The sequence below is a fragment of the Schistocerca nitens genome, chromosome 5 (assembly GCF_023898315.1).
Source record: "Schistocerca nitens isolate TAMUIC-IGC-003100 chromosome 5, iqSchNite1.1, whole genome shotgun sequence".
In the NCBI taxonomy this organism is placed as follows: Eukaryota; Metazoa; Arthropoda; class Insecta; order Orthoptera; family Acrididae; genus Schistocerca; species Schistocerca nitens.
In genome coordinates this window covers 32,425,499-32,497,587 of record NC_064618.1, presented here as the reverse complement: position 1 = coordinate 32,497,587, position 72,089 = coordinate 32,425,499, and the positions used below count along the sequence as shown (strand labels likewise).

Sequence of the window (72,089 nt, the reverse complement as noted above, 5' to 3'; positions counted from 1 at the left end):
CGAGTGATTTGTAAGCAGTATGTTTTGTAGAGTGATTGCACGTCTCCAGTATTCTACCAATAAACTGAAGCCTACCACCTATTTCACCCTCTGATCATTCCATTTCATACCCCAACAAAGTGTTACATGCAGGTATTTGTATAAGTTGGCTGATTCTAGTTGTGAATCATTGATATTGTCATCCAAGAATACCATGTTTTCTCGTTTTGTAAAGTGCAAAATTGTACATTTGTGAACATTTAGAGCAAGTTGTCAATCTCTGCACCATGTTGAAAACTTGTCAGGATCTGACTGAATATTTCTGCAGCTTCTCTCAGATAGTGCTTCATTATAGATAACTGCATCTTATGGAAAAAGCCGGGTTTTACTATTACTGTTGCCTGTGAGGTCATTAATATACAGCAAGAACAGCCAGGGTCCCAACACACTACCCTGGGGCACATCCCAAGTTACTTCTACATCTGATGATGAGTCTCCACCCAAGGTAACATGCTGTGCCATTCCTACCAAAAAGTCCTCGATACAGTCACAAATTTCACTTTGTACCCCATATGATCATACTTTTGACAATAAGCATAGGTGAATCAAATGCTTCTTGAAAATCAAGAAACATGGCATCTAAATGATTGACTTGATCCAAAGCTTTCAGTACGGCATGTGAGCAAAGTGTGAGTTGGTTTACACATGATCAGTGTTTTCGAAAACCGAGCTGGTTGGCATCGAGGAGGTCTTTCTGTTCAAGGTACATTATCATGTTTGAGGTCAGAGTATGTTCTAAGAGTCTACATCAAATTAACATCAAGGATGTTGGATGGTAGTTCTGTGGGTCACGTCTACTACCCTTCTCATAGACAGGTGTGACCTGTGCCATTCTCCAATTAGTGGGCATGGTTTTTTGCTCGGGGCAGATATGGTAGTGTAGTGAGAATAGGGGCTAACTCAGCTGCAAATTCAGTATAGAATATGATGGGGATTCTGTGGTGTCACCACCAGACACCACACTTGCTAGGTGGTAGCCTTTAAATCGGCCGCGGTCCGTTAGTATACGTCGGACCCGTCTGTCGCCACTGTCAGTGATTGCAGACCAAGCGCCGCCACACGGCAGGTCTAGATACTTCTGAGCACTCGACCCAGCTGTACAGATGACTTTGCTAGCGATGCTATACTGACAAACTAGGCTCTCATTTGCCGAGACGATAGTTAGCGTAGCCTTCAGCTACGTCATTTGCTACGACCTAGCAAGGCGCCTTTACCAGTTTATATTGAGATTGTAATTAATGTATCAACAAGAGCGATTTTTCCAATTATGGATTGAAGTTAAGTATTCCCGCAACTACATTCTTTTCTTACTAGACTCAACTACTTTACCTTGTTCCAGACCTCACGCCAGTCTGCGTGAGCTTAAACGCGTGCATTTCGGCCTCCTCTAGCAACACGGTGTTGGCTCTTCTGCCAACACATCAGATTCCATCAGGCTTGAAGTACTGTTCATTTAATTCATCTTTTCAATGGTACAAGGACTAAATTGGGGCAATTCTCCTGGGTTTTGAAAATGGAGTTAAGCATTTCAGCTTTTGCTTTGCTACCATGAGTTTCAGATCCCGTCTCATTCTCTAGGGAATGGACCTGAACTTCAGTGCCACTTACAGCCTTTACATATGAGCAGAATTACTTTGGATTTTTTAAATGTCATTTGACAATATTATGCTATGGTGGTCATTGAAGGTAGTATGCATTGCTCTCTTGACAGCCAAACATGTTCATTCAGCATATCTCTGTCTATACTCCAGTGTTTTGTTTTACACCTATTCTGCAGCAGTCTGAAAGGAGGCAAAAAATCAAAACGAGAATTGGTACCTGGAATGTCAGAACTCTGCTACAAGCAGGAAAACTAGAAAACCTTAAGAGAGATGGAAAAGAATCATATGGACCTCGTAGGAGTTGCTGAGGTAAGATGGAATGGACATGGAGTGTTGCAGTCAGATGAATATGTATTCTACTACTCAGGAGGAGAAGTAAAAGGAATTAATGGAGTAGGAATGATTATGACAAAGGAATTGGCTAAATGTGTGGAATATGTAGACTATGCAAATGACTGTGTTATTGGTGTAAGGCTGAAAGGAGCACAAAAAGATTTACTGATTGTCCAGGTGAATATGCCAACTTGAGAACATGATGACCAAATTGTAGAGGAAACATACAATGTAATAGAGAGAATAATGGACGAAAATAAAAAAGGCTGCAAAATAGTATTGGGAGACTGTAACGCCATTGTGGGAGAAGGGAAAGAGGGAAACATAGTAGGCAGTCATGGTCTTGGAAAGAGAGATGACAGAGGTGAATGGTTAATTGACTTCTGCAGGGAAAGGCAGCTGATAGCGACAAACACATGGTTCAAGAACCATAAGAGGAGGCTCTACACTTGGAAATCACCAGGGGATAAATATAGAAACCAAATCAATTTTATACTGGTAGAAGAAAGATACAGGAATGGAATCAACAAGGTGCACACATTACCAGGTGCAGATATTAATAGTGACCACAACTTACTTATGGCAGAAATAGAAATAAGAATGAAAAAACTGAAAAAGGTGACAATGGTGAAGAAGTGGGATTTAGAGAAGATAAGGTCCAACAAAGAACAAATTACAGAAATGCTGTCTCGGGACTTTCTAAACACATTACGAGACAAAGAAGCACCTGATAATGCCAACGAGTACTGGAATATGCTGATAGACAGAATCATTAAAGCAGGGCAGCAAAATATAGGATATGTAAAAGGGAAAAGGTAAAAAAAACCATGGGTCACACAAGAAATGATTTCCAAGATGGAGGAGAGAAGAAAATTGAAAAACAAGAACACTGAAGATGCAAGAAAGATATACCGGAGGTTAAATAACAAACTGCGAAGAGAAACAGAGCAGGTTAGGAAAAAATGGCTAAAAGAGGAATGTGATGAAATTGAAGAACTGGACAGGAAGGGAAGATACGACTTACTATACAACAGAGTAAAGACTATGACATGGGAAAAAAACAGAGCAGGAAGTGCTACTATGGAAATTTTGAGTAAAGACGAAGAGGTAGTGTACAAAGATCGTGACGATGTCCTCCAGAGATGGGAAGAATATATAAAAGAGCTATATGACACAAATAGCAAACCAGAAACTCTGGAACTTGAATCACAAAACATTGTAAGTGATGAAGAGAAAGGACCGACCATCATAATGGAAGAAGTAAAGTCTGCCATTGCTGCAATGAAAAATGGCAGAGCAGTAGGTACAGATACAATACCAGGAGAAATACTAAAATGTTTGAACCACAATGGAATAAGAGAAATATTGAGGTTATGTAATAAAATATGACAGTGGTGAATGGCCTGAGGACTTTTTGACAACAGTAATGATTCCATTACTGAAAAAACAAGGAACCAAGAAATGCAGTGAGCACAGGACAATCAGCCTCATTTCACATGCAGTCAAAGTGATGTTAAGAATAATTAATAAAAGACTTGAAAAAGTAATAGAGGAGAATCTCGGCGAGGAGCAGTTTGGCTTTAGATGGAATACGGGCACCAGAGATGCAATAGGGCTCCTACAGAATTTGGGAGAAAGGTTTATTGAAAAAGGAAGAGACCTATATATGTGCTTCATCGATTTAGAAAAGGCATTTGACAATGTGGTTTGGGACAAGCTGGCGACTATTATGAGGGGAAAAGAGAGTGGACTGGAAAACCAGAAGACTTATAAACTCATTGTACCTTAATCAAAAAGTTTCAGTTAAAGTGAGAGGAGAAAGTACAAACTGGATCAGACTAGGGAAAGGAGTAAGACAAGGATGCTGTTTATCATCTATTCTTTTCAACCTGTACTTGGAAAATATGATTGACCAATGCTCATTAGATGACAAAGGAGTAGAAATTGGAGGAGGAAGAAGAGTAGGGTGCTTGAGATTTGCTGATGACATGGTCCTTCTAGACACAGGGGAAAAAGAATTACAGGATTTGGTGGACACCATTGCAACTAATGGAAAAAAATATGGAATGAAAATTAATACAAATAAAACAAAAGTATTGGCAATAGGAGGAAATAAGGAAATAAAAATTGTGCTGAATGGAGAAACACTAGAACAGGTACAAAATTTTAAGTATCTTGGAAGCAGGATAGACACTGACTGGAAGTGCACCACAGAAATTAAAACAAGGATAGCAATGGCAAAACAGGCGTTTTATAAGAAAAGGAGAATCTTCTGCAGCAGTCTGGACAGAGAACTCAGAAAGAGACTCATAAAATGTCTCATGTGGAGTGTTCTATATGGCGCTGAAACATGGACTATGAGGAAAAAAGACAGAGAGAGGCTGGAGGCTTTTGAGATCTGGACATGGCAGAAGATGGAAAGAATAAGTTGGATGGACAGAGTAAAAAATGAAGAGGTACTGAGAAGAGTGGGAGAGAAAAGACAGTTACTAGATGTAATAAAGAGAAGAAAAAGAAATTGGATTGGGCATATATTAAGAAAGAATGACGGACTGATAAAATCAGTTTTAGAAGGTTATGTAGAAGGGAAAAGGAAGCGAGGAAGGAAGAGATTCCAGATACTGGATGACATGATGGACGGTACAACATACAGCAGCCTTAAGAAGGAAGCGTTGGATCGCAGAAAATGGAGAGGCAAAGGACCTGCCAATATAGCAGATAACTGATGATGATGATGATGATGATGATGATGATGATGATGAACACTTTCATTGTAATCAGGAGAACAGGAGGAACCTTTGAGAAGGCCTTCCCTTTCTATATTCTCAAGGCATGGAAAGGTATTGCTTGGTCCCAAAAAGAGTCAAATAACTATGTAATGGAACACTTTTAGTTGAAACTGCTAATTCAATCCAGGTATCTAAGCTTCCGGGATCTAAGGCCTTAGATGAATACCCACTAGAGGCCTTAACTTTAGTGAGGGTGTTGTTACTAGCTCCAATATGCTATATCTGTCTCGAGGTTTGTCCATTTGTTCCTAACCCAGAGCGATGGTAAAAATTGGAAGAATTTGGCTGTACCTCTATGGGATGTAATGGGAGTGCTACATGTGGCCATTGCTGAGGCTCAGCTCACAAAACAGGCAATTATTGTATACTTCTTGCAAAATATGTGAACTGCTCCAAGGATCACCCAGTGTGGAGCAAGAAGTGTGAGGTTTTACAACAAGGAATGGAAAATTCAGGGGTTGAAAGTCAAGCTATGGTGAAGCTATAAAAGCTTTCGAAGCTACACAATCTCATGTTCTTGCTACTTCTTTCACATGAGCCCTTAAGACGCCAATTGCTGAGCGTGATGCCTCTGCACAATCTCAGACCACAGATTAAAGTATGAGCTCATGCACTTGTTGGAGAACCTGTGGGGGAAATGCTCCAGTTGAAACTGAAGTCTTCGAAAGCCATCAGCAGTGGGCGTCACCACCTAAGGCACATACCACTACCCACCATCAGAAACAAACTAAGCCATACCTCTAACCCATCTGTAAAGAAAAATGTCATTCAAAAAGTAATTCAAAGTCCAAGAAAGTGGTAGCTAAACCTTCAGATTGGTGAGCTTTCTCCCTCTCTGGTGGGAACTAAGCTTTGGAAGATACGGCCTTCCAGTCACAGGATCTGGAGAGCTGAGAACTGGCTAACATTCCACCTGATCTCACTGGCAAATCACCTCTGAAGGAGAAAGAAAAGACCAACCATCACTAAACAATGGTTGCCACATGGACTTCTGCATTGCAGTTGTATTTAGATTGATACCGCTCACATTTAGAAGAATGACAGCTCCTGGTCCAGGAGAAACACTTCTGCATCTGCTGACAAGATACTCATTTTGAAGTCGCAGACACATCAGCATTATGAGGTTACCACCCCTACAGGAAAGATGATGATACTGGAGGCAGGACTAAAGGTGGAGTGACTGTTTTCATTGATGACAGTTACCCCTCCTCACCTATCCCTCTTACCACGACCATGGCAGTAATTGCTGAGAAAGTTCTCACACCCTTTAATATCACAGCATGTTCTTTGTGCCTTCCACCTAATGATTATTTGGTTGTAAACATACTGACAGAACTCTTCAGGCACTCCCACACCCATTCCTCATGGGGGACTTAAGTGCACACATTGTGTTGTAGGGCTCACCTACCACTTGCTGCAGGGGTCAGATGCTCTAGCGATTCATCCGTTCTGAGAATATCTGCTTTCTGAACTTGGGTCAGATGACGCACTTTTCCACAGCTCCAATGTCTTTTTTCAGCCACTGACCGTTGTTATTGTTCCCCAGCTGTTGCAGACTGAGTTCAGTGGGAAGTGGCTACAGATTCACATTCCAGTGACCTCTTCCCAGTGTGGATCATTCTGCCGACAGGGGCTGACAGGAGACCATGCAGATGGATGATAGAAAGGGCAAATGGGTTGCAGTATAGTTGATAGGCTATTTTTGAACAAAAGGATTGTGCACAGGACACAGTGGCCCATATCAGTTGTGAGATCCATTCAGCTGCTGCAGAGTCCATCCCCCAGTCTAGTAGCCACCTCAGATGATGGCCTGAGCCTTGGTGGAATTAAGACTAGATTGGCAATAAGGGCCAAATGAACAGTTCTGCAGAACTTCAAACACCATCCAAGTACAGGAAACCTTCATGCCTACAGATCTGTGAGAGCACATGCGAGGTGAGTGATAAAAGAACAGGTCTTCCTGGAAGGAATTCTCGACTTATATTAATTGGTCCACTTCTGCTGCGCAAGTTTGGTACTCAGTAAAGTGGATTTCAGGCAAGTGCAGTACACTTCCTCTTACAGGCTTGTCAAGGAATTTGGTGTTGATAGACATGACAATCCATGGCTCAGGTTTTAGCTGAAAACATTTTTACTGTCACCAAGTCATCCAGACAAGCTCCTGCTTTTCAGGTGTTCCATAGGATTGCAGAGATGAGGAAATTCAATTTCTTGTCACGTAATGAGGAAGTCCACAACCTTCTGTTCTCCATTTGGCAACTGGAATTAGCTTTGTCTGTAGCCAGAGACACAGCTCCAGGACGTGATAAGATCCACTATGTCAGGCTTTGTCATCTGTGCTCTGAACTGAAAGGACGGCTCCTTTGTTGTTTTAGTCAGATCTGGTTTTGTGGACACTACCCCACGAATTTGAAGGAGGCAATATTAATTCCATTCTGGAAACCAGGCAAAGACCTTAGTGCCCCTAACAGTTACTGGGGTGTAGCCCTTACAAGTGGTACGGGTAAGACTCGTCAACGCACGATCGACTGCCACCTCCTCCGGTTGCTCGTGTCGTGAGGTCACGTGATCCCCTAGCGGTGTGATTTCAGCCCCTACACTACAATTCCACTCTTGACAATCAAAATTTACTGGAGACAGCGATACAGGAATCCTTCTTATGCTGAAACCATTTGGTTTGGGACTTTTTAGACATCCAGAAAGTATGAAACGTTTTGCAGGTACAACATCCTTTGCCAACTTCACGAATGGGGACTACATAGACATCTGCCACTTCTTATCCAGTTCTTTCTTGTGGGCCGGCATTTTTGATACCACATGGGCAATGCCTCGGGTGACTGATATGTTAAAGAGAATTGTCATGCTAGGCAGTGTACTCAGTGAAATTTCCTGGCAGATTAAAACTGTGTGCCGGTCCGAGACTCGAACTCGAGACCTTCGCCATTCGCGTGCAAGCGGTCTACCGTCTGAGGTACCCGAGCGTGACTTGAGCACACTCTGCTGCAGAGTGAAAGTCTCATTCAGTGTACTCAGTGTCACACTGTTCGCCATCCCTGTCAGTGGCATTTCCTCCACAGTCAGGAGAACTGTCAAATACTCTTTGTTTGTGGATGACTTTGCAATCTTCTACTCTTCCTCTGATCTTACAACAGTGACAATGTAGCTGAAAACCTGGACCAGGACTACTGCTTTTTTGTTATCACCAGAGAAGGCTACACATGCCAATTTTAACTGTCCTTGTCAAAGTTTTAACCAACCAGTATTCACAATGAGGGACAATATTTTACGTTTTCGAGAAACTGAGCGCTTTTTGGGTTTATTATTCGACTCAAAATTAACTTGAAAGACATACGAACAAAGGGCTTCCAGTCATTGATTATATTGAAATGCCTTCGCGTACAAATAAGGGACGCTTGACAGGTCCTCCCTCTTGCAGTTTTATACGGCATTTGTTCAATCACTTTTAGTTTATGGCAGTGTGGTCTATAGATCAGTCCTTATTTCCTATCTCGAGGTGTTAGGTGCTGTCCACCGTGAGGACATTCTGATATTCACTGGAGCCTTTTGGACCAGTCCATTTCAGTCTGTCTCTGGATTTGGCTGGACAGGTTGTCACGAAACCGGCTCTACTTTGCAGGAAATGTTAACTCCGTAAGGACACCGTTACGGTGTGGCTAATGGCTGTATAGTACTTTAGTAGAGCTGGCCGTGATGTCTCCTTTGTTGTTGTTGCTGCTGTGTCTGCGTTGTCCATGTGGCTTCTTGTTGTCTAGGCGATGATTCCTTTGCTGCTTTGGGTCCAAGAAAAGGTGCGGGTTTTTTAATCATTACTGGACTATCGAAAAATGACGCAGTATTCCACGGTTCCTTTGTATCGAAACACATTTATTGCAAAAACTATATGCACAACTACACTCGACCGTGGCCAACACACAAGTGGCCATAAACCCGTTGTAGACCAAAGATCACGGTCATAAGCTACAAAGAACATACAATTCCAATATCGATTATTGATCGCAACACCTAACTTAGTATTATCTTAAGCAAAAGCTTTTATAACACGACTTTAGTGTATAATAAAATAAAATGATGTCTATTTGTCAGTTCCATTACAATAGCCCCCCCAAGTATTTTGTAAGTATGAAAATGCGAACAAAATTCTGACAACAGAATAATGGAACTGCCAAGAATATGTTTTTAAATAAATTAAAATTTTTAATAGGATTGTTTCCTTTGAGTTATGCTAACACTGAAATTGTTATACTCAGTAAAGGAAAACATACAATTTTTTAACCGTAGAGTAAATGAAATACGAAAGAAGATTCACAATTTTCACTTACAAGAGTCCATAATGTTTTAGCACTTCACATGAAACCATTGAAAGACTGTAACTTTTAACTGCAGGCTTGTTTTATTTTCTTTAGTTGCCCACTTTTCACACTACTCACAGTCTGTCCCACATTGACCATCTGCACATAGGTGACGTCCGTTAAAAAGGTCTGATTCCTGCTTGTCCTGCAGTGCGTCTGTTTCCAAAGCTTAGCTGTTTCTATTGCTTTGTTGACTATAATCCCATGTTATCTAAAAATCACATACAGAGATCACCTTTTGGTTGCATAATGTTTATATGTAAGTACATGGTTAGGATACATAGTTAACCTTCTGGTAATGTTTATCTAGTGGGAGAAGTTTACAGTATCTGTCTGAGTAATACTACACAGATATGAACTGGTCAAAAAAGATTCTTTAAATACTAATAAATTCTATAAACATGTAATACAAATGCATTAACATATTGGGTGTAAAATATCTTATCACAGAGACATTACTCCAAGGATAAAAATTCAATTGTTTGTTACGAGGGTTCATATTCACAGTAAAAGTGCAAAGGTAGAATCATGGATGAAAGTTTTGGAATGGTATGTATTTATCAAAATTAAAAAATATTACTGCCTTTGCATTTGCAGTGGTTGAGAGAGAAATATACAGTAATTCATGTGGTTTACTGAAAACGATTGTCTCCTTGTAGAGTTGGACATTTCAAGCACTTAAGTGTGTAGTAATTAGGACTCTGCCTTTAAGAGTAAAAAATTTAAAAAACTTAATTGTTGCAAGACAGATTTAGTGCTGATTAGTGGCTTGCATTTTAAATGACATCTCAACAAGTGTGGTGTGAGAGTTACACAAACTAAAAGTACACAAATTATTAAACATCAATCAAATTGCATAAACATACAGAACTATCAAAAACTAACATGGCTAGTATATTACACAGAAAATTCATTGCAAACACTTCATACAGTGAATATATATTAAACAAATAATAAACATTTTCAAGGGCACAAAACTGTATCAAAATCAATTTTTTATATACAAAATTTCTAGTGAAAAACTTTTGTTTGAGTCACCTTTTAACTTTCTCAGACTAGTCTTATCCCTTTTGTTTATACAATTTCAACGAAACAATATTCCTCAGCCCGAGAACTTTCCTGGATTTAGGATACACAAACCGGTATGCATTTGGGTGTGGATGCTCTACAATCTCAAATGGACCCATGTATATATCAAAGAATTTCTTTATTTCAGAAGATAGAATTTTTGATTTCTCATGTGATTTTACTAAAACATAATCTCCTACTTTAAACTTGGATGCTTTGATCTTACCATCATGTCGTCTTTTTCTAATTTCCCCCTGTTTTATCATTGTTTCTTTGACTATGGCTTCACGTTCTTGCATAGTCATCGTTGTGCATGCTGGAAATTCTAAGAGTTCAGCGATAATGTTGTCTGGTTTTAGATGGAACATAATTTCATAAGGTGAAAATCCTGTGGAAGTGTGCTGCAAGCTGTTCATAACATCTTCAAAGTCTCTTACATGGTCGTACCATGTAGGATGTTTATGACTGCAATATGTACAACATAAACGACCAATCTCGCGCATATACCTCTCAGCTGGGTTTGACGATGGATTATATACAGATATTTGAACATGTTTGATTCCCGATTTATCAACAAAGGCTTTCCAAACTTTTGACAAAAACTGAGAACCGTTATCCGACAAGATTGCTTTTGGTTTCCCCACGTATAAGAAGTAGTCTTTTTCAACTTTTGTAACTATCTGTGTGAGCTTATCAAAGGGTTTAATCAAATGTACAAGTTTCTTCAGTTGATTCTTACAAAACTGTTTCATAGTCCCCTGTGTTTCTCTATAATTTGGTCCATTCAGGAACTCGCTCTTTATCCTGGCTTGTTCAGTTTCAGACCAGAACCGTTTTAAGAACTCAATTTCAAATTCTGCACAAGACATGTCCATAGAAAAATTTTGATTGGCCCTTGACAAAGATTCCCCCTCCAAAAATTTTTTAACAAACTTAATTTTGAAACTTTCACTCATATTGGGCAAAAAGTGGTCTCTACAGCTCTGCAGAAAGTAAACAGGGTGCAAACTACACTCATTAGAAAAGTTTTTAACTGGAATATAGGATACTAAGGTACATGTGTTCATAGAAAAACTTTTGTTAGCTACATCATTGTTAAATATTTCAAACTTTTGGTTTAACTCTGATACTGTACTTTTTAATTCACTAACATCTGTCTTAGTTTCAATCTCGTGGAGTTTTACTGTGTTACTGACTGTTTCCACTTTATCATTCACAACATTTAGTTTCGAGTCTACTCTACTTTCAAGATCTACTGCCATAGCTTTTACATTTACACAAACTGTATCTATTTGATTATTAACATTAACAAAACATTTTGCATTTTCCTCCCTGTCTGTGACCAGTTCGTTTTTTACAGACTGAATTTTGTTACTCAGACTAGATTTTCTCCCACTTTAGATTCTACCACCAAAATCTTTGTTTCTGCCTTGCTAAGTTTCTTGTCTATCTTTAAAATATCGTTGCGAAGTTTATTACCCCAAAGTAAGACATTATCAAATTTTTTTGTTCATAGCTCCCTCTAGACGCGACACTTTCTGATTTATAACACGAAAACTGTCCACGACCGTCTGATTCATGCTTTGCCATTGTTTTTCATTAGCTTGTAAGTGGGCTGCAACAGTCCGATTCAAAGCTAACGATTGTTCCATCATTTGTAACAGTGATTTAATGTCCGACACCTCACGTTTTGATGAATTAAGCCTTTGATCCGCTTCTTTGACTGACTCATCTTCCGTTTTTATCGGCATGTTTACGTCCCCAAAGACTAACAAATTTTCACCATCCTGCTTGGATTCAGCACCACTTTCCTCTTTCACAATGGTCATTTTTGTGAAATTTCACACACAAAATAATAAACAGCACTAAACAAATGTACTTATCTTTTCAGTCTTCACTTCTTCATACCACGTGGTCATTAGACTTCTGCACAACAGATTTCGTCAATCCAGTATATATAAATGTCTTAATCCCGGCAACGAGCCCCCAGTTGTCACGAAACCACTCTACTGTGCAGGAAAAGTTATCTCCATAAGGACACCGTTACGGTGTGGCTAATGGCTGTATAGTACTTTAGTAGAGCTGGCCGTGATGTCTCCTTTGTTGATGCTGCTGTGTCTGCGTTGTCCATGTGGCTTCTTGTTGTCTAGGCGATGATTCCTTTGCTGCTTTGGGTCCAAGAAAAGGTGCGGGTTTTTTAATTATTACTGGACTATCGAAAAATGACGCAGTATTCCAAGGTTCCTTTGTATCAAAACACATTTATTTCAAAAACTATATGCACAACTACACTCAACCGCGGCCAACACACAAGTGGCCGAAAACCCGTTGTAGACCAATGATCACGGTCAGAAGCTACAAAGAACATACAATTCCAATATCGATTATTGATCGCAACACCTAACTTAGTATTATCTTAAGCAAAAGCTTTTATAACATGACTTTAGTGTATAATAAAATAAAATGACGTCTATTTGTCAGTTCCATTACAAGGTGCTGAAAATCTCTGTGTCCCAACTTTGGTTTCGTCCATTTTTAAGCACGTACCACAGTTTTATTGTCGTTTATACAGATGGATCACAGGAAAAGAATGTCTTCAGTTTTGCTGTTTTCCTTCAATGGGTTTTCAAAGTGTGTCTTCCAGAATAATTCACAAATTATGATGCAGAGTTAAATGACATTCTAATGGCACTGAAGGGGATACAGACATCACCGTACAAGGTTTCTTGTCTGTTTCGACTTGCTTAGTTTACTACAAGCACTTCACCAAATGTATCTGGAAATCATGAAGACCAGTTGATTCAACACATCCATGACTCACTATAGTGATGCCAACACTGTGGCAAGGAAGTGATAATTTGCTGGGTACCTGGCCACGTCATGATACAAGGAAACTATATGGCCAACAAAGCCACTGAGGATTCATGTTAGAATGGTGCTGTTCATCAGTGTCCCATTTTGTTGCATGCCATCATCTCATTTTCTGACAAATGCATCATGTCAGTAGGAGACTAAATGGTTGCATGTGACATAAAACGAACTTAATTTTTGTTGTCATCTGTCTTCTGACTGGTTTTATGTGGCCCATCGGAAATTCCTCCTTTGTGCCTACCCCTTCATCTCAAAGTAGCACTTGCAAGCCATGTCCTCAATTATTTGTTGGATGTATTCCAATCTCTGTCTTCCTCTTCAGGTTTGCCCTCAACAGCTTCCTCTAGTACCATGGAAGTCATTCCCTGATGTCTTAACGTCTTATTATCCTGTCCCTTCTCCTTTTAGTGTTTCCCATGTATTCCTTTCCTCTCCGATTCTGCGTAAAACCTCCTCATTCCTTACCTTATCACTCCACATAATTTTCAACATTTGCCTGCAGGACCATATCTCAAATGCTTTGATTCCCTTCTGTTCTGGTTTTCCCACAGTCAGTGTTTCACTGACATACAACACTGCTCCAGACGTACATTCTGAAAAATTTCCTCCTCATATTAAGGCCTGTGTGTGACACTAGTAGACTTCTGTTAGCCAGAAATGCCCTTTCTGACAGGGCTAGTCTGCTTTTGATTTCCTCCTTGCTCCACTGGTCATTGGTTATTTTGCTGTCTAGGTAGCAGAATTCCTTAACTTCATCTACTTCATGCCCATTAGTCTTGATGTTAAGTTTCTCACTCTTCTCATTTCTGCTACTTTTCATTACTTTCATCTTTCTTTGATTTACACTCAGTCCATATTATGTACTCATTACATTGTTCATTCCATTCAGCTTATCATGTAATTTATCTTCACTTTCACTCAGGATAGCAATGGCATCAGTGCATCGTATCATTAATATCCCTTCGCCTTTTATTTTAATTCCAGTCCTGAAGCATTCTTTTATTTCTATCATTGTTTCTTTGATGCACAGATTGAACAGTAGGGAGGAAAGACTACATCCTGTCTTTCACACTTTTTAATCTGAGAACTTCATTTTTGGTCGTCCTCTCTTATTATTCCTTCTTGGCTCTTGTATATATTGTATATTAGTGTCCGTCCCTATAGCTTACCCCTATTTTTCTCAGAATTTTGAACATCTTGACCAGTTTACATTGGCGAATGCTTTTTCCAGGTCAACAAATCCTATGAATGTGTCTTGATTTTTCTTTGGTGTTCCTTCCATTATCAACTGCAATGTCAAGATTGCCCCTCTGCTCCTTTTGTAAAGCCAAACTGATCGTCATCTAGCACATCCCCAATTTTCTTTTCCACTCTTCTGTGTATAATTATTGTCAGAAACTTGGGTGCCTGAGCTGCTAAGCTGATTGTGTGATAATTCTTGCACTTGTCAACTCTTGCAGTCTTCGGAATTGAGTGGATGATATTTTCCTGAAAGTCAGATGATACGTCCCCAGACTCATACATTCTAGACACCAATGTGAACAGTCAATTTGTTGCCACTTCTCCCAATGATTTTAGAAATTCTGATGGAATTTTATCTGTCCCTTATGCCTTACTTAATTTTAAGTCTTCCGAAGCCGTCTTAAATTGATTCTATTAATGGATCCCCTATCTCTTCTAAATTGACTTGTGGTTCACCTATCACATCTGAAAAATCTTTCCCCTCATAGAGGCCTTCAATGTACCCTTTACACCTATCTGCTCTCACCTCTGCATTTAACAGTTGAATTCCCATTGCACTCTTCATATTACTACCCTTGTTTTTTGTGTCACCAAAGGTTGTTTTGACTTTCCTTTATGCTGAACTTCTTTGATTTATTCAGAATTTCCATGCAGCCTTTTTGTCTTAGCTCCCTGTGGTTCCTATTTACTTCCTTCCTCAATGACTTGTATCTCTATGTTCCTGAGTTTCCCTGAACATTTTTGTACTTCTTTCATTCATTGATCAACTAAAGTATTTCTTCCATACACATGGTTTCTTCGCAGTTACCTTCTTTGTACCTCTGTTCTTCTTTCCAACTTCTGTGATTGCCCTTTTAAGAGATGTCCATTCCTCTTCAGCTGTATTGCCTACAGAGCTATTCCTCACTGTGCTGTCTATAGCCTTATAGAACTTAAAAGTGCATCTCATCATCCCTTAGTATATCTGTATCCCACTTCTTTGAGTATTGATTCTTCCTGACTATTCTCTTGAACTTCAGACTACTCTTCATCACTATTTTAATAGAGTCTGTATCTGCTCCTGGGTATGCCTTACAGTCCAGTATCTGATTTCCGAATCTCCGTATTGCCATGATGTAATCTACCTGAGATCTTTCCTTATCTGCATGCCTTTTCCAAGTATACCACCACCTCTTGTGATTCTTGAACAGAGTATTTGCTATTACTAGCTGAAATTTATTACAGAACTCAATTAGTCTTTCTCCTCTAACTCTCCTTGTCCCAGGCCCATATTCTCCTGTATTCTTTTCTTCTACTCCATCCCCTAAAACTTCATTCCAGTGCCCATGACTATTTTAAAATGGTTCAAATGGCTCTGAGCACTATGGGACTCAACTGCTGTGGTCATAAGTCCCCTAGAACTTAGAACTACTTAAACCTAACCAACCTAAGGACAGCACACAACACCCAGCCATCACGAGGCAGAGAAAATCCCTGACCCCGCCGGGAATCGAACCTGGGAACCCGGGCGTGGGAAGCGAGAACGCTACCGCACGACCACGAGATGCGGGCTGACTATTTTATTTTCATCTCCCTTAATGTACTGTATTGCCCTTTCAACATCCTCATGTACTTTCTCTGTATTTTCATCTTCAGCTTGTGGCATCAGCACGTATACCAGAACTATTGTTGCTGGTGTCAATTTGCTGTCGATTCTGACAAGAAAAAACCTATCACTGAACTGTTCACTATTCCACACTCTCTGCCATACCGTCCTATTCATAATGAATCCTACACCTGTTATACGATTTTCTGCCACTGTTTATATTACCTTATACTCATCTGACCAGAAATTCTTGTCTTTCCATTTAACTTCGCTGACCACTAATATATCTAGATTGAGCCTTTGCATTTCCCTTTTCAGATTTTCTAGCTTCCCTACCACATTCAAGCTTCTTACATTCCATGCCGTGGGATGCAGGATGTTATCCTTTAATTGATCATTCAATCTTTTTCTCATGGTCACCTCCCCCTTGACAGTCCCATCCTGGAGATCCGAATGGAGGACTAGTCCAGAATATTTTGGCATTGGAGAGATCATGACACTATCTCAGTTACAGGCCACATGTTCTGTGAATTCACACTACATGTATTTAATACAGAGGTTTCCATTGTCTTCTGCATCCTCATGACATTGATCATTGCTGATTCTTTCACCTTTAGGAGCAGCTTCGTACTCAAGGACAAGAGAGTGCTCTGAAAATCTGTCGACTCCTCTGCCCACTTCGACAAGGCTGAGACAGCATCTATGACGACAGGTCGTACAAGGAATGTCAAGAAAGGTAGGAAGATATATTTCCTCAGCAAGGAAGACAGGATACAAATTTCAAGATACTCAGCAGTCTGCAACAAATATTCAGTGATGAGGATGAAGAGGTGGAGAACAAATGGAAAAAAATTCAAAGGCATCATTCAATATGCCCTAGACAAGTATGTTCTGAGTAAGGTTTTAAGGGGTGGGAAAGATCCACCATTGTTTAATAGCCATGTTAGAAAAGTGCTATGTAAACAAACAGCACTTCATCTCAGATTCAAGAGAAGTAAAAACCTAGCTGACAAACAAAAGCTAAATGAAGCAAAAATGAGTGTAAGGAGAGCAATGAGAGAAGTTTTCAATGATTTCAAAACTAAGATGTTGTCAAACAACCTGAGTAAAAATCATGAGAGATTTTGGTCGTATGTAAAATCAGTAAGTGGGTCAAAATCATCTACTATTCTCTCAGTGACCACACTGGCACCAAAACGCAAGATAAAGTAAGTGGGTCAAAATCATCTACTATTCTCTCAGTGACCACACTGGCACCAAAACGCAAGATAACAAAGAGAAGGCCAAAATACTGAATTCAGTCTTCCAAAGTTGTTTCACCATGGAAGATCATAACACTGTCCCTCCTTTCAATCATTGCGCGAACATTGAAATGAAATGGGAGATATTGAGATAATCGATAGCGGTATTGAAAAGCGTCTACAATTGCTTAGTAGTGGAAAGGCTGCAGGACCAGATGAGATACCTGCAAGATTCTATGAAGATTATGCAAAAGCACTTACTCCCTTCCTAGCAGTAATTCATCATAGATTGTTTGAACAATGAAAGGTACCTAGCAACTGGAAAAAAGTGCAGCTCATTCCCGTTTAATAAGAAAGGCTGTAAGACAGATCCACATAATTATAGACCTATATCATTGATGTCAATCTGTTGTAGAATCATGAAACATGTTTTATGCTAAAAAATTGACTTCTTGGAAGAAAATCAACATGGATTCCACACAGATCATGCAAAACTCAGCTGGCTCTGTTTCTCCACGGGATCCACAGCGCAGTGGACAATGGCGCTCATGCTGATGTTATGTTCCTTGACTTCAGTAAGGCATTTGATAGCTTTCCGCATTGCTGTTCAATGAAAAGGGGGGGGGGGGGGGAGGGGAAATTCGAGCTTACGGAGTATCAGAACAGACCTGGCCCCTCTGTGGGTCTGGGGGCTAGAATAGGCCCGAGATATTCCTGCCTGTCATACTCTATGTGATGGTCCCCTGTAGGGTTTGACCTCCATTCTTCAAAATTTTTTCAAAGAGCGAACCAATTGGGGAAGGGCACCTTACAAGGTGTATCGTGTCCATCATGCATTGACATCTTTAGCACACCTTCTCGTCGTCGCATTGCAGTCCTGCCTATTCTCCATCTCGTGGGTGAGGACACCTTCCTGCGTGCGTTTTCCACATTTCACTATGCAGTATCGATTTCTGCATCGACGATGAACATGGACTTCTTTGCACCTGATAGCCAGCATGGTAGCCATTCCATGGTGGTGGGGGCACCATGTTCCCTGTTGGTTGTAGTCCCCTGACCACACAGGGATTGCTCTGCTGATGATGCCTGCGCCGTTAACTCCCCATCTATGCCAAGGGGTAGACGCCCAGCCCCCTGGGGCACCAGGACTCCCGATAATGGCCATCCTGCCAGGCGGCCTTTGCTGCAGCTAGGCGGTGCCCATGGGGAGGGCCCCTGGTCGGAGTGTGTGGCATCAGGGCGGATCACACGTGATGAAGTGTAGTCCATCATCTCTTGCTGGTGGTGAAACACCAGCAGTCTGTAAGCGATGACAAACTCGATTAAATGCACAGAAGTATGACCCCAAATCATTCCCCTCCCTGGCCACACCATGGGAGGAACATCAGGCTAAGGATGGCAGCGGATCTTATTCGCCCCGGTATCTTGTATGTTCAAGAGCTGATGAGGAAACTTTCATGACGATGAAGCCTCAGTTTTTTGTTGAGCATTTAGAGGACAAGTTCAGGGAGGTGGATGGCTTAAATGAGATCTGTGTCAGTCTTGATCAAAACAGAGTCCTCTGCCACGTCACGGGAGTTACTCACTTCTGACATGCAAGGGAATGTTTCTGTAGCCATTGCGCCCCATAAGAGCTTGGACTGCAAAAGAAGGTATCTGTGATACCCTGGACCATATTTAAGCTCTTATGGGGCGCAATGGCTACAGAAACATTCCCCTGCATGCCAATTTAGAGCAGCGAGGTGTACATTTCATCCGGTGTGTCCACTGGGGTTGGAAGGATAATCAGGTTGCCACCAGTTCCTTCAACTTGGCCTTTGAGGGTGATATGTTGCCCGAGAAGGTCAAGGTGATGGTGTACCGGTGTGATGTAAAGCCCTATATCCCTCACCCAATGCGGTGCTTTAAGTGCTGTAAGTTTGGTCATGTGTCTTCCTGCTGTACTTCCAGCATCACATGCCAAGATTGCGGACGCCCATCACATCCCAATATTCCATGTGCCCCGCCTCCCATCTGTGTCAGCTGCGGAGAGCACCATTCGCCTTGCTCCCCTGACTGCAGGATTCTCCAGAAAGAAAGGAAAATCATGGAGTACAAGACCCTGGACCAACTGACCTACACTGAGGCTAAGAGAAAATTTGAACATCTGCTGCCTGTGCGTATGACATCGTCTTATGCTGCCGCTACAACAGTTTTGGCACCATCAGCTCCACCAACCCAGGTCACCTCTCGGAGCCAGAAGAGTACACCTGCCCCCTTGACAGTGGGGGCATTTCTGTCCCTGTTGCTCCTGCACCACCTACTTCAGGAGCAATACCCACTCAACCATCAGGGACATCCGTCCCCATTTTTAAGCTGGAGAAGTGTAAGTCGTCTTCGGGTTCTCTCACTAGGAAGGGTCCCTTGGGACACTCCATTCCCAGGTTTCTTCTAGTGGGAAAGATGACACCCGCCAGTGTCTGAAGAGCCCAAAAGCAGCTGGTTGTAGGGCTTCATGCTCATACCCAGTCCCGGAGACTGAGCCAGTGAAGTCCTCCCAGCCAGGGAAACCCAAGGAGCAGCGAGAGAAATCCAAAATGAAAACTCCCAAGACCAAGGAAACTGCGGTGGCACCCAAACCACTGCTACCTACAAGCTCTGTTGCTGAGGATGGGGTGGAGGTTTTGGTGTCTGCTGAGGACCTAGATCTCGCCAGAACCTCAGACACAATGGAATGGATATAGACTGCTCAGGCAATAAATCAGAGGCAGCGTGTGACTCTGAGGCGTAAACTACCTCATTGAATGTTCCATGCCTTCCCAGTCTCACGATGTCATCCTCCAGTGGTGGAAGAGCTACGGCAACTGCTGCACTTTACACCTGCTACCTGCATTGCTCTCCAGGAAACATGGTTCCCAGAAATGCGGATTCCTGCCTTCCACAGCTATAAGGGATATTACATGAACCATAGCGACTACAATAGAGTGTCAGATGGAATTGGCATTTATGTCCTAAACTTGGTCTGTAGCTGAAGCTCTGGCTGTCAGAATAAGGATGATGTGGGAAATAACTGTCTGCAATGTATACCTTCCTCCAGATGGTGCAGTACCCCTGAATGTATTAGTTGCACTGATTGATCAACTCTCTAAACTTCTCCTACTTCTGGGAGATTTTAATGCCCATAACCCCTTGTGGGTTGGTACTACGCTCACTGGCAGAGTCAGAGATGTCGAAACTTTACTGTTGCAATTCGACCTCCTCCTCTTAAATACTGGGGCCACCACACATTTCAGTGTGGCTCATGGTAGTTACTCAGCCATTGATTTATCAATTTGCAGCCCAGGACTTCTCCCAGCTATCCACTGGAGAGCACATGATGACCTGTGTGGTAGTAGTTGTTAGTTGGTCTATGGAGGAACGTGTCAGTGGAGCGGTGATAAGAAAAAATTGTTCCTAGCAATTAATTTCAGTTTGAAAAAGGTTTTTTTGTCCCTATCAGGTGGACTTTTTATGTGCAATTTTAAATCCTGGACATTAGTTTTATTTGTAAATTTATTTCCTACGGAGATTGTATAATTTTACAGGATGTAAAATTCAGTACTCTAACAGTCTGTTTATGTGTACTATTTAAATGAACCACACAAAATTATGTGCTTTTGTGTGATGAATAGTCAAATGCTGCAGGCTTTGTTTAGTGCAGTAAAATAAACTAGAAGCATTTAGACAACACTTATTTAATTGTAAAAATAAATGTTATATAGCATAAATTAAAAATTTCAAATCATTTTTGCCTTGATCCCAGTTTAAACATCGGGCTCCCAGAGACCCCTCCTTGTGGTATGAAATGGAAAAAAATTCCCACGCTTCATGACAGAGCATATGGGAACAATGCAGGAGACCTGCACCGCCATACTAGGCAGGGTCCTAATGGAGGTGGTTTGCCATTGCCTTCCTCCAACTGTAATGGGGACATGATGATGATGATGATGATGATGATGATGATGATGATGATGATGATGATGATGATGATGATGATGATGATGATGATGATGATGATGGGGACAAAACAACACCCAGACATCTCGGGGCAGCCCCCCAGGGGATCCACAAATCTTTTGTGGATACGTGCGTAGCGAGCACGGGACCCCGAGCTGATGTGGCCTTCCTTCCTTTCCGGGCTGCATTCCTTCCCTTTCCGCATCCTTCCCCATCCCATATCTTCGCCCCCCCCCCCCCCCCTCACCTCTGGCTCTTTTCTTCCCTTTCTCCCCCTCTGGGAGTATGGTTTGTGCCTCCGTCCGGAGACGGACGCTCGAAACTATTACAAATTCCTTGCTTTCTACACTTGCAAGTCTTCGTCCTTCCTCTGTCCTTCTCTTGTCCTTCTCTTGTCCTTCTCTTGTCCTTCTCTTGTCCTTCTCTTGTCCTTCTCTTGTCCTTCTCTTTTCCTTCTCTTTTCCTTCCCTCTTCTCTTTGCCCTTTTCTCCGCTGCGGCATTTGAGACCCCTCTTCTTTCCTTTCCCTTTCCCTTTTTTTCCTCCCTGTGCGCGTCTGAAGGCCGACCCACGCACTCCCATGCGTAGCCGGTGACGGGGTAACGCGTAATTCCCCGCCCCGGGTAGACAGGTAGGATGCGTACGTACCCCCTGGTAACGGCCAGGCCCAGGGAGGGGTGATTACCCGAGCTGATACCTTCCGAAAGTGCCGATTGGTCCCTCCGTCCGTTTGTCGGGAGGTGTGACCTGAGGTGTGAACAATCACCTAAGGCGGGAGTGCCCTCAGTGAGGGCCCCCACAAGGGAGGAGCGCACCATCGGAGACGCCGGTAATCATGGGGGATTCTTCCGCAATGGTTTCCTCACCTTCCACTATGTCTGCTCACAAACGTAAGTTCACTGAGTCTCAGCCACAGACAGTTCTTCCATCGTTGCCACAGTTCCTTGTTGTTTCTCGGACTGACGAAGGTCACGACTTCTCCACGGTCAACCCTTTCATTATTCAGAAAGGTGTCGACGCAATTGCAGGTCCTGTAAAGTCTTGTTCCAGATTACGGAATGGCACCCTGTTGTTAGAAACACACAGTGCCCTCCAGGCACAAAAATTGCTGCGTGCTTCTCTGCTCCACACCTTCCCTGTCCGGGTGGAACCACACCGTACCTTAAATTCCTCGCGTGGAGTCGTTTATACACGCTCCCTCGATGGATTGTCTGACGAAGAAATTCAGCACTACCTGTCTGACCAGGGCGTAACGGCTGTTCATAGAGTTACGAAACGGGTTGACACGAACATCATTCCAACCCGCACTGTCTTCTTGACATTTGACAAAGTTCAACTCCCATCGAAAATCAAAGCAGGCTATGAGATAATATCCGTTCGCCCTTATGTCCCAAACCCTACGCGTTGCTATCGATGTCAGCGGTTCAATCACACCAGCCAGTCCTGTTCCAATCCGGCCAAATGTGTTACGTGTGGTAAGGATGCCCATGAGGGTGCTTGTCCACCTCCGTCCCCTCGCTGCATCAACTGTATGGGTGACCACGCTGCTTCCTCTCGAGATTGCCACGTTTTTAAGGACGAAAAGCTCATCCAGGAAATAAGAGTGAAGGAAAAGGTGTCGACCTTTGCTGCTCGAAAATTATTCGCCAGTCGACAGCCCACCGTGCCTCAGACAGGAAAATACAGCACTGTCCTTGCTTCTCCTCGGCCAACAAAGGAGGCGGCCACGCAGACTTGCGACCTCACCTTTAGTGCCACGGTCGTCAGATCGGCCAGCGCAAAGATCGCCCCTTCAACCTCACCACTTTCGCCTGCCCACTCTATGGCTCACCCTTCGTCGGGTTCTGCTAAATCTCGAGCCCAAAAGTCAGACACCAAGTCTTCGAAAAAAGAGCATACTCGTGAAGAGTTTTTACGTACCGCAACTTCACAACCCTCGGTTCCTCCTTCATCTAAACATCATACTTCCAAGAAGGCTACAAAGAAACCCAGTTCCTCTCCTTCTCCGCCAAGGCGTGTCCCATCTACAGCGCCACCTGGCGGAAATCGCCCTCGGCCGTCTTCTGTGTCGCCGAGGCGCACTGCTGGTGGCCGGTCAACCGGCCAATCGCTGGTGGCAGGAGCTGCTCCTGACCAACCCATGGATCAGGATCTTCTGCCTTCGGCTGAATGCCATTCCATGCTGTCGGTCGCAAGCTCTGAGCAGTCGTTGAGTTGACAGCACCCTTGGTCCCAATCCTCCATTTTCTGTTCACCCTATGTCCATTATTCACTGGAATATCTGCGGCATTCGAGCCAATCGGGATGAATTGTCGATCCTCTTACGATCCTACTCGCAAGTCATCTTTTGTCTTCAGGAAACAAAGCTGCGTCCCCATGACCGCTTTGTTCTCCCTCATTTTCAGTCCGTCCGATTTGACCTCCCCTCTTTGGAAGGCACTCCAGCCCATGGAGGACTCATGATTCTTCTCCATGATACTCTCCATTATCATCCAATCCCCTTAAACAGTTCCTTCCAAGCTGTCGCCGTCCGTCTTTCCCTTTCTGGATACACGTTCTCTCTTTGTACTGTATACATTCCATCGTCCACACCAATGGCACGAGCTGATCTCCTTCATCTTCTTGGTCAGCTTCCACCCCCCTTTTTGCTGGTTGGGGACTTCAATGCCCACCACCCGCTTTGGGGATCTCCACATCCTTGTCCACGTGGCTCCCTATTGCTAGACATCTTCCACCAAGCGGATCTAGTTTGCCTCAACACTGGGGTCCCCACATTTTTGTCTGCCTCTACGACAAATTTATCTCATTTGGACCTTGCGATCGGTACTGTTCCGCTAGCTCGGCGCTTCGAATGGTTCGCCCTTGATGATACACACTCGAGTGACCACTTTCCATGTGTCCTTAGGCTGCAGCCTCAACTGCCATATATGCGCCCGCGACGGTGGAAGTTTGCCCAAGCCGATTGGACTCTTTTTTCGTCTGTAGCGATATTCGATGACCGTCGCTTTCCCAGCGTCGACGATGAGGTCACACATATTACCAACGTTATTCTTACAGCTGCGGAACGTTCAATACCACGCACCTCCGAATTGCCCCGGCGCCCCCCAGTTCCTTGGTGGAACGAGGCATGCCGTGACGCAATACATGAGCGGCGACGTGCTCTTCGCATTTTCCGTCACCATCCTACTTTGGCCAACTGTATCCGCTATAAGCAGCTCTGTGCGCGATGCCGTCGCGTCATCCGCGATAGCAAGAAGGCAAGCTGGAAGTTCTTATTAGCTCATTCAACACCTTCACTCCCTCCTCGGAAGTTTGGAGTCGGCTTCGACGGTTCTCAGGCGCGTCTAGCTTCTCCCCGGTCTCTGGGCCCACTCTCGCGCATGATACCTTAGTGGACCCCGTCACAATTTCTAACTCATTGGGTCAGCACTTTGCTGAGATTTCGAACTCTTCAAATTACCCGCCAGCGTTTCTCCCGAAGAAACGTGCAGCGGAAGTGCGACATCTTGCTTTCTCCTCTCAAAATCACGAAAGCTACAATACTGTTTTCTCCATGCGGGAACTCCAACATGCCCTCTCTTCTTCTCGCTCCTCCGCCCCAGGACCGGATGGTATCCATGTCCAAATGTTGCTGCATTTACCAACCCATAGTCTGCGTTACCTCCTTCGCCTTTATAATCGAATTTGGACCGACAGTACTTTTCCCAGACGATGGCGGGAAGCTATCGTCGTTCCCATTCCGAAACCTGGGAAGGACAAACCTCTCCCCTCTAGCTATCGTCCCATTTCTCTCACGAGTAGTGTCTGTAAGATTTTGGTGCGTATGGTGAATTACCGTTTAGCTTGGTGGCTGGAATCCCGCAGTCTTTTAACACCTGCCCAATGCGGATTCCGAAAGCATCGTTCTGCAGTTGACCATCTTGTTGCTCTCTCCACTTATATCATGAACAATTTTCTCCGGAAACGCCAAACGGTAGCAATATTTTTTGATCTGGAGAGAGCATACGATACCTGTTGGACGACAGGCATCCTCCGCACACTGTTCTCTTGGGGCTTTCGTGGTCGGCTGCCCCTTTTTCTTCGCGAATTTATGGCAGAGCGCACATTTAGGGTGCGGGTGAATACTATTCTCTCCCGTACTTTCTCCCAAGAAAACGGGATACTCCAGGGCTCCGTGCTGAGTGGTGTACTGTTTGCCATCGCTATAAATCCAATTATGGATTATCTCCTTCCTGATGTCTCGGGCTCCCTCTTTGTGGACGATTTTGCGATCTACTACAGCTCTCAACGGACCAGCCTTCTTGAACGACGTCTTCAAGGATGTCTCGATCGCCTCCACTCATGGAGCATCGAAACCGGCTTCCGTTTTTCTCCCAGTAAGACCGTTTGTGTTAATTTTTGGCGACGTAAGGAGTTTCTTCCGCCCTCCTTACATCTAGGTCCTGTCAACCTTCCGTTTTCAGAGGTCACTAAATTCTTGGGTCTTATGTTTGACAGAAAACTGTGCTGGTCCTCCCACGTCTCCTATCTTTCGGCTCGCTGTCTGCGATCACTCAACACCCTCCGTGTCCTGAATGGTACCTCCTGGGAAGCGGACCGAGTGGTCCTTCTCCGCCTCTATCGCGCCTTAGTGCGCTCGAAATTGGATTATGGAAGCATAGTCTACTCCTCTGCTCGGCCGTCTATTCTTCGGCGTCTCGGCTCTATCCACCACCGTGGATTACGTTTAGTGTCTGGAGCTTTTTACACTAGCCCTGTGGAAAGCCTTTATGCTGAGACTGCTGAACCTCCGCTGTCCACTCGGCGAGCAGTCCTTCTGAGTCGTTATGCTAGCCATCTGTCTTCCATGCCTGGTAATCCAGCCCATGACCTTTTCTTCGACGCCTCCTTTGATGTAGGGTATGCAGGCCGCTCCTCCTCCCTACTACCCCCAGGAGTCCGCTTCCGTCAACTGCTCCATTCTCTTTCCTTCCGCTTTCCTAAAACCTTCTTAACAACTTGGGGTACAGCATCGCCTTGGCTCCGTCCCCGGATCTGCCTGCTCCGTGACCTTTGTCAATTTCCCAAGGATGGTACCCCTACACTTGTTTATCGTCGGGCATTTGCTGCTCTATGTGCACAAATGACGGACGCCACATTTATTTACACCGACGGCTCGAAAACATCGTTAGGTGTAGGGAGTGCCTATATTGTTGGCGATACCCCAAATCACTTTCGGCTTCCCAACCAGTGTTCGGTTTATACTGCGGAGCTTTACGCTGTTCTCCAGGCTGTCCACTACATCCGCCGCCATCAGCGGATACAGTACGTAATCTGCTCAGATTCTCTCAGCTCTCTCCTCAGTCTCCAAGCTCTTTACCCTGTGCACCCTCTGGTCCACCGGATTCAGGACTGTCTACGCTTGCTCCACCTGGGGGGGCGTCTCGGTGGCGTTCCTGTGGCTCCCGGGACACGCTGGTATCTGTGGGAATGAGGCGGCCGATATAGCGGCCAAGGCTGCAGTCTCTCTTCCTCGGCCAGCTATTCAGTCGCTTCCCTTCACCGATCTACGGAGCGGTTTATGTCGTAGAGTTGCTCATTTATGGCATGCGCATTGGTCAACAATTCCCCGTAATAAATTGCGGGACGTGAAAGCCCTTCCTTGCGCTTGGACCTCTTCCTCCAGAACACGTCGTCGGGAGGAGGTAATTTTAGCTAGACTCCGGATAGGGCACTGTCTTTTTAGCCATCGACATCTTTTAAGCGGCGATCCTCCCCCACTCTGTCCCCACTGCTCTCAGCTGTGGACGGTAAGACACCTTTTAATTGAATGCCCCTATTTTAATCCGTTACGCTCCCGTCTACAGCTATCGCCTGATCTATCGTCGATTTTAGCAGATGACACGCGCTCAGCCGACCGCATTCTCCAGTTTTTTAGTGACAGTGAAATGACGTCAGTCATTTGAAGTTTTTTTTGGGGACCACCAACCTCTCTCTGTAGTGGACTTTTAAGCCTTCTTCCTGCTTTGTTTCCTCAATTTTTTGAGTTTCGTTCCCATTTTTGCTGTTTTCCATTTTCAGTTTTTATTACTTCCTCAGTCACGGACCGGGCGCTAATGACCATAGCAGTTTTGCGCCCTAAAACCAAAAACAAAAAACAAAAAAAAAATCTCGGGGCAGGTGAAAAATCCCTGACCCCGCCGGGAATCAAACCTGGGACCCAATGCTCGGGAAGTGAGAACGCTACAGCGAGACCATGAGCTGTGGAGCTCGTGGCATACGTTACAGAAAAGTCACCTCTTGAGTTACGGGTTAAATGACTTCCATCTGTTTATACACTACCAAATACAGCAGCAGCCTCGTTTGTACTGTGCGTACAGTTGCAATGCAGTGAGGCCAGTACACTGATGCTAGCAGTCAAATATGTGTTGTTATGGGTGAATACTATCGATAGCCACTTGGAGGGGTATGTCACCACGTTTTAAGTATGTTTGTAGTTGGTTGTACGTGTATGCACTTGCAATAGTTCCCATGTCAGTGGTGAGATGTTGGCTGTCATCAGTATGCTCTGATGACTGTTTGTGCCCTCTGGGAAGCTCTTCATAACTGTATTACACTGTAAAAAATCATTTACACACATCTTTGTCAAATTACTTTGAAAAAATTACTTCACTACAGTCTTGACACTATCGTATAACATTTCATTGTAGTTTCTTTGGAAAGGATGTTGAATAGTTAACTGTCTACTCAGCAGAATTTAATGTAATGCTGGTGGTGAGCATTGCTTGAAAACTGAGAAACCAAAATGAAGGAGAGTTAAGGCCTAGATAGCAACAAGCTCAGTGTGCTGACCAGAATTTGCTTAGTGAGCTACAGTGCGAGAACAGAAAGATTAGGGAATGGTTCAAGAATGGACAAACCAACATTTCAATTTGTCTTTGTGACAGTAATCTCACATTTTTGCTGGTAAGTAGTTTGGGATAGGGTAAGGATGACCTGCTAACATGGGAAACACCAAGGAACGCACAGCCACATAGTTTGTCGATTACAAACATAACTTGATATCTAGTGGGGTTATACAACGTGATGTCCAGTCAGAGCTGGGTGCCAAGGAACGCACAGCCACATAGTTTGTCGATTGAAAACATAACTTGATGTCTAGCGGGGTTATACAACGTGATGTCCAGTCAGAGCTGGGTGCCTGGTGTGGCGGCTAGAGTCTCGCAATGTACTAACCACTGCACAATGTGAATTTCCAACACACCAGTCTACAGTTGACCATCTCATAACCTTGTCAACCCGTGTCATTTCTGCGGAAATAACACTGTACCTGAATTGTGAATGCTAAAATGACACTTTTACTATGTGGGAGCTAGATAATGCTCTTAATTCCTCCTGATAGCTGCCTCAAGACTGGACAATGTTAGTGTTCTGATGGTGCAGCACTCTTCTCTTGCGGGCAAGCACTTTCTCCGTCATGTATACAGACGCATCTGGGCAGATGGCACGTTTCCCAGACATTGGTGTAAAGCCACTGTCATACCCACACCTAAGCCCTTGTAAGGACAAGCACCTTCGTTCTAGTTCTGGCCCCATTTCTCACCATCCATGTTTGCAAGGTGTTGGGACATGTGATTCAGGTCTGGCTGGTGTGGCGGCTAGAGTCTCGCAATCTACTAACCACTGCACAATATGAATTTCCAACACACCATTCTACAGTTCACCATCTCATAACCTTGTCAACCCGTTTCATTTCTGCAGAAATAACACTGTACCTGCATTTTTTGACCCGGAGAAAATGTAAAATACATGCTGGAGGACTGGTATACTCCGTACTCTCTACACATGGGGCTTCTGAGGCTGCCTGCACCATTCCCTTCAGGAATTTTTAAAAGACAACTTTCAAGGTACATAAGAGTTTTGCTTGTCAAACCCATTTATCCAGGAAAATGCTGTGCCTCAGGGAACCGTCCTGAGTGTTGTCCTCCTTGCTGTCACCTTTGATACTGTTATGGCCTGTATCTCGCAGGGCATATCCGGCTCCCTTTTCATTGATGATTTTTCGATCTATTGCACTTTCCCACAGACTGGTCTCGTTGAGCAGCGTCTTCAGTGATTGTCTTTACTCATGGAGCATTGACAAAGGCTTTTGCTTTTCCACTGACAAAACGGTTTGTAGGAATTTCTGGCAGTGCAATGGGTTTCTTCCACTGTCTTTACATCTTGAGCCTGTTGCTCTTCTGTCTGCTGAAACTGTGAAATTCCTGGGGCTCATGCTAGATAGGAAATTTTCTTAGTCCTCCCACATCTTACTTGGCTGCCTGCTATACCCTGTCCCTCAATGTCCCATCAACAGCACTTCCTGGGGAGTGGATTGGACCTTCCTCCTCCAGTCCAACAGATCCCTTGTCCATTCAAAACTAGGCTATCGGTGTTCTTTTTATGTATCCATCTTGCACCATCATGGCATCTGTTTGGCTACTGAAGCATTTTACGCTAGCCCAATTGAGAGTATGAATGCAGAAGCTGCTGAATTACCACAGTCATACTGGTGTGATATTCTCCTCAACAGGTGCACATGGTGTTTGTCTGCCATGCCTGGCTACCCACCCTCTTCCCTCTTTTTTGATGATTCTTTTCACCACCAGTGTTAGGTGCATCCTTCTTCTGTTACTTCCCTTTTGGCTGCTGCTCCAGCTGCTTAAATACATGCTACCTGACACTTTACCAACCTCGGCTTCTTGCGGCAGCCTGTGTTCACTCCAGACTTCATAAGAACACTAATCCAGATTTGATCTATTGCATAAGTTTCTCAACCTTCGCACAGAACGTAGCAATAGTACATTTGTGTACACTGATGGTAGTCAGACTGATTGTGGCATCATGTGTGCCTTTGTCATTTGCATTGACAAATTTCGGTACCAGCTTCCAGAACACAGCTAAGTATTTACAGCAGAGCTCTTTGTTCTGTATCAAGCCACGCATTACATTTGGCAATGCAGGCTTTTCAATTGTTATCTGCTCCAGTTCTCTCATATCCCTTCAGATCCTCTGTGTGCTGCACAAGGTCCATTCCTTAGTGCAACTGGTTGAAGAAAGCTTCCACTTGCTTACTCTTTATGGAGCTACCGTGATGTTTATGTGGGTACCTGGTCATGTCGGTCTGATCAGAAACCCAGCTTCTCTTGTTGCTGCCAAGGCAACAGACTACCTCAGCCTGCTAGTTCTTCCATACCGTCTGATGATCTCTGTGTTGCCATCTGTCCGCAGGTACTACCCTTGGGCATCACCACTGGTCCCCCCTTCATGGGAACAAGCTCCAGGAAAGTCCATCTGCTTGTCATGAGCCTTTGACAGTTTGGCATTTCCTGACAGAATTGCCTTTTTTCAACCACTTATCTTCTCATTTATGTTTGCTGCCTGAGTTATTACCCATTTTAGCGAAAGCTCCACAGGCGGTTGACCCTGTCTTACCTTTAATCTATCGTAGCAATACAGCAAATGACATTTAATATTTAGTTCAGGACCTCTGTTGTCTCTATGGAAAATTTTATGCAACTTTCTCCACAAGGAATTTTTCAGTTTTAACTGTCTCTCTTCTGTAGATTCGACTTAATGTGCACTTACTTTTAATTTCTTTTTGTCTTAGTTTTCAGATGCTCTGACAGGGTACATATGACCTTAGTTGTTCTTGTGCCCTAGAATAAAACAAATAAATCAATCAAAGTGTTAAGAACATACTTGATGGGGTTTCTAAAAACAAATTCAAATTGAATTTAATGAAGATTTCAGATGTGGAACCCTTTTGCAGCTTTGACTGGGCTCCCTTTATGAGTGCTGACAGGAAATGCACAATTGGGTTCTTTAGAAGTGAAGCAGTGTTTCTTCATGTGTAAGGAACTATTGAACTCAGTGTCCATGACTTGGTGTGAAAACTGAAGTGATTTGTGTAATCTGATATAACAGAATCCTGGACATGGGACAAAAATAGTTAATGTAGCTGATGTAAATCAAATAAAGTAATTCCATTGGCACCTTTTGATCTGTATTTTCAGAACCTTCTTGCCCCTTTGTGGCCATAACTTATGGCTTAAAATCCTTTTACTATAACCGTTTTTTAGGGGAAGAATAAAGGAAAAATATGTGAAAGATGTACTTGGCTAAATGACATACTTAGATAATTTAAAAGTAAAATAGTTCATAAACTGCAATAAGATATTTGTTCTATTACATTGTAGTGGTAAAATTGAGCAAATTGGAATATATTTTGCAATAAATATTTAATTATCAGTCCTTTGCCTTTTAACAATGACAGTATTGCTGAACAGCCTTGAATTCTCTGCATAACAGTTACTCTTGACACATGCACTGACGACTAAGTTTATTATAAATCAGCATTGTACTGTAAGTGACAGTTGCATGGCATTAGATTGTTAGCCATCTGCCTCCGGGCCACCCCTCTTACAGACTTTCAGGAAAACCAAGCAGATCTATGTTGATCTATCGTACTTCTTCATCACAGTTGGACTTGTAGCAATATAACTGATTTTTAATTCTGAATATTGTCTTTTTAATGAATAATATAATTTGAATTACTAGCACATTAGTAAATCCACAAACCATTAATTCTTACTGCAAAAATACTTTTAGTTTGTATAAATTGTTAAGCTTGGATATACTCATTCAATGGTGTCATGTTTCTCTAACTAAGACTCAAGAAATTGAAATTCCTTTCCAAACTTAGTGAATAGGTGGGACATTGAAAGACAGCAAGTACCATCATATAAAATCAGTGTCATTGACAGGGTTTAGCTCTTGTTTTCCTGCCAGATTCCTCACAGTACCAGTTTGTTGTTTCGCTCCTCCATTTGGCCTCCTGTCTCTCTTCTGCATTCTAATTCTCATCTGAGATCATGAAAACTTTGTACTGCCTGTCCCAATTCGTCATTGACTGAATTTTTAATGATGATGTCAATATTTGATTTATATTTACTGATTTAGCCTATATGAAGACTGCAGGGTTGTCTTACTGACCTCCAAAGTGGGGACAGTGCCACTTTCTTCCAAGGTTGTCCTCAGTGTGGCTATTGTGTGAGGATGAACACTGTAACAACATACCTTCCAGCAGCAGGTCAAACATGTTCTTTTATGCAATTCATATTGATGCTCAAGCTGACTGACTGTGCTAGATTGCCATGTGAAATGTACATCTAAGTGATGACCCTCATATGATTGAATTTTGTTGCAAGAAGAATGAAATAGTCACCTACTGCTCCAGTGTAAACTTAAAGGTGGACTGTGTTGTGTCTTCCAAAATGTGGAGTTTCAATGGAGTAATTAAAACACAGTAGGATAGAAGAGCTCATGTCAAAGAATTGGATAAGTAGTTGGTTGGTTGGTTTTGCGGAAGGAGACCAGACAGCGTGGTCATCGGTCAATAAGTAGTTCACTGTGACTTTTCATATTAGGCACAACAAAAAGACTGTCACAAATATAACTGGTTATAGTAGTTACAGGTACTCCTTTTAGGGTATGCAGTACTGTAGTCCAGTGTAACACAAATGAATATTGACAAATACTTAACACAGATTTGTGTTTGCTTTTATTTCCAGTTCCAAGAAAATCTACCAGCCAGGGCAAGCAGCTGTTTCTTGTGCCGTGAAGCGGTGGGAATTACAGGGACTCCCATGACTGCCCTCACCAGTGCCAGCAGAATCAGCCTTGGCCAGAGGCTGGCTGAAATAATACACATGTGGAACATAGAAATTGACAGAAAAGGAATGCTCTGTGAAGCATGCTGTTCTCAAATTAATGAGGTAGATGAGAAGGAAATGCGAGTAAAGCAGCTTAAGAAATTAATTATACTCCGTGTGCTCCCCAGGGACCCTGATTATGGTAAGCACTGCAGATGTTCCATAAATGAGTCACATTATCTGATTTTTAGTGTTCATGATAATTTTGTCTTGAAACAAATTATTGTGATTTCAGCACATGGGAAAGGGTGGGGAGGGGAATGGTGTGATCATTCTAGTTGAGAGTGGTTTATGGCTGTTAGGGAACACTGAGAACCCTGCTATTTCGGTGGAACACCTTGCTTATTTTGAAGGTTAATAAATGTAAAAGACTGAGAATCCTGTTTTATTCAGTGATTACTTCAATTTTAAATTATAACGAACAACATAGAGATCAGAACAAAGCAAAATATCCTTTTGTGGTTTTCCAAAAAGTTTTATTGTTCTGGTACCCTGGTTGGAGACAGTAAGAAAATTATGAAACATGTCCAGTGAAATGTTCTAAACAGCATTACTCTCCTTTGATTTTCATAACATTTACTTGTATGCTCCTAAATCCAGAAATTTTGGTGTAACGAAAACCAAGTTTACAAGAGATGGCATGCAGTATGGCATCTGAACTACAGAATTCTTTATACTGTGCACCTAAATGTGTTAATCATTGGCCTAGTTATTTGCAACCTTCATCAGAAACAGCTTTATGAGGACTCGTGTCTTTGGCACACATTGCAACACACTTCAGTGTTATACTATTGTTTATTACTTCCAGTATCTCTGAAGGAGCTGTGTCAGTGTGGGTTTTATCACAAATGTGCTGCTTTAAATGAGTGGTTCCTGACTGGAAACACAATAATGCAAGCTGTATATGTGGAATATGCACCTACTAGACTTGATGTTTCCATCCATAACCAATCAAAATGTACTCTATACTTCACTGATTAGATCCCCCCTATTTACTTCCTCAATGTGTATGCATTGTTTCCAGTCTTACTGCTCACTGCATTGGCTGTCTGATGTTGCAGGATTATTTACACATACATGAGAAGACATTGCTGGATGTAGCCAAGCATTATAGACATATTGAATGTCTTCGGAGTGAAACATTATCGAGGCCTGATGAAAGAAATTTGACTTCTACTGCAATAGCACATTGAAACAATTGAACAGTGACACATGAAAATTTCTTTTGCGCTCTGGGTATCAGTCTGTTTCCTTCCTAACCCAAATCTCCACAGTAGTGTACCCTGTATATTAGCCTTCTTTGCTTGCAGGTCTACTGTATTTCTGTGGGATATATGACATTGCAGTGCATTTGGACTGAAAGACCAATATTACATCAGGCATGAATATTTATAAAAGTGTGGTGTCTGTTCCTTTGTATGTCTATTTATTTATTTAGCATCCAATAGATCACACATGTGATATAGGATTTGTCATTTGATTACACATAACTCATAACAACATATACACAAAATAAATGGACGAACATATACAAACAGCAAAACAAATTACATACACATAGTACACAAGTAGTGTACAAGAACTTATTACACAAAAACAAAAGTACGTGCTCATGATAAACAATTACAGATCATGAACTACGCCTTGTACACAAAACGTATTACAGATATTTAACAGATTTTACATAAGTACCATAATTATGAAGTTGAAAACACAATTAAATTAGTTTAAATTTTTAAAAAAATAAGTACAGGTTCCAATCCACAGTCTGAGACGGGTATTTGCTTACTCTGATAGCATTTTTCCATCAAGTATTTTTTTTACTTAATGCTTGAAATTATTTTTGCCTTTCAATTCTTTAATTGCCTAACATGTTTCTGACTTCTAGTTTTTGCTACATAGGGAATGTGGAAGTCTTTACAATGCCTTGTATTGTGATCATGGTAGCTTGAGTTGATTTGAAGATCGCAGTTATTTTTACTGATCATTTCCGAACATTTAAAGATATATATCAATGGTATTGTCAGTATCTTTAGTTGTCTGAATAAGGGTCTACAGTGAGTTTGTGGTGGGCTGTGTGTCATGATACAAATAGCTCTTTTTCGCATAATAAAAATGTCATTTAGTCTTGACCGGGTTTTCTCCCCAAAAGCTTATGCCACAGGTAGCAACTGATAGGAAATAACTAAAGTACACCGCTCCAATACATTCCTTGCTACGTACCTTGGATATTATTCTTAAGGCAAAACATGCTGAGCAAAGTTCCTGAGTAAGATATACACTGTATTCATTCCAGTTAAAATCTTGGTCAATTCGCATTCCCAGAAACTTGGTGGTGCACATTTTTTCTATTTCTTTGCTATCCAGCATAAGGCACATATTTTCCCCTTGTCACTTGCTCCCTTACTGTATAAAGTTCGTTTTATTTCTATTTAATGTCGGCTTATTTGAATAAAACCATGACTGTATGTATGAGCATTTTTTCTGCTGTAGTACACAGTGATTCTTTTTTATCACTAATTATGATACTCGTGTCATCTGCAAATAGTAGAATTTTGGCTGAACTGTCTGGAGCCTGTATATCATTGATATAAACTAGAAATAACAATGGGCCCAGAATGCTGCCCTGAGAAACAACTATTTAAATTTGTTTTGGTTCAGATGTGGGTTTAAAATTGTGAAGATTCTTGGATGACCTCAGCTCAACAACTTGTGACCTGTTTTGCAGATGGGATTCAAACCAATTTTTAACGGTACCCCTGATGCATATTGCTTCAAGTTTCCCTAGTAATATTACATTGTTCACAGTATTGAAGGCTTTAGCTAAATCTAGATTAATTCCAACAACCTGTTTATTTGACTCAAAATTTCCTACTATTTCTTTGCAATATGGCTGTTTCTGTACTGTGCCATGTTGACTGTTATTTATTAGTTTGTTTTTCTAGATATTTTGTAACCCTGATTTTCATTAATTCCTCAAGTATTTTGGAGAAGGATGGGAGGAGAGATATAGGTTGGTAATTTTATATTTTATGTCTGTCACCATTTTTGTATAGAGGTATCACTTTAGAGATTTTAAGTTTATCCGGAAATATCTCTTCACTAAGGGACAAGTTTGCTATGTGCACTATAGGTTTGACAACACATGGAGCAATTTTCTTAATTATTGATATATAACCAGAGGACAATTTGGATTTAAAGCATTTAATGACTTTTAGAACTTAATGCTCGTCTGATGGGATTGCCATCATGCTGGTATTTACCATTGGAGACATCACTGTTAATTGTTGCTTAAATCTACTGCTTAAAGTAAGGGGAATATTAACAAAATAATTGTTTACATTGTTTGCCATGGCATTTTTTCTATGGGGATATTTTCATTATTTTTAAGATGGATTTCCTGTTCTTTAGTTTGACCCAATTTTTTTTCTTTTTTTTTTTTTTTTACCACATCATTCTGGACTTGTTACTAGCCTGCCTTATTAATCTATCATTACTTAATAATTTTGCTTTTGATATTACTTTGCAGTAAGTCTGTTTGTATGTTCTCACATACTCAACAAACTGCTGATCATGACATGTTTTTAACTTTAAACTTAGTAATTTCATGGTTTCACTTGACGTTTTAATTCCGGGTGTACTCCAGGTCCCTTTGGATCCAGATGATCTGTAACTCAAAAGCTTTTTTGGGAAGCACATTTCAAAGTATGCCATAAAAGTGGAAGCAAATGTATTGTAAGCATCATTTTTGTTTGTTTGTGCCAAGACCTCTGGCCAAACTGCATTTTTAACATTATTTTTGAACTGATTACAATTTTCAGTAGAGAAAAATCGTTTGTACACCTTTTTATTTTCCCTTCCTTGGGAGTTGCAGTGAGATTAAAGGTTAGTGCATTATGAGCTGATAATCCTATATTCACATTTGTAACTGCAACTTCATGTGTGACCACATTTGAGAAGATGTTATTTATTAGGATTTCACTGGAATCTGTTGTTCTAGTGGGAGCTGATACGTGGGGAAACAAGTTGAAGCTTTTAGTATGTCTAAAAACTTGTATTTTACTGAACTCTGGACCAATAGATTAATATTAAAGTCACCACAAAGAATTATGGTAGAGTTCTCATTTGAGAAAAATGTCGAGCATTTCTTCCAAATTCTTAAGAGAGACTTCAGTATCTCCAGATGGTGATCTGTAAATTGCTGCAACAATTACTTTCTTTTCTATGATTAATGGTTTAGCCTCATATCTTAACTTAAATTTAAGCTTGGGATTTAGATAAATGCATACACCAACACCTTTGACATTTTGCCTATATTACTGACTGGCAAGTTTGTAATATGTGTGACCAAAAGGACTTAAACTATATCTGTACATTGCATAAGGCTCAGTCACAACTACTGTGCATGGCTATGACAGGTGGTGTGGGCAGCCTATCAAGTTAGGCTGTGGTCTCCTGATCTCACATTTTGTGCTCGCTTACTCAGTTGTCCCCCCTGCGGGTCCGGGGATTAGAATAGGCCCGAGGTATTCCTGCCTGTCGTAAGAGGCGACTAAAAGGAGTCCATCCCCCTCACGGGGGTAGTTAGCGCCTGCGTCCGGAGACGGACGGTTTCACGACCTATAATCGTGGTCTCTTTGGTTTTTCACTTCTCGTTTCTTCCTTCCTTTTGTTGGTTCCTTTCTTTGCTCTTCTCCACTTCACTGTCTTCCTTACTCTTTCCCTTGACTCCTCCTTGCCTTCTCACTGCCTTTTTCTCCTTGCCTTCTCATTGCCTCCTTCTCCTTGCCTTCTCCTTGCCTCCTTCTCCTTGCTTTCTCCTTGCCTCCTTCTCCTTGCTTTCTCATTGCCTTCTTCTCCTTGCCTTCTCTGGTCTCCGCCTCGGCGTTTGAGACAGTCTGTCCTCTTTCTCCCTCTCTCTTCTTTTTCCTCTTCTTCCTTCCTCCCTGTGCGTGTCTGAAGGCCGACCCACGCGTTCGCACGCGTAGCCGGTGACGGGGTAACGCGTAAGTCCCCGCCCTGGGTAGACATGTAAGGCACGCGCGTACCCCCTGGTAAAGGCCAGGCCCGGGGAGGGGTGATTGCCTGAGCTGATACCTTCTGACCATGCCGATTGGTCCCTCCGTCTGTTTCTCGGGAGGTGTGACCTAAGGTGTAAACATTCACCTAAGGCGGGAGTGCCCTCTGAGAGGGTCCCCACAAGGAAGGAGCGCGCCATCGGAGACGCTGGCAATCATGGGGGATTCCTCCGCAATGGATTCTACTCCATCGCTTTCGACTTCGACCCACAAACGGAAACGTGACCAGCCAACAGTGACAAAAATACTACCGGCTGCCCCACAGTTCCTCGTCGTTTCTCGATCTGAGGAAGGAAAGGATTTTTCCTCTGTCAACCCTTTCGTTATCCAGAAGGGCGTCGATGCCATAGCTGGATCTGTCAAATCTTGTACCAGATTGCGTAACGGTACCCTATTACTCGAAACTGAGAGCGCCTTTCAGGCACAAAAACTGCTTCGGGCCACACTCCTTTACACATTCCCTGTCCGGGTGGAGGCTCACCGAACTTTGAATTCGTCTCGTGGTGTGGTCTATACTAGATCCCTCGACGGCTTGACTGACGAGGAGATTCAATCTTTCCTCGCTGAGCAGGGCGTGACGGCTGTCCATAGGGTCATGAAAAAGGTCAACAATGACCTTGTACCGACCCGGACACTTTTCTTAACCTTCGATGGTGTTAAGCTGCCATCGCGCATCAAGGCGGGCTACGAGGTCATTTCAGTTCGCCCCTATGTCCCGACACCTACGCGCTGCTACCAGTGTCAGCGTTTCAATCACACTCGACAGTCTTGTTCCAATGCGGCTAAATGTGTCACTTGTGGCAGGGATGCCCATGAGGGTGACTGTCCACCTCCGTCTCCTCGTTGTGTGAACTGTCAGGGTGACCATGCCGCATCCTCCCGCGACTGTCCTGTCTATAAGGAAGAACGCTGTATCCAGGAAATTCGAGTCAAAGAGAAAGTGTCCACCTCGGCTGCTCGCAAGCTATTGGCTAGTAGGAAGCCCACGCTGCTCCCAGCGGGGAAATACAGCACTGTCCTCGCCTCTCCTCGGACTACCCGGGAGGTAGCAACCCAGACATGCGATCTGACCTTCAGCACCACGGTCGTCCGTTCGGCCAGTGCTAAGATCGCGCGGTCGACGTCTCCTCTTCCTCCCATCACCCCACAGACACCAGCCAATTCCTCAGCTTCTGCTCAGTCGAAGACCCCGAAGTCAGATGCACGGGCCTTCAAGAAGGAACCATCCCGTGCAGACTTCCTCCGTTCCTCGACCTCCCAGCCTTCGACCGGTACTTCCACCAAACGTCCTTCTAAAAAGGCGCATAGGAAGCACAGTTCTCCTTCTCCGCCGCGGCGCCTTTCTTCTCCTGCGCCACCCAGCGGTTGCCGCCCCAGGCCGTCATCCGTTTCGCCTGGCCGCACCGCTGGTAGCCGAACATCTGGCCGTTCACCGGCGGAGGAAGCTCCCCCTCCCGGCCATCCTCCTGAGATGGCCGATGACCCTATAGACCCCATGGACGATGACTGTCTGCCTCCTGCTAGCGGCGGCAGTGCTTGCTCGAAGCCAGGCCCTAAGCGGCCTTCGAGGTGACCCCTTCTCTCATCTTCCTTTTCTTACGATGGCACTTATTAACTGGGATATTCGCAGCATTCGCTCCAACCGAGAGGACTTGAAGTTGCTGCTCCGCTCGCATCGTCCGCTCGTCGTAGCCCTCCAGGAAACGAAGCTACGCCCATGCGATCAAATTGCCTTGGCACACTACACCTCTGTGCGTTTTGACCTACCCCCTGTGGTAGGTATCCCAGCTCATGGAGGGGTTATGTTGCTGGTCCGGGATGATATTTACTACGATCCCATCACGTTGCACACCGGCCTGCAGGCAGTAGCCATCCGCATTACTCTCCCCACTTTCACGTTTTCCTTTTGTACCGTTTACGCTCCATCGTCATCTGCCGTTACCAGGGCAGACATGACGCAACTTATTACTCAGCTACCTGCACCATTTTTGTTAACTGGAGACTTCAATGCCCACCATCCTCTTTGGGGCTCTCCAGCATCCTGCCCGAGGGGCTCCTTGTTAGCAGACCTTTTCAACCAGCTCAATCTTGTCTGCCTCAATACTGGCGCCCCTACTTTTCTTTCGGACACATCTCATACCTATTCCCATTTAGACCTCTCTATATGTACTCCCCAACTTGCACGCCGGTTTGAGTGGTATGCACTTGCTGATGCATATTCGAGCGACCACTTCCCGTGTGTTATCCATCTCCTGCAGCATACTCCCTCTCCGTGCTCCTCTCGTTGGACCATCTCCAAGGCAGACTGGGGGCTCTTCTCTTCCAGGGCGACCTTTCAGGATCAAACCTTCACAAGCTGCGATCGTCAGGTCGCACACCTCACGGAAGTCATTCTCGCTGCTGCTGAATATTCCATCCCTCACCCTACTTCTTCTCCACGTCGCGTACCGGTCCCCTGGTGGACCGCAGCATGTAGGGACGCTTTACGTGCTCGTCGACGTGCTTTACGCACCTTTAAACGCCACCCTACAGTGGCGAATTGCATTAATTATAAACGATTACGTGCTCAGTGTCGTCGTATTATTAAAGAAAGCAAGAAAGCCAGCTGGGCTGCTTTCACCAGCACCTTCAACAGTTCTACTCCTTCTTCTGTTGTCTGGGGTAGCCTGCGCCGGCTATCTGGCACTACGGTCCACTCCCCAGTTTCTGGCTTGAAGGTCGCGAATGAAGTCCTTGTGGCCCCTGAGGCTGTCTCCAATGCCTTCGGCCGCTTTTTCGCCGAGGTTTCGAGCTCCGCTCATTACCACCCTGCCTTCCTCCCCCGCAAACAGGCAGAGGAGGCGAGGCCACCTAACTTCCGCTCCTCGAATCGTGAAGGTTATAATGCCCCATTCACCATGCGGGAACTGGAAAACGCACTTGGCCGATCACGGTCCTCCGCTCCAGGGCCTGATTCTATTCATATCCAGATGCTGAAGAACCTTTCTCCTGCGGGTAAAGGTTTTCTTCTTCGTACTTACAATCGCATCTGGATTGAGGGACATGTTCCCGCATGCTGGCGCGAGTCTATTGTTGTCCCGATTCCTAAGCCGGGGAAGGACAAGCACTTGCCTTCCAGTTATCGACCTATCTCGCTTACCAGCTGTGTCTGTAAAGTGATGGAGCGAATGGTTAACTCTCGATTGGTTTGGCTGCTCGAGTCTCGACGCCTACTTACCAATGTACAATGTGGATTTCGAAGGCGCCGCTCTGCTGTCGACCATCTGGTTACCTTGTCGACCTTCATCATGAATAACTTCTTGCGGAAGCGCCCGACCGCGGCTGTGTTCTTTGATTTGGAGAAGGCTTACGACACCTGTTGGAGGGCGGGCATTCTCCGCACCATGCATACGTGGGGCTTTCGCGGTCGCCTCCCTCTTTTTATTCGTTCCTTTTTAATGGATAGACAGTTTCGGGTGCGTGTGGGTTCTGTCCTGTCCGACACCTTTCGCCAGGAGAATGGGGTGCCACAGGGCTCAGTTTTGAGCGTCGCTCTCTTCGCCATCGCGATCAATCCAATAATGGATTGCCTCCCAGCTGATGTATCAGGCTCCCTTTTCGTGGACGATTTTACCATCTATTGCAGCGCGCAGTGTCCACGTGTCCTGGAGCGCTGTCTTCAGCGTTCTCTTGACCGTCTTTACTCTTGGAGTGTCGCCAATGGCTTCCGTTTTTCTGCCGAGAAGACGGTCTGTATTAACTTCTGGCGCTACAAAGAGTTTCTCCCACCGTCCTTACGACTCGGTCCCGTTGCTCTCCCACTCGTGGAGACAATCAAATTTTTAGGCCTTACCTTTGACAGGAAACTTAGCTGGTCTCCACATGTGTCATATTTGGCCGCCCGTTGTACCCGTTCTTTAAATGTCCTCCGTGTTCTCAGTGGTATGTCGTGGGGAGCGGATCGAACCGTCCTACTTCGTCTATATCGGTCGATCGTCCGCTCCAAGCTGGATTATGGGAGCTTCGTATACTCCTCTGCACGGCCATCCATCTTACGCCGCCTCAACTCCATACAACATCGGGGTTTACGACTTGCGATCGGAGCATTTTATACCAGTCCCGTAGAGAGTCTTCATGCTGACGCTGGCGAATTGCCACTCACCTACCGGCGCGATATACTGCTTTGTCGGTATGCCTGTCGGCTACTGTCAATGCCCGACCATCCTTCTTATCGTTCCTTTTTTGACGACTCTCTTGACTTTCAATACGGGTTGTATGTCTCTGCCTTGCTACCCCCTGGAGTTCGCTTTCGTCGCCTCCTTCAACACCTTCATTTTTCACTCCCTGCAACCTTTCGAGTGGGCGAGAGCCGCACGCCACCTTGGCTCCAGGCTCAGGTCCGCGTTCACCTCGACCTCAGCTCGCTCCCAAAAGAGGTCACCCCCGGTTCGGTCTACCACTCCCGTTTTTTGGAACTTCGTTCGAAGTTCAACAACATGACTTTCATTTATACAGATGGCTCTAAGACCAATGACGGGGTCGGGTGTTCCTTTATTGTCGGGGCACAAAGTTTCCCATACCGGCTCCATGGCCATTGTTCGGTCTTCACAGCTGAGCTCTTTGCCCTCTACCAGGCTGTTCTGTACATCTGCCGCCACCGACATTCTGCTTATGTCATCTGCTCAGATTCCCTGAGCGCCATCCAGAGCCTCAGTGATCCGTACCCGGTTCACCCTTTCGTACACCGGATCCAACGCTCTCTTCAGCAGCTGGTGGACGTCGGTACGCCGGTTAGCTTTATGTGGGTTCCTGGCCATGTCGGTATCCCTGGGAACGAAGCTGCAGATGCCGCGGCCAAGGCTGCGGTCCTCCAGCCTCGGACAGCTTCTTGTTGTGTCCCTTCGTCCGATTTTAGCAGGGTCATTTGTCGGCGCGTTGTGTCGCTGTGGCATGCCGATTGGGCTGCACTTACCGACAACAAGCTTCGGGCCTTAAAACCTCTTCCCGTGGCTTGGACGTCCTCCTCACGCCCTTCTCGGCGGGAGGAGGTCGTTTTAGCAAGGTTAAGAATTGGACACTGCCGGTTCAGCCATCGCCATCTGCTGACGGCTGCGCCGGCGCCGTTCTGCCCATGTGGGCACTTGCTGACGGTTCGTCACATTTTAATGTCCTGTCCCGATCTTAAAACACTGCGCCTCGATCTTAACCTGCCTACTACTTTAGATGCCATTTTAGCGGATGACCCACGAGCAGCTGCTCGTGTTCTTTGTTTTATCAATTTGACAAACCTCGCTAAGGACATTTGATGATGTTTTTTAATCCTATGCCTGTCAGTCTGTCTTTTATTGTGTTTTCCCTTTTAGTTGTTGTTGTCAACTTGTGCCTCGCGGTGCATTCTTAGAGTAGTCAGGGCGCTAATGACCATTGAAGTTGTGCGCCCGAAAACCACAAAAAAAAAAAAAAAAAAAAAAAATTACTCAGTTGTGCAGGACTCTGACACTTGTCTCACTCCTCTGTCAACACAGCTTCCCTTTCATGTCGTTTGTCTCCTAACACTGCAGTCAGGTGTCATGTGGTGTAACTATTTAATACAATGATGTATTATATTCTGTACCTTATCTTCTATACTTCTTCTCAAACTCTGTTATAATTACTTTAAAATTCAAAATTGATGCCTTTGACGCATCACATTTTTATAAATAACTTACTATGTCACTTTTGACTTAACAAATTATTTATTCCCTTCATCATCACACTCGTGAACTACACTAAAAGATCACCTTCATTCAGTATAAAAGAGACACTCACAATAATTTTGAAGGTTCCTCTTCTGTGTCTCACAACATACATCAGTTGTTGAAATAACTCCTTTGGCAGCCTATTGCTTTACAGGACAGTGTGGTGACCCCACAGAATACTTATTTTCACACATGTAGTTTGGCACCCAAAGCTGCTGCGATAGCTGTACAGTGCTGAAGGTGCATAATGTCCCCTGATGTAAGTCACCACAAACAAAATAGAAATAACACTAATGAACAATAACTGTATGTTTATGTAGACATGTTGTTTTCTATTGCTCTTTTCATAATGTGTACACAACACTTCTTTCAAAATGGCATTCATTGATAAGAAGTCATTGATATGTGCATCTTTCCTCTGGAGTGGTACGTACAAGCACAGTCTGTGAACATGGTGCCCAGTGAACACAGTCCAAAGTTTTTAAAATTTTTTTTCCTATATGCCATGAATGTGGATTTCTTTTCGTAACTATGGCTTCTGAGATTGGTTATAGCCTCAGTACATCATTGTCCATGATAAAATACGCAAATTTATCCTCAATTGCAGCCATAATTTAAGAGCATGTCACTAAATTGAACATAACGTACTTGAAAGATGTTTTCCTCTCTGTGTGTGCAATAGTATCCAGTGCAGAACCACAGCGTCTGCGGACACCGGAGGCTGGAACCAGTACTGGGGCTGAGGACATACGTGCAGCGAAGTCACCTGGTGAGTAAGAGTAAATTTACATGTAATTGCAGCCTTAACTAATGCAGTACATAAAGTACTTAAAAGACGTTTTACTCTCTGTGTGTACAATAGTAGGCAGTGCAGAACAACAGCGGCTATGGTCACCAGAGGCTGGACCCAGTACTGCAGGTGCAGCAAAGTCACCTGGTGAGTAAGAGTAAGAGCCCACTGTGGGAGGCTTACATTCCTGCTCTGTACACTAGAGAATCAAATGTATCTGGACACCTATTAGTGGACATTAAGATTTTGTGTTCTCCTTTATGAGGACTTGAACTCTTCTGGGGACACTTTGACATTTTGAAATCTCTGTGGGTGGATGCCAGCCCATTCTTCCTTGATAGCTGATACCAGACAAGGTAGAAATATTGGACACAGGGTATGGAGTGAAAATGCCATTTATAACTAATCCCTAAGACGATCCATTGCTTTCAGGTTGGAACATCGGCAGGCAAGCCTTCTTCAGGAATGCCACTGGTTATAAGCCTTTGCCTAACAATGCTGATCCATGAGAGGTACAAGTGTTGAGCTGATCAAATCGGTCGTTGTCTGTGAACTGTTCCTCTGCCGTGTATAGTACACAATACTGTCAAATATGTACTTACCCTTCTGCATTTATCCTATCCTGAAGTACAATAAGGGGAGAACAAGTTAAAGAGGAGAAATTGCATATTGTTACACTGCCTGCTCTGCACTGCATTGTTGGCAGTAGCGGTAATGGCGGATAATGTTCACTTAGTAGTCACCACATCCAAATTCTTCAGTCAGATACCCACGGAGTATAGCACTGTTTGTCACTCCAAATCTCGTTTCCTCTCATCCACTCACCAGCAGTCATAGGTATTTATGCTACAGTCAGTGTGACTTTATGTTGAACAGAAATATGTTGTTTCCAGAAGCTGCTCAGCCATTGTAACCAGTTTTTCTAACTCCCTGTACACAGCCATTTCCTTAGCGGGCTCCTAGCTGCACTTCAAAACTGAAGAGTGACTGCAGCAGCTAACTGCAAGCTGGTTTTTACTATTTCCTACCACAATGATAGAAGCACTTGTCCATCAGCATACTGTGTGTGCCTGGACTTCATGTAGCATTGGTTGTTCCTTCACATTTTCACTTAACTGTCATATCACTGACAGCTGACTTGGGCAAGTTTGGAAGGGCTGAAATGCATCCCTGTGTTAATTATTCAGGTGTAATGCAATGAAAAGTCAATGTTCAGTGTACTCAGATCCCTGACTGATGAATTCTGCTTACAAAACAGTATTACCTGCCACTTCCTATAATATATATGACGGCAGTATCTGTTCCCGAAAGAACAATTACCATGGATGACCATGCAGCTTTGCTAGAAATGAAATGATAATTAAATGGACACCCTAGCTGCAAACAGGCAGTGATGTACTTCATTGGGGACATGTCGAAAATGTGTGGCCCGACCGGCACTCGTTCCCGGGATCGTCTGTTTACATGGCAGACGCTCTATCCATCTGAGCCACCGCGGGCACAGAGGATAGTGCGTCTGCAGGGACTTATCCCTTGCACACTCCCCGTGAGATCCACATTCCCAACATGTCCACACCACTACATTCGTAGTGTGCCTAACAGATGTTTGCCGATCATACTCATTACTCGTGGCAGATTAATCTACCAAGTCCCGTACGATTTTGGGCATAGCGTGTGCATTCGCACAAGAAGGTCAATGGCCGGGAAGCCGTATTTTAACTATATATGACGGTAGTATCTGTTCCCGAAAAACAATTACCGTGGATGACCATGCAGCTTTGCTAGAAATGAAATGATAATTAAATGGATGGAGCGTATGCCATGTAAGCAGGAGATCCCAGGTTTGAGTCCCGGTCGGGGCACACATTTTCAACATTTCCCCAATGAAGTACATCACCGCCTGTTTGCAGCTAGGGTCTCCATTTAATTATCATTTCACTTCCTATAATAGTAGCTCCACCTCTCATTGAATTAAAGTGCTCAGTTGCCCGTTACATAAGGGTGCCCAGGTATTTTGATTGGATAGTGTGTTTATAGTTCTTATCTATGTGATTTCTGCAACCCCTTAGTCAGTCCACCATAGACAATTGAATTAGAATCCAGAAATCACAATATATTTTATTATATTTATGTTTTTGAATATTGAGGACTTTGATTTGCGGCGAGTATTTACTGACTTACAGAAATACAAAGTTTGCCTATATAGCTGTGGAAATATGTGTGCTGAGAATTACTGGGAGGGAAAAGGGAACAGAAAAATGGACAGGGAACAGGCAGGAGTTGGAGACGTAGTGGGGAGGTAGTGGAGATGAGTGATACATGTAGTGATGGAGTGAGTGACAGATAGGATAAGACAATTACATGCTCCTATCCTAGAGAGGTGAGTGGGGGGAACATTGAGGTGACAGTCTGGTGAGAGGCATTGAGTGGATATCAGGCTACATGGACTACAAGCTGCAATGCCTGTAGCTTGAGACCAGAATACCAGGAGAAGCCAGGGAAGAGGCTTAATCAAACAGTGGGACTCCAATGAATGAATGAATGAATGAATGAATGATGTGAGTAGAAGAAACTGAGGATGATTTGTATTTCAAAACTGAACGTTTTTGTACAACCTATTAGGGTAGTAACTTAAATGGAAATATTGGGGTGTGAATCTAGTTTATAAATGGTTATAGCTGATGCGTTCAGCACTACCATAAGTTATTTGATACTAACATTTTCAGGGGCTCCCTTAACCTTTCTGTGGTCAATCAGACATAAAGGTCCTGCCAAAATGTTTGTTTCAGAATCTGCACAACCATAGGAATGTCCCATTTCATTGTGTACTGTGATCTGTTGTTCAGTTTATGTACAATTAGAACCCAGAAGCTGACAGGTGATGCTAGAATGTGTTTGTTTCTTTGTTGGTACAGAAGTGAGTACAGTATGTTTTGTAGAAGGAGCTTCCTATCTTTGGCTTAATTGTGGATGGCAAAGACAGTGTAGATATTATTTATCTTTGTTACATTATTTGCTAGGTATATACTATTTGACATATATTTTCACTGATAACTCATTCTTGAAGAAAACTGATGTCTGTGTCTTGTAATTAAAATTAATGCATGTCTTTATTAATGAAAATCATATCAAAATCGTGACTGTAGTTGGAAATCTACCACCACAAATGTACAGATACTGTTCTTTTGAGGTACTGTTTTTCTTCTTTCTCGTGAGATAGTGTACTGGAGACATTTGTTTTCTTTTCCTTATTTTGTCTTGAATGTCTCAGTAGTTTCTTGGAATTAATTGTTTACAATTATTTATGGAGCTGTCTTTTGAATTATGGGTAGGGTGGTTATGAAGAATACAGTCAGCAGAAATAAGGTTTCTATGATCTACTTTATAACATATGAAAGCTGATCACCTGTGAAATGAAGGTGCTGGGAGTGTATAGTAGAGTGGAAACAACTGAAGCATGTGGGATGAATGTGTCAATGCTTTTGGAGAGAATGGCTGATAATACAGTATCACTTCCTGTTCACTAGATTTGTCTCTGGTGCCAGTACCTTTGTTCATAAAATATTTCCCATCAAGACTTTCACTACAGTTTGATCCCAGACCAATCTGTTCGTCTTTCTGCCTCACCTCTCTACAGGGAGTCCAGCAGGGAGCTGCCTTGCCCCATCTGCCACCCACACTCGTGGTCATATGTCCCACCTAATGTGGATGATCCATGCACAAGGAGAGAGATGTGCTCAGGTAGCCATGAACATTAGAACTTCATTGCAACACCGAAGGCACATGATAATGTTGGGCAAGTGAAACAGCTTCCTAGTGCAAGCAACATAAAAATACTCCTGATATGCTGTAAGGTTGTCACTAATATGAGCTAAGCTGAGCACTGCAAGCTGCACTGATGATGTCCTAGATTCCAATGTTGCTGTGCTCAGAGGAAAAGTTTTGACTGTAACAGCAGCCAAAAGTATGAACTGTCATCCCCATGGAGGAGATGGCAGTGCCATCCATGAGGCACACACCTGGAAGAAAAATACAGAAATTGGGCCAAGACATCAGTAAGGAGGGATGATGATGTGGAATGGTGCAGGCAGAAAGATACCAGGATGAAAGAAAGGTGTGGCACAAGGCATTTGAACACGGAGCAAAACCATTCAAACACTATGCAGAAGCACTTGAACACAGAGATGAAGGCTACCTAATGGATCACAAGACACTGGTAAAAAGCTTACAGAGACAAAAAGGAATTATAAAAGCACAAGAAGAGAGATATTCCTGAGTGGACAAGAGGAAGAGTGTTTCATTGCGGCACAGATGGTACATGCCAACATGAAGCAAATGAAACAACTTTCAGATGAAGGCAAGGTAGAGAATGCCCTGAGGCATGAAAAGATTGCCACTAATATGAAAACTATTCTTGAAGCTTCCAGTTGAGCACTCTGTCTGTAACAACTGACAAACACTGCTGTAGGATGCACTGGCAATGCCAATATTGTGGGCTGCATTCTTATTAATATAGTCATGCATTCCAAAGTAGATAGTTGATGTCGAGTCTGGAACTTGGGTTGGCTGGTGAGCCACTGTACATTCCCCTACAAAGGCTATGTATTGGAGAAATACTGTTAAGTTGACCAGTGTCGCATGGCTCCAAGGTGGAAACCATGCAGTGGCTGTCATTGGCAAGATCCGCTGCACTGAGGGTGAGTTTCAGTTTCAAGCCCGTAAAGATGCCAGCAACTGACATACCTCTGTTGTGTGGCATAAGGCAGGATTGTAAAGCACCAGCCAGATGCTACACCACCCACTTCCACCTCATTCCTATTATGTCTCCTAATCCATCCTGTTCCCATACGCATCAGATTTTCTTTCTGTCTCACCTCTACAAAAAATCCACCTGAGAAATAATCTGCCTCACCTACCACTCATTCTCCTCACCCATCTGTAAGTAAAGAAAGGAGTGTTACATTGAATGTGATAAACATTTTTGCTATTACTTTCTGTGGGGTATCTGTGAGAGAAATTCATGATAATTTAAAATTATTGGTGAAGTTTTCTGCAAAACACTAAGTGCTCTCATTGCCAAATACTGGATGAATATAATGTCGGTAAATGAATGCAATTAGTGAAGGTGCATAAACAAGCTTACACACAGTTCCTAAATGTTAAACGTGACACAGTGTGTTAACTGTGTAACATAAGATTGTATGTTTTATTAAGCAGATAAGTACAGGATTTTAAATTTTAAAATTTGAGCAATAATTATGTGAAATGATGACAAAAAACATTTATTTGTCCCTGCCAGTCTTCAGATAGCAAGCGTGCAACTGGAATAAAGTTCTGGCTTTCTGGAACTCGGTAATATTGATGGTTATTTATAATTGAGTAGATTAGATGCTCAATTATACACTGATCCGTAGGTTTTCTAAAAGATAGAAACAATTGATTCTGTTCTTTATCAGGTCATGTTGAAACACACTTAGTTTATCACTAGTTTGTTTTACTTGTGCAGATAAAGTATTCTTTATATTAACACGCAAATTCTTTTTTTGTCAATCAGGCCCTGCTGAGGAGGAAGGCACGCGTCCCATCGTTCAGGTGAGTGAAAGTAGTGGATGCACGTATGAGACTGGCAGAGCAAGTGTGATTTTTCACCAGTAGCATATAGTTTGGTTCTGTGGCATGTAATGAACCCCACACTGCTTCCTGTCCTCCTCCCTGGGTGAGGACATATTTCATCAGCTCACGGCATTGAACCGTTAAAATACTTCCTCCTATTCTGAGCTACTCTGCACACTACCCACTTGCTTAATCAAATAAACTCCTTTATTAATATCCTATTCATCTCCATTTCAGTCTCATTGCGTCTCCCGTGGCAGTCTGTTTCCTAACATCGCAAACTTTGCAACTTCTTTAGCACTGTTAACTGAAATGTATCTCAAGTCTAAATTACCTGCTAAATGACCCAAAAAATATCTCAAAGACCACTCATATACTGGCTCTTAATTTAAAACAAGTAACACTCTTTCATTATTAATGTCAAGTCATGTGTCATTGGTTAGTGTACAGAATCTTACTGACAGCTCAACTTCATCTTCATTCTCCTGATGTAATAGCAGTTGTCATGATGCTGACTGTTCTAGGGGGAAGGCACATTGCTGAACAAGAATGAGACAGCAAGGAATAAACCCATGGACTGGTTGTTTGTGTTGCCATCATCATTTGTGAAAGTGGCATGGCTGGACCATGTAAAACTTGGGAATTCGTGTGGATGCTGATAACCACGCCATTGAGTGCCCCCTAACCAGGTATCATCATCATGATGATAGAATAAAACACTGAAATCATCATGAACTGTGAAGAACGATAAACTAATTATCGTTATCCCACCCTGCAGATATGCTGCATCAATCTCCACTAGATTTTGTGTGTTGTGGTTGGCAGGTGTTACTAGAGGAGGCCAAAATGCATGCGTTTTAACTCACGCAGGCTGGCGTGAGGTCTGGAGCAGGACAAGGAAATTAGAATTTAGAAAAACGTACATAGCTGGTGGAATACTTAACTTTAATCCATTAATGATGAACATCTGTCTTGATGGAACATGATTCACAATATCAATAGTAACTGATATGGGCGCCTTGCTAGGTCATAGCAAATGAAGTAGCTGAAGGCTATGCTAAACTATCGTCTCGGCAAATGAGAGCGTATTTTGTCAGTGAATCATCACTACAAAGACGGTTGTACAGCTGGGGCGAGTGCTAGGAAGTCTCTCTAGACCTGCCGTGTGGTGGCGCTCGGTCTGCAATCACTGATAGTGGCGACACGCGGGTCCGATGTATACTACCGGACCGCGGCCGATTTAAAGGCTACCACCTAGCAAGTGTGGTGTCTGGCGGTGCACCACATTATGCACAACAGAGAAGGGTATAAAAGTTTAAAGCCACCATTTGAATTAAAAAAAAAAAAAAAATAATCACTTTGTGGTGGTGACCATTGTTCATCGGTACTATAGACATTGTGAGATGTACACCTTTACCAAAGCGATGTGTTACGCCATAGTTGATACTCATTAAACATGACAATAAATATTCCTTAAAATCGACACTTACCACTGACTGTTGTCTAAAATGCTTACTGATTGCAGTTGGGAACTGAGATTTCCCCATTTTTGAGCAAATATCACAAACACAAATGACAGGTACTCGCAATCGCAAACACGTTTCAAAGTACTTTTCTAGAATGATATCAGACTCATTCTCCTCCATACATTCATGGCCTGTCAAACTTCCTAAACTCTTCTGAAAATACTTTCCTGCTTGTGAAATAACTACCAAGTGAACTACTTTGAGAGGTATACTTGTCATAGTGTTTGTTATGTTTGACATGTGTTGATTAGTAATTCAATAAAACTACCTTAGTGTACTTAAGCACGTGCATCACAAATTGTGCAGTGTGATTTCAAACTAACTGTTTAGTTACTTTTGTCATTAGGGATTTGCTTTCAGTAATATTAATATAGGTCTCTGGTACATTAAACAGAATCGAATGATCATTCTTGTGATCTTTCAGATCTTGCATTGACTTACTTGCCAGCTCCCATGACCATGGCAAACAGTCCTTTATCCAGTCAGTGGTTTCTTTTTCATACATCTTGTTGTTTAGGACCAATATGTGGCACAAATCTTAAAGGTCATGGAATGTGTCAGATAAAATAAAATGTTTAAGAAACCAAAAAAGAGGAGCCGTAAGTTTAAGTAAATGCAGTCAATAATATAAGACAGGAATGGCCGCTGAGGTGCCACCTCTCCATTTCTTCCCTCCTCCTCTTTCCTAATCATGACATTATTCCAATGGAATATTGGTGGCCTTCAATCCAAAAAGATGACTTGCGGCTGCTCTTGGAATCGCAGCCTCTGCTAGTTCTCTGCCTGCAGGAAACAAAATTGCATCCTCAAGACTGATTTGAGCATTTGTATTTCTTCCCAGTCTGCTTTGACTTCCTCTCTCCAAATATGGCATTCCATATCGTAGGAGGAGAGAGGGGAGTCATGCTGCTCATATGGAAGGACGTTCAAAGTCAACCCTTCTCCCTGACTACCCAGCTTGAAGCTATTCCTGTCCGCATTTTACTTCCTCTCCTGAACTTTTCCATATGTACTGTTTACATCCCTCAGTCATTCGGTGTCATGGACACTCTTCATCCAGCTTACTGGCCAACTCCCTCACCCCCTTCTGCTGCTCGTTGACTGTAATGCACACCATTCCCTTTGGAAATCTCCCAGAACCTGACAGAGAGGTGCCCTCTAGGCTGAACTTCTCAGTCACCTTAACCTCATTTGCCTTATCGTGGGAGTACCCATCTTCCTTTTATACTACATCCACTCCTACCCATATCTGGAAATCTCCTGCACTGCCCAATTTGCCCATCATCTGATCACTGTCTCTAGTACGTACTCGAGCAACCATTTACCATTTACCATTTGCTATCCATTTTCTGACTCCTACCCCACATATATGCACACCCAAATGGCAACTTTCTAGGGATGACTGGAGATTTACTGTTCCCTGGCACCCTTTGAGTAACATAATTTCTCCAGTTGTGATGGCCAGGTAGAATATCTTACAAATGCTATCATTACCACCACACAATATTCCATTCTCGCACTTCATCTTTACTGTGCCATGTCCCAGTGCCTTGATTGACTGAGCTGTGTTGTGACTCAACTCACATGCAGAGATGTGTTCTCCATGTTTTTAACCGTCATTCTATGATGGCAAACTGCATTCATTATGAACAGTTGCATGCACAGTGTCGTTGCACCCTTCAGGATAGCAAAAATCTAGCTAGATTTCCTTAACTAGTTCTTCTAACAGTTCCACCACCTCATCTGTTGTATGGGCCCTGCAGGACCAAGATCCATTGGGCTGCTATTCTGCGGAGATTTCAAGCTCCACCCACTATCATTCTGCCTTCCTCCACCAGAAACAAGTGGAGGAGGCTTGGGTAGTACCCTTATTTTGGCAGATTAGTGAGTGCTGCAAGCTGCCTTTAGTATGAGGGGGTGAGAACTTGCTCTCACTTCATATCGATCCTCCAACACAGTGCTGGATGATGTTTGCATTCAGATGTTGCTAAACCTTTCTTTTGTGGGCAAGCACTTGCTCTTTCTTATGTACAACTGCATCTGGGCAGAGGGCGCCGTTTGCCAGATGCCAGCATAAAGACACTGTCATTCCCATACCCATACCCAAGCCCAGTAAGGAAAACTACCTTCCTTCTAGTTACTGCCCCATTTCTCCCACAAGCTGTGCTTGCAAACTGATGAAACATGTAATTCATGCCTGGCTGGTATAGTGACTAGAGTGTGGCAATTCACTGACCACTGTACCGTGCGGATTTTGAGCAGGCCGTCCTGCAGCTGACCATCTCATCACTTTGTCAGCGTGTGTCGCGAATGGTTTTCTGTGGATATATCAGACACTGGCAGTGTTTTTAAATTTGCAGAAAGCCTAAAACACCTTCTGAAGGATGGGTATTCTTGATCTCTCTACATGTGGCACTTCTGAGGCCACATGCCCCATGTCCTTCAGGTATTTTTAAAGTATTGATTTTTCAAGGAATGTTGGTACTGCCTTGTCAGACACCTTTATCAGGAAGTTGGTGTGCCTCAGGGTACTGTTTTGAGTGTGACCCTCTTTGCTATTGCCTTTAACCTTATTATGTCCTGTCTCCTGCAGGTCATCTCCAGCAGTCTACTGTTGCCCACCCCTACCCTGTTACCCTCCCACACCCTGTCCCAGCCTCCTCCTTACCCCCACATGATTGCCTGTCTCATCATGTGCAACTGCTCGCAGCCTGGCTTCAGCTGCCAGAGAGTGTGATCACGTGTGTGAGAGTTGCATTTGCGTGAGTATGTGAGTGTATGTTATCTATATATAATAGAGGCCTTGTTCACTGAGAGCTCACTTTCTTACAGTTTTTTTTTCTTTATTTATTTTTTTTTTTTTTTTTTTTTTTTGTCGTGCCTGTGTGCCTTCCATGGTATTGTTAAATTCATTTCTGAAGAATTGTGATGGCTCGAGGCATTGAGGTGCTGAGGTAGGGGTCAGTGTACACTCATCAGCAAACAAACAATTGTGCCTTATTAGACAAAAGCCAGGAAAGATCAGACCATTTGGCAATAGTGCCGTAAAAACCAGACCAGAGATTGATCTCGGGGAGATGAGTGTCATTGGTGTGGTAAATGTGAGGTGTCTGATACTAACTCAGTATTCATGTATGCCCCATATGCTAGTGATCGCTTACTTAACTGCATAGGTTATGGACCTGACTCTCAGAAGGTTCAAATCACTGACATAAGCACACTCTTAGCCTTAGTATATTTATTGGCATTAAGGTTCTAAGTGCTCACTGCCTACCATTCAAGCAACTAAGAATGGAAGACCAGTTTTACCAACAAGTTTTTTGTATTCCACTGCCACTCATATTCTTCATTTTGCAGCTTGAAAATATATCTCTGCATGTTTTGGAATGAAGGTTAAGGCCTCAAAATTACCTGCTCTTCCCAAATCCATTCTCCATGGTGAAATGATAGAAGCATTGCATGGTAACCTGAAGGTGCAGAGTACAAAGCTACACATTTCCATTTTTTAATTGTTTTTGCAAATTCACTAGAAAGAGAGACAGATTTTTTGGACATTTATGCAAATAATGGAATTGTGTGTCTGAGTAATGAAATAGCTGCTCTTGTTGCGTATGGGCTTCACTCTGTTTCAGATACATTTATTAAAGTACCTGTAGCTAAAGTCATGAAAGTTATAATGTTCTATGATAGAGAAAATAACCAACAACAAAAGCAACATTTGAAGAGCTCTTCTTAAAAGACAGAATGAAACATGAAACCTTTAACAGTTCATGATAAGAAATGTTACACACTACTACAACCACACTTAATACTTACCATCCTTAATTGTTTAAAGCAGTGGTTTAAATTTCCCAGAGTACTTTGACAATGTGTGAATAAATAATGATGTACTTGTGCACCTACATACAGCCATTAAAGCTGATGGGGAAGATAAGGAAGATGATGGCGAGGTGAGTTGCAGTCTTCTGTTAGACCATCATAGCAACAATAGTTGCGGGCACAGATCAGTGGAAGCTGTCATGGAAGGCCTTAGAACATCACTGAGACCCTAATTACAAGTAACAGACATAAGAAATAAATGAATACACCTTTGGTTGTCGTTACCCATGCCCTGGCTCCAACTCAAACCATTAATGTTTGCTTGACTGTGATATTCCTGTGGTGCTGCTTATGGGTGGATGGCTGTAACTGACGTATTGTCAGAGGTGTTAGTCATCATAAATGGCATATTAGTCCAATGCTGATTTCTCTCTTGTCATGCTGATAAATGGCAAAAATGTTTAAGGAAATTTTGTTCAAATATGTGGCCTGTCCTCAGTGTAAGCTGTGCAAGGTTAAGCAAACGTCTGCAGTATGCAGATGATTTGGCTTTCCATCCATGCTTGTCACATATCTGGCAGAGTCATGAATTTCTATGTATCCTGTATTGACATGACAAATATTAAGGAGTAGTAACGTGCATTTTTAAAGCTATACAAATTCACCCCAAGGGTGACTATGGGAATGGAAGTTGCCTGAGTATTGGGAACTTTGGATAAAATATCAACCTGTGTGATTGATGAATCTTTGGAATGTCAGAAGTCTACCCCTACTGTAAACAGAATTTTAAAGAATTTTGTTGAAGGAGGCACTATCAGCAGAATGCCTGGCTCAAGATACTGAGCACACAGCAGGATAACACATAGCTTGCCTGTAAGAGCCAACTAATCCCTCCCCTAGATACGAAGCAGTTGTAGTGAGTGACCAACTTCCCAGTTCCAATGATGCAGTTCACTGAGGGCCAAGGAAAGCTGTACTGCACGCACAATGATCCACTATAAAACAGGAACTCAGTGAGGAAATGTGTTACACTGGCTGGCAGCCAGAGAGCTCCATCTGAATGCAATGTGGAAAACTGTACTTTCAACAGATAAGTTGTCTTACCAAGACCAAACAGTAGTTCAGCAGCCGCGAGGGTCCAGACATAATGGGGAATAAGTGGTGACAACAGGTAGTACTAGCAGATTGTCAGTTTCCTGGGGGCGTTGGTTTCCCCGTTGGGGGCGTTGGTTTCCCCGTTGGGGGCGTTGGTTTCCCCGTTGGGGGCGTTGGTTTCCCCGTTGGGGGCGTTGGTTTCCCCGTTGGGGGCGTTGGTTTCCCCGTTGGGGCGTTGGTTTCCCCGTTGGGGGCGTTGGTTTCCCCGTTGGGGGCGTTGGTTTCCCCGTTGGGGGCGTTGGTTTCCCCGTTGGGGGCGTTGGTTTCCCCGTTGGGGGCGTTGGTTTCCCCGTTGGGGGCGTTGGTTTCCCCGTTGGGGGCGTTGGTTTCCCCGTTGGGGGCGTTGGTTTCCCCGTTGGGGGCGTTGGTTTCCCCGTTGGGGGCGTTGGTTTCCCCGTTGGGGGCGTTGTTTTCCCCGTTGGGGGCGTTGGTTTCCCCGTTGGGGGCGTTGTTTTCCCCGTTGGGGGCGTTGTTTTCCCCGTTGGGGGCGTTGTTTTCCCCGTTGGGGGCGTTGTTTTCCCCGTTGGGGGCGTTGTTTTCCCCGTTGGGGGCGTTGTTTTCCCCGTTGGGGGCGTTGTTTTCCCCGTTGGGGGCGTTGTTTTCCCCGTTGGGGGCGTTGGTTTCCCCGTTGGGGGCGTTGGTTTCCCCGTTGGGGGCGTTGGTTTCCCCGTTGGGGGCGTTGTTTTCCCCGTTGGGGGCGTTGTTTTCCCCGTTGGGGGCGTTGTTTTCCCCGTTGGGGGCGTTGTTTTCCCCGTTGGGGGCGTTGGTTTCCCCGTTGGGGGCGTTGGTTTCCCCGTTGGGGGCGTTGGTTTCCCCGTTGGGGGCGTTGGTTTCCCCGTTGGGGGCGTTGGTTTCCCCGTTGGGGGCGTTGGTTTCCCCGTTGGGGGCGTTGGTTTCCCCGTTGGGGGCGTTGGTTTCCCCGTTGGGGGCGTTGGTTTCCCCGTTGGGGGCGTTGGTTTCCCCGTTGGGGGCGTTGGTTTCCCCGTTGGGGGCGTTGGTTTCCCCGTTGGGGGCGTTGGTTTCCCCGTTGGGGGCGTTGGTTTCCCCGTTGGGGGCGTTGGTTTCCCCGTTGGGGGCGTTGGTTTCCCCGTTGGGGGCGTTGGTTTCCCCGTTGGGGGCGTTGGTTTCCCCGTTGGGGGCGTTGGTTTCCCCGTTGGGGGCGTTGGTTTCCCCGTTGGGGGCGTTGGTTTCCCCGTTGGGGGCGTTGGTTTCCCCGTTGGGGGCGTTGGTTTCCCCGTTGGGGGCGTTGGTTTCCCCGTTGGGGGCGTTGGTTTCCCCGTTGGGGGCGTTGGTTTCCCCGTTGGGGGCGTTGGTTTCCCCGTTGGGGGCGTTGGTTTCCCCGTTGGGGGCGTTGGTTTCCCCGTTGGGGGCGTTGGTTTCCCCGTTGGGGGCGTTGGTTTCCCCGTTGGGGGCGTTGGTTTCCCCGTTGGGGGCGTTGGTTTCCCCGTTGGGGGCGTTGGTTTCCCCGTTGGGGGCGTTGGTTTCCCCGTTGGGGGCGTTGGTTTCCCCGTTGGGGGCGTTGGTTTCCCCGTTGGGGGCGTTGGTTTCCCCGTTGGGGGCGTTGGTTTCCCCGTTGGGGGCGTTGGTTTCCCCGTTGGGGGCGTTGGTTTCCCCGTTGGGGGCGTTGGTTTCCCCGTTGGGGGCGTTGGTTTCCCCGTTGGGGGCGTTGGATTTCTGTGAGAGGAGCAGGAAGGCTTCCTCAGTAGCAGGCCGTATGCCCACATTTTGAAGAAAGTGGTGCTGCATTTAGTGTGAATGCTATATTGTGGGGGGGATCTCATGCTACAGGAAGAATATTCACTTGTGTATAGGTCTGCTCATTCAACTGCAGCTGTCCAACATAAACATTAATGTAATGGACTTGCTGTGAGAGACTGCTCACATGAACACAATATAAATTATGTGTGTGTAAGTAGCACGAACACACAGAGAACTGGCTGTGAAACACACCATTTATAGGTGATGCTCTTTTGGACTGCTTTTTTTGAAGCCTCGGTGGGGTTGCCTCTTCTGACAAATGGGTCCAATGCCTCACAGATTCAGTGTCAGGGTGCATGACTGAAGTCAGAAATAATGGGGCATTCTGGATAAAATGTTATGGACTGAGAACATTTTACTTTCTTTCCTTGTTCTGCTGTGCAGTGTTCTGTCAGTGAGAGCCAGCACAAAATCTCTTGGTGACGGAAAAATATCAAAGATGAGAGAAGGAAATTTGAGCTAGTTCTAGTTGGCATTATCCTTGTACCTGAAATAAATTTATTTTAATTTAATATTTTGAGTATTACATTCTCTTTACTTGCTCTCTGCCTACATACATGAAATGAATAAATCAAGAGTGCCCCTTTTTAGGGCTATTTTTTGTTATGTCAAATTCATCTCTCTCCCACTCTATTGCCACCCATCAGACTCGGCCAAAAATGTGCAAAATATATCTTCTGTTTCTCTCTCTCTCTCTCTCACACGCACACGCACACGCACACACACGCATAGGCAAATTACAAATTGGAAAGTATCTCATGACCAAATAAGCAAACAGGGCAGTAGGATAATTTGTAGTTTCTAAATGGTGTTTATATATAGAAATTGGTCTGTATGCTGCATTTATTTGATGGAGTACATGTGTTTCCTCATGCTGTATGTAGAATAAGAAACAATATGACATTTAATTTCTGTTGGACAAAACGTGTTTATTTCTTGTCTGACTCCTGGGCTACAGCAATGAACTTTGTCCAGAGCTTGTTCTTCCTTTATGTAATGGAGGAAAAATGCAACTGTGGACACTGCATTATGTAATTTCCCCATGCATCCTCCACAGCCTGACTAAACACAGCTTTGTTAGAGGCCATCTGATCTCGACTGTCGGTCTTTTGTCCCAATCAGTGCTACCTAACTATAGCAAGACCGTGCACTCAATTTGCTTACTAAATCACAATGTGTCTTACATCACTGCACCCTTCAGTAAGAGTGATAGATTTGGTGAGTGGGAAGTAACTATACTGCCACTCATCTCAGACACTTCATACTTGCAGAACTGCAGTGCGAAAGGAGGGAGGTAGGGTGGGTGGGAGGGAGGTAGGAGGGAAGTCAGTATGGAACCGATGTAGCAGAAAATCTGTTTGTAATTTAAGCACCACTTGGTATTAGGCTCATACTCACCCAGTTTATGGACTGCAGTTGTTCTTGTTATTGTTATTGTCAGTCCGAATGGGGTTTGATGCAGTTCTCCACTCTGGTCTACCTTGTGCAAGCATCCTTGGCTCTCGGTAACCATTATTAAATTCATTATCATGTGTTGAAATCTGGTAGGAGGCATACAGTAATGATTGTAACACAGTACCACATGGAATGACTTCAGTGCAGTCACCGCCACCAACTTCTGTGCAAATGACTGGTCAGAGAATTCTGTACTGCCTTCACAGAGTGAGTAAAAGTACTTGTTTCTCATGAGGTACTGCAGTGCTGGAAGTTAAGCTGCATCCTGTTAGCAACTGACACAAGCTGAGTGGACCAAAATCCATTTAGTTCACTTTCAGAGGACTAATTCCAGACCACTGCTGTAGCCCCTCAATGAGCTATGGACATTTGTGGACGTGTTTAGTCAGATGTTTTTACCTATTTTTCCACTTTTTGTTTCCATTTTAATTTCTTGTATTTCCTTTGTTTTGACTGCCATTGGGACCCTAGTTGTTGGGCTGCCCCAGTCCAATTATGCTCCTGCTCAAGTCACTACTCGACAAAAAATTCTTATTTGCAGTTTCCTCTCTATTGGATGTGTTCACATTAGTCACATTGTGTTGCTGCTGTCATAATATCAGCTTCCATCCCTGTTAGGCCTGACCACAGATATATGCATGGCCAAAATACAAAGTTGCTTCAAAATTGTCCACAGCAACTGCTCTAACAGCTTCCCAATTAAATGCTCTTATATACCAAAATGGGATAATGATGCATTGCCTGTAGTTCTGTCAAACTGTGCTCTTACAGATTACTTTAAAGACTTCAGTTTTGAAATTTCCTTTCCCCTCCAAGTGATGTAGGACTTGCCTTGTGCGTGGTCAAGTAATCTAAATTTACATTGCAGTTGGATTTTGTGTAAATGTTACATTAGTTTCTTGTAAAAGTTGTAACAGCAGTCCCTGAAAGGAATGCCTGATGTTAAGTCATCAGTACTGAGTACCACACTTGTTGATAGTTTTGTTGGTTAAGCTGTGTATCCAAATTGGCATATAGTTCCTTTAGTTGCTGGATATAAAATTTTCCAATTGTTTAAACTCCCACACCTTTATGCTGGTTCTTCATGCAGTCATTGTTGCTCTCTGCAGTGTTACTATGAATATGTGCTAGGCTGTTACAGTATTTGTGATTTATGATGCCATATATCATTGCTACCAATGTCACATAGTACACTTAAAGACACCTACACTATCTTCTTTGTAAATTAGATATACTTTTCTGCATATCACCTTAACACTGTCCACAGTATGAAGTGAAGTGGCTTCCGCCTAGTCATTCACTATGAAACACACAAGTCTCACTTGTTCTGTGTGTACAGGTACAAATCAGTGAGGCTGATACACTGATGCCAGTTGCCACTGATGCATTTTTACAGGAGAATGCCATCAATAGCGATTTGGATGCCTACAGTGCTATATTTCAATCACATTGCAGTCTGCTGTAGCAGTGTGAACAACAAGAGCTATTGAGTGTAGTTTGGGGGCTAACTGAGCATGTGCTAATCAACACGAAATACATAATTCACATATAAAATAACTATCCAAACCCTAACCAACAATGTACCTTGAACAAACTGCTTGCATCTGTAAGAAGTTCCCTAACAGGGTAGTGTGACTCAATTGAAATGAAAACTTATGTGCTGGCCACGCATGTTAAGTATCTGTGGGCATACCCTCAACACATTAAACTTCCTTACCTCTGGGGCAGCTATTAGCATGTTGGAATCCAAAATATGAACTTTGATGAAGAATTACTCTAACACAACAACACTCTGGAACAGGTTAGTACACCCCTAAATAGACAAAGCTCATAAAATCATAATGTATTGTTGAGGCCAGTGTCCTCCAGCTCTGTAGGTATGCAGTCATTACAGTACTTGCGGATAGTTTAAAGTGTTTCGATCAGGATTCTTGGTATTCGTGTGGCCTTTATGGCTTCCTATCAACATCACACTACTAATACAAAAGAAAGTGAGTCACATAGTTGTAAGCTGCCAAAACTCTGCTACACTACACGGCACGGCATTTGCGACGTGTGCCACGTGAACTGCTGTGGCTCAACACTTTGGGGTCTGCTGGTTCTCAGTAACTTGAAATCCAATGGAGACACTATCAGAATTGTACATGACATAATTTCTCTATCTCCTAACTGTGACAGTCTGTAATTTGATAATGGTCTGTTATTCCTTTCCCCTTTCATGAGGGGTGTTCATTCCAGCAAACTATGCTGTACCTTTATTTCGGTCACTGGCAGTGTCCTTACACCAGCCTCCAAACACCAATGTCGACTTGCTTTTTGTGGGCACCTTTGTCCTTCTCTGTGACAGTGGCTGTATATGGCAGCTGTAATGAATTCAGACAATTAAAATAAAAATATTTTGTGGTTCTTCACTTGGATCATTATGCAGTTTTCATCAATCTCACTTTTATAAAATTTCACATGTATGTACTTGCCACAGCACCTGATTCCTAATCTCCATCACTATTTTAGTTTAGCAACTTCTTGACATTAAAATGAGCATGTGCAGTGAGAAGACAACCACTGCCACATATCAAGATGTTTGATTTACACTCAAATTCTGTTGATGTAAAGTTATTCAGCTTCTTAATATTTTTGCAGATGCCGCAGAAGTTAAGGATGGAGGAGCTGTTGGCAGGTGAGATATTTGCTTTCTTCAGTAGCTTAATTACACATTAAAGTTATGACTTTAATATTTTATTATGTGGTACTTTATTTTTCATCTTTTTCTTTGACATTAATATTCCATTGGTGGTGTGCTAAATAATTTTTGTGAAACAGTTTTTCAAAATTCTATACTATAACTTAACACTGGATGTTAATTATGTCGTACATAATTCATACTGAAAATTGGCGGTGTTATTGTAACTACGAAAGATTGGTTACAAATGTGCAGTTGCATTGAAAATGTGTACTGCGGTAGATTGTGAGGGAAATGTGGTCAAAGAGAAAAAAGACAAATTTTTAAGTACCAAATTGACATTTAGAAATTTGTCATTGTAATGTTAAGCAAACATTACAAATAAGCACACTACGATAAGTAGTAATGAATTTTGCCACCTGACTGATGTGTGAAATAGTCTGACCCATCTGGACGCCACAGTTACTCTCAATCCCTCACCTGCCGAGATTGTTATTGACTACCCGGTGACAACATGCTACTGAGTACAAGGTGGCTGACTTGTTGGTGGCTTCACAACTTGTGTACTGCATTCTCGAGACCCATCTCGTACTCCTCTCACCCCCTCTACTCCCATACCAGCTTCCCTAATTTGAAAATTTTGGAGTTCCCCTTAACTTAAGTTTCACAATCCTTCCCTCAGTACTAGCTACCACTACACTGCCCTTTCCCATGCCTAGCTCTGTACCTGTACCTGTCCCTGTACCTCCTATGTTACACCCTCTGCCACCCCATCCCCTCTATGAGATTTGCATTAAATCTGTCCACCACAACTCCTCACGCAGTTGGCCTGCAGGTTTATGACAATTTATCTGATTGGCAGAGGGACAGAACGCAACAAATGTTATTCTAGGCTTAGCCTTTTACTGCTTATTTCCAGATTAACCCTTTCGTGGCCAATGGAACATCTTAGGCTGATGCATAACACTGTAGTGTTTCCTAGAAGTTAAAAAACTCAGACTATACATACTGGAGACTTAAATCATCATAAATAATATAATTTGTTTCGCTGTTCACTTCAATCTGTTGGGATAACTTTCTGAATCCACAACTGTAGAAATCACGTGATTTTGTAGCAAAGAGCCATGTTCAAAGTGTATTTTCACACCAAAGGAAGTATGTCAAGATCATTGAACAGAGAGCAGAGAAGATGAAATCTGAGGGTGCAAGATCAGATGAAAAAGGTGGGTGCAAAATGACTTCTCAACCCAGTTGTTCTATAGTGTTTGTTGCCAGTCTAGCAGAATGCTGGTGACTGTTACTGTGGAATAGCACCACTTCACACAGTCTTCCTGGATGTTTTTCTGGGACTATATCTGCAAGATGTCTGTTGTTGACAATAAATACCAACAGGAAAGTTACACCTCATGCAAGCAACTCGTAGTACACCACATGGTCACCTACATCTACATCTACATGATTACTCTGCAATTCACATTTAAGTGCTTGGCAGAGGGTTCATCCAACCACAATCACACTATCTCTCTACCATTCCACTCCCGAACAGCGCATGGGAAAAACGAACACCTAAACCTTTCTGTTGGAGCTCTGATTTCTCTTATTTTATTTTGATGATCATTCCTACCTATGTAGATTGGTCTCAACAAAATATTTTCGCATTCAGAAGAGAAAGTTGGTGATTGAAATTTCGTAAATAGATCTCGCCGCAATGAAAAAGTCTTTGTTTTAATGACTTCCATCCCAACTCGCATATCATATCTGCTACACTCTCTCCCCTATTACGTGATAATACAAAACGAGCTGCCCGTTTTTGCACCCTTTCGATGTCCTCCGTCAATCCCACCTGGTAAGGCTCCCACACCCCGCAGCAATATCCTAACACCGGACCTCTCCACAATATCCATAACATTATCTTGTGTGGATGCTCAAAAGTCTATGTGGCACTGCTGCTTTGTTTGGACTAAAGCATTCCTTTCCGTTCTTTCTCTTACATTAGCATAAAAACAAAATTTCTAGTCATCAGTAACAATACAGGTTAACCCCCTGCGGGTCCGGGGATTAGAATAGGCCCGAGGTATTCCTGCCTGTCGTAAGAGGCGACTAAAAGGAGTCCATCCCCCTCACGGGGGTAGTTAGCGCCTGCGTCCGGAGACGGACGGTTTCACGACCTATAATCGTGGTCTTTTTGGTTTTTCACTTCTCGTTTCTTCCTTCCTTTTATTGGTTCCTTTCTTTGCTCTTCTCCACTTCACTGTCTTCCTTACTCTTTCCCTTGACTCCTCCTTGCCTTCTCATTGCCTTCTTCTCCTTGCCTTCTCATTGCCTTCTTCTCCTTGCCTTCTCCTTGCCTCCTTCTCCTTGCTTCCTCATTGCCTTCTTCTCCTTGCCTTCTCTGGTCTCCGCCTCGGCGTTTGAGACAGTCTGTCCTCTCTCTCCCTCTCTCTTCTTTTTCCTCTTCTTCCTTCCTCCCTGTGCGTGTCTGAAGGCCGACCCACGCGTTCGCACGCGTAGCCGGTGACGGGGTAACGCGTAAGTCCCCGCCCTGGGTAGACATGTAAGGCACGCGCGTACCCCCTGGTAAAGGCCAGGCCCGGGGAGGGGTGATTGCCTGAGCTGATACCTTCTGACCATGCCGATTGGTCCCTCCGTCTGTTTCTCGGGAGGTGTGACCTGAGGTGTAAACATTCACCTAAGGCGGGAGTGCCCTCTGAGAGGGTCCCCACAAGGAAGGAGCACGCCATCGGAGACGCTGGCAATCATGGGGGATTCCTCCGCAATGGATTCTACTCCATCGCTTTCGACTTCGACCCACAAACGGAAACGTGACCAGCCAACAGTGACAAAAATACTACCGCCTGCCCCACAGTTCCTCGTAGTTTCTCGATCTGAGGACGGAAAGGATTTTTCCTCTGTCAACCCTTTCGTTATCCAGAAGGGCGTAGATGCCATAGCCGGATCTGTCAAATCTTGTACCAGGTTGCGTAACGGTACCTTATTACTAGAAACTGAGAGTGCCTTTCAGGCACAAAAACTGCTTCGGGCCACACTCTTGTACACGTTCCCTGTCCGGGTGGAGGCCCACCGCACTTTGAATTCGTCTCGTGGTGTAGTCTATAGTAGCTCTCTCGACGGATTGACTGACGAGGAGCTTCAATCTTTCCTCGCTGAGCAGGGCGTGACGGCTGTCCATCGGGTCATGAAAAAGGTCAACAATGACCTTGTACCGACCCGGACACTTTTCTTAACCTTCGATAGTGTTAAGCTGCCATCGCGCATCAAGGCGGGCTACGAGGTTATTTCTGTTCGCCCCTATGTCCCGACACCTACGCGCTGCTACCAGTGTCAGCATTTCAATCACACTCGACAGTCTTGTTCCAATGCGGCTAAATGTGTCACTTGTGGCAGGGATGCCCATGAGGGTGACTGTCCACCTCCGTCTCCTCGTTGTGTGAACTGTCAGGGTGACCATGCCGCATCCTCCCGCGACTGTCCTGTCTATAAGGAAGAACCCTGTATCCAGGAAATTCGAGTCAAAGAGAAAGTGTCCACCTCGGCTGCTCGCAAGCTATTGGCTAGTAGGAAGCCCACGCTGCTCCCAGCGGGGAAATACAGCACTGTCCTCGCCTCTCCTCGGACTACCCGGGAGGTAGCAACCCAGACATGCGATCTGACCTTCAGCACCACGGTCGTCCGTTCGGCCAGTGCTAAGATCGCGCGGTCGACGTCTCCTCTTCGTCCCATCACCCCACAGACACCAGCCCCTTCATCAGCTTCTGCTAAGACGAGGACCCAGAAGTCAGATGCACGGGCCTTCAAGAAGGAACCGTCCCGTGCAGACTTCCTACGTACCTCGACCTCCCAGCCTTCGTCCGGTACTTCCACCAAACGACCATCCAAGAAGGCTAATAGGAAGCACAGTTCTCCTTCTCCACCACGGCGCATTTCTTCTCCTGCGCCACCCAGCGGTTGCCGCCCCAGGCCGTCATCCCTTTCGCCTGGCCGCACCGCTGGTAGCCGAACATCTGGCCGTTCACCGGCGGAGGAAGCTCCCCCTCCCGGCCATCTTCCCAAGATGGCCGATGAACCTATAGAACCAATGGACGATGACTGTCCGCCTACTGATAGCGGCGGCAGTGCTCGCTCGAAGCCAGGCCCTCAGCGGCCTTCGAGGTGACCCCTTCTCTCATCTTCCTTTTCTTCCGATGGCACTTATTAACTGGAATATTCGCAGCGTTCGCTCCAACCGAGAGGACTTGAAGTTGCTGCTCCGCTCGCATCGTCCGCTCGTCGTAGCCCTCCAGGAAACGAAGCTACGCCCATGCGATCAAATTGCCTTGGCACACTACACCTCTGTGCGTTTTGACCTACCGCCTGTGGTAGGTATCCCAGCTCATGGAGGGGTTATGTTGCTGGTCCGGGATGATATTTACTACGATCCCATCATGTTGTACACCGGCCTGCAGGCAGTTGCCATCCGCATTACTCTCCCCACTTTTACGTTTTCCTTTTGTACCGTTTACGCTCCATCGTCATCTGCCGTTACCAGGGCAGACATGACGCAACTTGTAGCTCAGCTACCTGCACCATTTTTGTTAACTGGAGACTTCAATGCCCACCATCCTCTTTGGGGCTCTCCAGCATCCTGCCCGAGGGGCTCCTTGTTAGCAGACCTTTTCAACCAGCTCAATCTTGTCTGCCTCAATACTGGCGCCCCTACTTTTCTTTCGGACACATCTCATACCTATTCCCATTTAGACCTCTCTATATGTACTCCCCAACTTGCACGCCGGTTTGAGTGGTATGCTCTTGCTGATACATATTCGAGCGACCACTTCCCGTGTATTATCCATCTCCTGCAGCATACTCCCTCTCCGTGCTCCTCTCGTTGGACCATCTCCAAGGCAGACTGGGGGCTCTTCTCTTCCAGGGCGACCTTTCAGGATCAAACCTTCACAAGCTGCGATCGTCAGGTCGCACACCTCACGGAAGTCATTCTCGCTGCTGCTGAATATTCCATCCCTCACCCTACCTCTTCTCCACGTCGCGTACCGGTCCCCTGGTGGACCGCAGCATGTAGGGACGCTCTACGTGCTCGTCGACGTGCTTTACGCACCTTTAAACGCCACCCTACAGTGGCGAATTGTATTAATTATAAACGATTACGTGCTCAGTGTCGTCGTATTATTAAAGAAAGCAAGAAAGCCAGCTGGGCTGCTTTCACCAGCACCTTCAACAGTTCTACTCCTTCTTCTGTTGTCTGGGGTAGCCTGCGCCGGCTATCTGGCACTAAGGTCCACTCCCCAATTTCTGGCTTGAAGGTCGCGAATGAAGTCCTTGTGGCCCCTGAGGCTGTCTCCACTGCCTTCGGCCGCTTTTTCGCCGAGGTTTCGAGCTCCGCTCATTACCACCCTGCCTTCCTCCCCCGCAAACAGGCCGAGGAGGCTAGGCCACGTGACTTCCGCTCCTCGAATTGTGAAAGTTATAATGCCCCATTCACCATGCGGGAACTCGAAACCGCACTTGGCCGATCACGGTCCTCCGCTCCAGGGCCTGATTCTATTCATATTCAGATGCTGAAGAACCTTTCTCCTGCGGGTAAAGGTTTTCTTCTTCGTACATACAATCGCATCTGGATTGAGGGACATGTTCCCGCATGCTGGCGCGAGTCTATTGTTGTCCCGATTCCTAAGCCGGGGAAGGACAAGCACTTGCCTTCCAGTTATCGACCTATCTCGCTTACCAGCTGTGTCTGTAAAGTGATGGAGTGAATGGTTAACTCTCGATTGGTTTGGCTGCTCGAGTCTCGAAGCCTACTTACCAATGTACAATGTGGATTTCGAAGGCGCCGCTCTGCTGTCGACCATCTGGTTACCTCGTCGACCTTCATCATGAATAACTTCTTGCGGAAGCGCCCGACCGCGGCTGTGTTCTTTGATTTGGAGAAGGCTTACGACACCTGTTGGAGGGCGGGCATTCTCCGCACCATGCATACGTGGGGCTTTCGCGGTCGCCTCCCTCTTTTTATTCGTTCCTTTTTAATGGATCGACAGTTTCGGGTATGTGTGGGTTCTGTCCTGTCCGACACCTTTCGCCAGGAGAATGGGGTGCCACAGGGCTAAGTTTTGAGCGTCGCTCTCTTCGCCATCGCGATCAATCCAATAATGGATTGCCTCCCAGCTGATGTATCAGGTTCCCTTTTCGTGGACGATTTTACCATCTATTGCAGCGCGCAGTGTCCACGTGTCTTGGAGTGCTGTCTTCAGCGTTCTCTTGACCGTCTTTACTCCTGGAGTGTCGCCCATGGCTTCCGTTTTTCTGCCGAGAAGACGGTCTGTATTAACTTCTGGCGCTACAAAGAGTATCTCCCACCGTCCTTACGACTCGGTCCCGTTGCTCTCCCACTCATGGAGACAATCAAATTTTTAGGCCTTACCTTTGACAGGAAACTTAGCTGGTCTCCACATGTGTCATATTTGGCCGCCCGTTGTACCCGTTCTTTAAATGTCCTCCGTGTTCTCAGTGGTATGTCGTGGGGAGCGGATCGAACCGTCCTACTTCGTCTATATCGGTCGATCGTCCGCTCCAAGCTGGATTATGGGAGCTTCGTATACTCCTCTGCACGGCCATCCATCTTACGCCGCCTCAACTCCATACAACATCGGGGTTTACAACTTGCGATCGGAGCATTTTATACCAGTCCCGTAGAGAGTCTTCATGCTGACGCTGGCGAATTGCCACTCACCTACCGGCGCGATATACTGCTTTGTCGGTATGCCTGTCGGCTACTGTCAATGCCCGACCATCCTTCTTATCGTTCCTTTTTTGACGACTCTCTTGACCTTCAATACGGGTTGTATGTCTCTGCCTTGCTACCCCCTGGAGTTCGCTTTCGTCGCCTCCTTCAACACCTTCATTTTTCACTCCCTGCAACCTTTCGAGTGGGCGAGAGCCGCACGCCACCTTGGCTCCAGGCTCAGGTCCGCGTTCACCTCGACCTCAGCTCGCTCCCAAAAGAGGTCACCCCCGGTTCGGTCTACCACTCCCGTTTTTTGGAACTTCGTTCGAAGTTCAACAACATGACTTTCATTTATACAGATGGCTCTAAGACCAATGACGGGGGTCGGGTGTTCCTTTATTGTCGGGGCACAAAGTTTCCAATACCGGCTCCATGGCCATTGTTCGGTCTTCACAGCTGAGCTCTTTGCCCTCTACCAGGCTGTTCTGTACATCTGCCGCCACCGACATTCTGCTTATGTCATCTGCTCAGATTCCCTGAGCGCCATCCAGAGCCTCAGTGATCCGTACCCGGTTCACCCTTTCGTACACCGGATCCAACGCTCTCTTCAGCAGCTGGTGGACGTCGGTACGCCGGTTAGCTTTATGTGGGTTCCTGGCCATGTCGGTATCCCTGGGAACGAAGCTGCAGATGCCGCGGCCAAGGCTGCGGTCCTCCAGCCTCGGACAGCTTCTTGTTGTGTCCCTTCGTCCGATTTTAGCAGGGTCATTTGTCGGCGCGTTGTGTCGCTGTGGCATGCCGATTGGGCTGCACTTACCGACAACAAGCTTCGGGCCTTAAAACCTCTTCCCGTGGCTTGGACGTCCTCCTCACGCCCTTCTCGGCGGGAGGAGGTCGTTTTAGCAAGGTTAAGAATTGGACACTGCCGGTTCAGCCATCGCCATCTGCTGACGGCTGCGCCGGCGCCGTTCTGCCCATGTGGGCACTTGCTGACGGTTAGTCACATTTTAATGTCCTGTCCCGATCTTAAAACACTGTGCCTCGATCTTAACCTGCCTACTACTTTAGATGCCATTTTAGCGGATGACCCACGAGCAGCTGCTCGTGTTCTTTGTTTTATCAATTTGACAAACCTCGCTAAGGACATTTGATGATGTTTTTTAATCCTATGCCTGTCAGTCTGTCTTTTATTGTGTTTTCCCTTTTAGTTGTTGTTGTCAACTTGTGCCTCGCGGTGCATTCTTAGAGTAGTCAGGGCGCTAATGACCATTGAAGTTGTGCGCCCGAAAACCACAAAAAAAAAAAAAAAAAAAAAAAAAAAATTACAGGTTAGAAATGGTCAGTGATATTCACCCACTAATCAAGAAAAAGCAAGAGGGTAATGTACATACGGCCAACCACTGATTTATATGGTTTGGCATGTGGTACCCATATGCTTTATTGTTGAACCTTCTCCTTTGTATTCAAATGCTGCACAGTGACGGAATGGTCATACTTCATCACATTTTCTGGTTCTTGAGTGCAATGATGTGCCTCATCGTGGATTAATGCATTCAGATGATCTTCATCAAATGCTGAAGGTCTTTCTGAAAATGGAGGGTCAATAATGTCAAAACAATCATCCTTTAAATTAGAAAATCTTTCCTTGCCATGCTCTGTCCCATGGCATTATCCCCATACATGGTGAAAACGTTACCATTGAAGCCACATATTCATAAACACCACTGTTCTCATTTTGCCCACTTAGCCATATTAAATTAAAATGTAGCAGTGCTTTGTGTCAACATAATATTCATAGAATGACAATTTACCTAAAAGAATGTGTCCACATTAAGTGAGAACAAGGTAATGTACTTTGTAAAAATGGTGGAAAAGACGACTGTATCCTTTGATCCCTAGGCATATGAACTTGTCTTAGATCACATGTAATGCCCCCAACAACACAAAACACAATGATGGGAAAGGCTGACTTAAAGCATACATTGTGTGCTCACTGTTACATTATTGGTATCGGCTGCATAAGTAACAATAACACAGTGCACAGTGTTCACTTAAGACGTCTCTCTTTTTTTGCTCCCAACATTTAATGTTCTAATGATGTACCAACATCATAATGCATTGATGATGGGTTGTTTACATAAAAAATATGTACAAATGAAATGAGCTTCGTGACAAGGCTGAAGATATATCGGTACATAGGACACTGCATAGAACTATATGGAACATTGTAGATGTAACTGTAGATGTGCTCCAAGGAAGTGTGTGGGGCCCTTGATATTGATGTTTTATATTAATGACATCACAGACATTCTTCTTCTTTTTGTTTTTCCGTTTGGGGTATCTAATGACCACATACTAATTTCAATGCTTCCTCCTTTGTTCTTCTTCCAGGTTTCCTTCGTCTTCACTATCTATCCTTTTTTCTTCCTCAGACCATTCTGACCCTGTCTTCCTCTTCTTCTTCTTCTTCCTGCCTTGGAATGCTTCCATTTGCAACACTTTCTTCTTGAAATCCTGTCATTCTGCTGGGTCTTTTTCTTGTATTTCTTTCCAAATCTTTCCTAACTACTTGAATCTGTCCTGTTGTTGACATCTTGTCCCAAAGATGCTTAACAATCTGTTTGGTTAACCTGTTGCTGTTCACTCTGTATAAATGTCCAAAAAATAATAGTCAGCTCTTCTGCAGCATTTCAATTGTTTTTCCCATGCTGCAATATACTTCATTACTTCTTAATATTCATACTTATGGATTTCCTAGCAGTCTGAGTATTTTTCAAATGATTCTTAATTCTAGGACTTGAAGTTTGTATAATTCATAATTCAACATTAAACATTCACTTGCATAGAGACATTCTGGTTTTACTACTGTGCTGTAGTGCTGTATTTTCAAATTTTTGGACACACACATCTTGTTGTA

General features: G+C 44.1%; 1 protein-coding gene across 1 annotated transcript; it reads right to left on the bottom strand.

The window, feature by feature from the left end:
- Positions 1 to 56,576: 56,576 nt before the first annotated feature.
- LOC126259627 (uncharacterized protein DDB_G0290685-like) lies at positions 56,577 to 59,988 on the bottom strand. Its single transcript, XM_049956548.1, has 2 exons — positions 59,881 to 59,988; positions 56,577 to 58,217 (listed from the first exon to the last, which is right to left on the bottom strand). The coding sequence occupies exons 1-2, from the start codon at positions 59,986 to 59,988 to the stop codon at positions 56,577 to 56,579; spliced, it is 1,749 nt and encodes a 582-aa protein (XP_049812505.1).
- Between the last annotated feature and the right edge of the window lie 12,101 nt (positions 59,989 to 72,089).

What these genes read in the sequence shown, in the direction of transcription:
- LOC126259627 (XM_049956548.1), bottom strand. Translation starts at nt 59,988, where the DNA reads ATGAGAAACAAGTACTTTTACTCACTCTGTGAAGGCAGTACAGAATTC. An exon ending in CACTGAAGTCATTCCATGTG is followed by an intron (nt 58,218 to 59,880) that starts GTACTGTGTTAC and finishes CTCCTCTCACAG; the next exon opens with AAATCCAACGCCCCCAACGG.